We start from the raw sequence: 72,089 nt of genomic DNA on the forward strand, positions 1-72,089 counted from the left end.
AAAAAAAAAAAGAGAGATGTGTGTGTAAGGGCTATCCCAGGCACATTACCACTGCCCTTGGATGCAGAGAGAGGCTTTATTTTGCCTTCAAGTATCACAGTTGTATAGTCTCATCTGGGATCATAACTGGAACTTTTCTAGAACCTTAAAGTACTTAGAATTGTTATTCCCGATAAGACCTACATCTCTAATACGTTCTTGCTGGGTATGGTGGTACGTGTATCTGAGCACTCAGGTGAGTCTCTTTTCATATTCATGTCTATATTTGTATTATATACATGTATCATATGCATGTGTGTATACATGTATGTAGGTATGTGTCCAAAAGTGAAGGTGCCCTCAGAGGTCGGAAGAGGTCAGGTCATCTGGAGTTGGCATCATAGGCAGCTATGAGACCCCTGCCATGGGTGCTGGGAACTGAGCTCAGGCTCTCTGCAAGAGCACCACACACCCTGAACCACCTCTCTAGCTCCACTTAGGATTTTTTCATGTGGGAGCAGGCTCAAGTGGGTGGGAGGGTGGTACTGGTGCTGAGATAGCCCTGGGGACTAAGTAAAGCAAGTCTGTCAGGGAGAGATCAGTAGTGGAAATCATGAAGTACAAGGGGCCTCGAATTTTAATAATGTTAATGTGCATCTACATGAGACAGGTTCACGCTGGTGCTCTTGGATCCGTGGGTGGGAGAGAGCTTAGGGACAGAGACATTAGCATTTCAAGACCCCTCTAGAGCTGCTGTCTTTTACTGTCCACAGGAGAAAGGCCAAAGGTACCAAAGTGTTTGCCTGTCCAGAACAGCTGGCACTAGCCAAAAATGAAAGCAGAGGTTGACGGTGACTAATTAAAATGGCAGGTCAAAGTTCAGGTACACATACACAAACATGGGGACAGAGAGCGAGTGAGAGAGAGAGAGAGAGAGAGAGAGAGAGAGAGAGAGAGAGAGAGAGAGAGCTGGCTAGTGAGGCCACCACACACAGTCAGTCATTAGCAAGCAGTAGCCACCATAGTTTTAGACTGGTTTCTGTCTACAGCAAGGTGCAAAGACTTCCTGCTTCTCAAGTTGTATTTTGGCAAGTGACTAGATGAAGTCCAAAAGAAACAAGAAGAGATTTGAAAGAAAAAGTAGAAAGTCCCATTTGGCTTGAAATACACAATTTGCATAGTTACAAAAGGCCTCCTAAGGAAAAAGATCTGCGATTTGGTGGCTCCCGAGCTCAAAAATGAGTGAAGTATGACACGGTATCAAAGAAAAAGGCCGTGAAACCTTAAACCATGCTGGCGAAGCATAGTGTCCAGGTAAACTGAGTGACCGTCCCACAGCAGCAGCAGCAGCAGCAGCTCAGGCTTTTATTATCAGATTTTAAAGGTAGACAAAATGAGGCATCTGCCTGTAATCTCAGCACTTAGATGCTGAGGTAGGAGGCAACCTTAGCTCCTGAGGGTGAGTCCAGCTTGGGCTATATAGTTAGTCTCAGGCTAGCTTTTGAATAGAGAGTGAGACCCTGACCTACACACACACACACACACACACACACCCTAAAAACAACAACAACAACACAGAAAAAACAAGGAGGAGGACTGAATAGACTGAAAGCTGTCCTAGCATGAGTTCAAAGCCTCAGGACACACATGACTGTAACCCCAGTGGCAGAGACAAGATGGTCCCTGTAGCCTAGCTGTGGGCTCAGTAAGAAACTCTGTCTCAAAGGCTTAAAGTCAAGGGTGGTAGAGCAGGACACCGGATGTCCTTCTCCGGCCTTTGCATGTGCATGTACAGACACATATACACCAAAGTCTCTACCCCCACCCACACGTGGGGGTGTGGTGGGGGTGGGAGCATGAATCTTGAGAAAGATAAATAGGTCACAGAAGAACTATGTCACCAGATATGTGGTCAAAGAACTGGTTGTGCTTGACTGAAGGAGAAAAGACCGGGCTGAAATGAACTGTTGCTGCACAAAGGATCTTGTGATGAAAGAGATGGATTTATAGTTATCCCGAGGGCAAGCTGAGAGTTGGACTTGAGCTTAATGAAAAGCAGCCATTTAAAGAATCAAACCTGCATGACGACATAGTACTCCTACACCCAGAAGCAGTCACTGCTGAATGCGTCCCAGGGAGGTTAGAGTGGCTTTGTTAGGAATTCTAAGAGAGTAGGCCTTGTAGGGGCACTGGGGAGGTAGAACAGCAGAGGCAGTGCCTGGGTCAGATGGCCTACCAAGTCGAATGTTTCTGTCCAGTGTCGCTTTCTGTCCCTTCCACTGTTTGTCCCATGTCTCCAACTTCTCTGCCATTTGGACATTTTCTCCCTTTAAAGATGTTTGTTTGTTTGTTTGTTTGTTTGTTTGTTTGTTTGAGATGGGGGTCTCACTAGGTAATCCCAGCTGTCCTGGAATTCACTATGTAGACCAGGCTGGCCTCAACCCACAGAGCCTGCCTCCTTAGATTGGGGATTAAAGGTTGGCAACTCCATGATGGGTCCTTTCTATTCCTAAGGGAATAATCACCGTCTGACCCTTTCATTCGCTCTCAGAATAGAAGGTAACACTTTTCACCTGTTTAGTATTTTGGTCTTGGGCCAGTGAGATGGTTCAGCAAGTAAAAGCACTTGGTACCAAGCCTAATAATCTGAGTTTAATACCCAGGACAGACATGACAGAAGGACAGAACTGACTGATTCTCCCAAGTTCTCTTTTGACTTCACAAGAGTGCCAAGGCATGTACACACACACACACACACACACACACACACACACACACACACACACACACTAAGCAAATGTAAAAGAAAATAATAATAAACAGGACCTTGATTTCCCCTGAGACCCACCATCATCCTCTCTCCTCCCTCACTTTTGGTTCTTAGATTAGATTTATGACACCCAGGAAAGGTCATGTACCATTTGCCTGGCTTACAAGTGCCTCATACATTGATTATTTCCGGGAAAGTGAAGTGACCCAAACTGACCAGTATTAATTAGTTCAAAGATCAAAGATCTGTACCATAACTGTTAGGGAAAAGTTGGGGACTTTTTTTTTTCTCGGTAAGCTGTAGTAGATAGAAGCCAGTGTTGAAAGAAAAAGAAGTCAGCCCATTAAGGAGGATATGGGGAATGGAGAAAGACTATTCCGACGACATGCCCCCAATAAACCCCACCCATCCTGATATGCCCCGCCCACCCCAGTAAACACTGCTCACCTTGACTTAGATCTCTGTCTCTTGAAGCCAATGTGTCCTTTCGGTTTTAAACTCACCCAGTCCTTGCTTCTTGGCCTGTCGAGATTTGACTCCTGCACACCTCTCCAGCACAGTTTCTTTCCACAGCCCTCTGGTCTCTTTCTGTGGAGCTGCTGCACAGGTGACTGCAGGGCCCAGAGTCTGGCCTTCTGGGTCTGCTTCTGAAGACTGACACATCTCCCAACACGCTTTCAGGAAACATTTCACTCCTAAATGCCTTAGCCCCACTCCTAAATGCTCGAGCTGGCCTTGCTCACCCCCCTGTCCTGTCTGCAGTGTGTCCATCTCTTTCCTCTTAGGATTTGGATCCCAGGAGTCATGTAAGTCACACTCACTAACCCCTCCTAAACTACTTAAACACTCAGATCCCACATCTCAGCTCCCGCCATCTTGTTAGAGACTCAGAGGGACACGAGCCCGAGTGATGGCGTTGTCTTGGGAAGAATTCACATCATGGAGAAGAGGAGAAGACCATCATCATTCTTGGGTCAGGGCACATTCTGTTACTGGGATGAGATGCTGGAGACAAAACTTGTAGAAGAGGTTCTTTGATTCTGGTTTTCATTGCTTTGAACCTATGATAAGACAACATGTTTTAGAGGGGACAAACCATTCCCCTTATGGCCAGGGAACAAGAATGAAGAGAGACTATTGCCCCTTCAAAGGGATACTCTCACATGACCCAAAGACCCCAAAATTTCCCTCAGAGTTCTATCATGTTCCTACAGCACTCAGCATGGGCAACCCTTTAACACGAGTCTTCAGGAAACACCAAGTTTCTAACTGCTTCAGCTCCTAGTCACGTGTGCCCACTGTAGCGTCTTCTGAGACATCTTATTGAGAATAGATGTCTAAATCCACACAGAGCAAATGGGGCCAAAGGGTCTCTCTTGCTCTGTTCCTCAGTTCCTACCCAACAACCCTTATCCTTGGCACATGATAACAATCAGCGTTTTATGTCCCGGCCCAGAGCAAGTCTGTACATACCCAAGAACACAAGTATGTGTCCTCCCCACCCTGCTCTTCATACATAGGGCTGGCCTTTGCTCTTCTTTTTCTTCTCAGGAATAGCCCCTGGAAGCTGGGTATTACTGGCACATGCCTACAATCCCAGAATTTAGAAGAAGGAAGCAAAGGGAACAGAGGTTAAAGGTCATTTGTGACTACATAGTAAGTCTGAGGTCAGTCTAGGTTACATCAGATACTCTCTTCAAAAAAAAAAAAGGAACAATATTCTAGAGAATATTAATTCAATTAATATTACTTCAAAACTCTTTTGACTGGAGCCATTGTCTTGGAACCTGGACTCTGCAACCGGGCGCCTGATACCACCCCCATTGTGCACCTGTGGTCCCTTTTGGTTCCTGGTCCAAAATGGCAACCCTCAAGGACCATCAGTGTCTTAATGGAGGACTTGGCAGCTCAGCTTGCCCTTGTCGATGTCATGGAAGACGAGCAGAAGGGAGAGATGATGGATCTCCAGCCTGGCAGCCTCTTCCTTAGGACACCAGAAACTGTCTCCAGCAAAGACTACAGTGTGACTGCAAACTCCAAACTGATCATTGTCACACGGGGGCCGACAGCTGGAGGGAGAGAGCCGGCTCAACGGTTCAGCGAGACGTGAACATCTTCAAGTCCGTCGTTCCCAACTGTGAAGTGCAGTACGCACTGCAAGCCGCTCATTGTCTCACCCGCTGGATATCTTGACCTACGACCTATGTGGCTTTCCCCAAAACAGAGTTACCGGGAGTGATCACAATCTGGACTCAGCTGGGCGCTGTTACCTGATGGGAGAAAGGCTGCGCGTTCACCCGCTGAGCTGTCATGGATGGGTCCTAGGGGAGCATGGTGACTCATGTGTGGAGTGACGTGAATGTTGCCAGTGTCTCCCTGAGGAATCTGAACCCAGAACTGGGCACCACCGATGCAGATAAGGAGCAATGGAAGGAGGTTCACAAGCAGGTGGTTGACAGTACTACGAGGTGATCATTTTTGTTCATTTTATTTCATGTATGACTCTGTGCTCTCTCTCTCTCTCTCTCTAGAGAGAGAGCGCATCTTTCAGTATTTTCACTTTTGTCATTTTCTACTTTCATCTTGTTCTTTTCTATTATGTTTTCTGTGTGTATGTGTATGAGTGTGAGTGTGCATGTATGAGCGTGAGTGAATGTGTATATAAATGTGCTTCTGTGTATAGTGTGTGTGTATGTATACATAAATATGACTGTGTAAATTAGTGAGTGTGTGTATGAGTGTGTGAGTATGTATGTATATATATATGAGTGTGTGAATGTGTATATAAGTGTGTGAGTATTGTGTGTGCGACTGTTGTGTGTGTGTGTATATGTAAATGTGTATATGAGTGCAAGTGTGTTGTGCATGCATGTGAGCTCTCACCACAGTGCTCTGGTGGAGATCAGAGGACAACTTATGGAAGTTTTCTCCTTTCACCTTGTGGGTCCCTGGGCTGGGCTGCAGGAGCCTTTATCTGCTGGGTCATCACAACGGTCATTGCCATTTTGGGTGAAAATTATTTCAAAAACTGTTATGCACATCATGGCAGGTTTTTTTGTGTTTTTTTTTGTTGTTGTTGTTGTTTTTTACAAAAACAAGGTAAACACAACTTGACCCATTTTAAAAGACTCGATGTTAGCATCATCTATGTTCGGTTTATAAAAGGGCAAGATGGAGCCTGATTCTTTAAAGTGTTGTCAAGTCTGTAGAATTGAGTGTTTCTTACTCATAGGCTGTTCCTTCTGCAGGTGACAGACCGTAAGCTCACTGCCCAAGCTGCTAAGAAGTGCGGGAGAGCTGGGCTGTTTCCGGTGGGCAGAGTGAACCCATGACTACACACAGCCATAGCCTTAGGCTGGTCAGCTCTGTACAAGAACAGGTGGGAGAAGTTCAGCCCAAACCTCAGATGTGGTCCACAGCCTCCATGTAGAAATTTTGAGTGAAGAGATTTGCAACAGGAGGTGCCTTAGTTTGGGTTGTATTACTGTGAAGGGACACTAGACCACTGCAACTCTTATGAAGAAAAACATTTAATTGGGGTTGGCTTACAGTTTCAGAGGGTTAGTCCATTATCATCATGGTGGGAAGCACAGTAGCATGCAGGCAGGCATGGAGCTGGAAAAGGAGCTGAGAGTTTTACATCCTGATCCTCCGGCAATAGGAGACGGTGAACCACACTGGGCCTAGCCAGAACATGTACAAGACCCCAAAGCCCTCCTCAGCAATGACATACTGCCTCCCACAAAGCCACACCTACTCCCACAAAGCCACACCCACTCCAACAAAGCCACACCCACTCCAACAAAGCCACACCCACTCCAACAAGGCCACACCTGTTCCAACTAGGCCATGCCTAATAGTGCCATTCCCTATGGGTCAAGAATTCACTTGAGTCTATGGAGGTCATTCCTATTCAAATCACCCCCAGAGGGTTTTGTTTTGGTGTACAGAGACAGCCAATGGCGGCAGAACAATCAAAATTATGGGAAACTAGATATTCTGATGCTTAGAAGCTGTGGTGCAGAGACAGACTGCAGAAGTCACATGCCCAGATTCCTTCAGCAGTGGGGCTGGCAGTGTAAATGAGAGGAGAGTGTGGGGACCGGCAATGGGGCGTGGCAAGGGTCTGAGGACCTCCAAGAGCAAGCTGCAACCTTGCAACCATACAGGCCAACACACAGGCCGATTACAGTGCAGGTTGAAGTGATCCTGTGAGCTGCCTGACTGCCTTTTGCAAAGTGGCTCAGGCAGCCGGAGAACCTTTTGAAAGACACAGACAAGCCCGAAAGGAGAGGGCAGGGGAAGCTGATTGACAAAAACCAGACAGCTCCTAAGGTCCTCTAAAATCCCACTCACGGGTGGTAACCTGGGGGTTCCTGACGACGTTGGAGGGAAGCCCTGGCTCTTCCGGCCGCTTGCTTGTTTTGCTGGGTTCCGGGAGCGCCTGTGGAGCCGAGAGCCCCGTTTTTATCCTTGTTTATTAGCTTCTTCCCTAATATCAGATGTAACTTAAGCTGTCCCACAGAACCAAGAGTCTCAGGAAAATACTCTTAGAAGGCCCAGACGTGGCACACTCCTGGAGAATTACTATGCCCCTACTTATAGTTTTGATTTTCCCTTTTGTGCTAGGCTGTCAACTGTCACTTTTCACTGCTGTGGTGTGCTTGCTTCTGCTGGTCGCTCTTTGTAAAAGCTGCCGAGGGTCTTGGACACTAGGTCTGGAAGCTTGACTGGAACTTGGATTTTTGTTGGTTTGTTTGGTTGGTTTTGGTTTTGGTTTTGGTTTGGTTTGTTTTTGAGTAAATAGGTGAAGGGGGAAAGCTGACTTTCCAGAGCGTGTAAATTTTCTCAGTGCAGTTCTTATAAAAGTTAAGTGAATGATAACAGATGTCTAGTGTCACGTGACAGTTAGCCTATAATATTTTGAAAACTCGGTCTGACTGCTCAGCTGCTAACCTTGTTTACTTTTTTCTCTGGGCTCTAATCCAAGCCATGAATGACTTTCCCAAAGCATCCTTTGGTTCTGAGGAATCAAAACACAGTGGAGCCAGCTCAAGTACTGGGAAGGAGATTCATGTTGAGAGATCAAACGACCCAAGTAGAGAAAGTGTGTGAGCTCAGACAGCTTGTCCATCCTCTTCATTGTGTTTCATTTCCCTCTTAGAGGCTATTCTATATCTCTGCAAAGTGGTTTTTGATGTTGTTGTTTGTTTGATTATGAGACAAGGTCTAGTTGGACTTAAAACTCTCCCTATAGCTAAGATTAGCCTTGAACTTCTGATCCTCCTGACTCCACCTCCTTGGTGATGGAATTGCAAGTATATACCAGGATGCCTGGTTTATGCAGTGCTGCGTCTTCCTTCCCCCCCCCCCCCCCCGGAGCTGGGGACCGAACCCAGGGCCTTGAGCTTGCTAGGCAAGCGCTCTACCACAGAGCTAAATCCCCAACCCAGTGCTGCGTCTTCAACTCAAGGCTTTAACCCAAGGCTTCACACATACTTACTAGACAATAGTTTATCAACTGAGCTACCCTTAGACTTGGACTGCCACACTTCTGAGTAGGTCAACTCTTCCCACTCCACGTGGTCTTAGCCCAAATTCAACCCTTCATGACCTCATATCTTCAATTAGCATTCAGCCCTTGTGTATGAGAATATGCTTGCCCCAGTTTGGGCTGAGTGTCTTTCCCTGGGTAGATTAGCCTGCCAGGAGGACGAGCTGGGAAAGGCCCTATTCTTCAAGGAACATGTCAGCCTGCAGGCAGGCTGACCCAGAGAACTATTCGGCAGAGATGAAATGACGGACCATTTGACCAGTGTCATTTCAGAGCTGAGGGTGACATGTCAGATATTTTGTTCTTCACTCCTATGTCAGCCTTCGCCCATCATTTAAAGTCCCACTTGGCCATTAAAAGATATAGTGCAGAAGAACAAATTAATGAATTAGCAGATATGATGCTTGGCTTTTGATGGCTACTTTGTAATAGTAAAAGTAACTCAAGACAATGATGGATACAGTGCTCCAGAAACCTCATGTACTATAGTAAATGTACCATTTTCCTTACTATTCACAGGGCTTCCCACCTCTCGGTTTCTTGCTTTGAAAGAAATATGCCTAAACCAGTCGCTATTGTTTAATCAACTTCTGTTTGTGTACCTTAAGTTATTTTACTTTCATGCAAATGCACACAGACATACAGATTATGTATGATACCATGACTCAAAAGCACGGATTAATAATTGGATCGGGGGGCTGGGGATTTAGCTCAGTGGTAGAGCGCTTGCCTAGGAAGCCCAAGGCCCTGGGTTCGGTCCCCAGCTCCGAAAAAAAAGAACCAAAAAAAAAAATAATAATAATAATTGGATCGGGGATTTGCCCCGGAACTTCACCCGGACCTCTAACTCCGCAAGTCCTCTCTCATCAATTTCACTCACCTACATGCTCCACTCCTGGGCCAACTGGATCTGAAACCTCCATGCTCCTCAGCTTCCTCTAGGTCCTCCTCTCTTGGGTTTCATCACTGCTGTGCTAGAGATCTGGTGCCCATGTCTAGCTGCAGTGGTTACACCTCCAGGATTCCAACTTCCTGGGTCTTTAGCATCACCCGCCTTCCATTTATAAGTCTGCTCCAAGCTCTTTCCCAGCCTCCTTCTTCCCCTGTATCAGACTATTTTGTGGGGGGGGGGGGGGACACCGCTTCTACTCTGTTTCTTCCCTTTGGTTCAGTGTGAGGAGGAATTAATTTCTCATGGTGAATCTCAATCTTTCTGCTTCTCTTGCAACCCATCACACTACAGTGTGTCTCTTTAACTGCTCGCCGCTTACCTCAACAGAAACACTTTCTAATCTTCTAGCCTCTTTGCATAGAAATTGAATGTACCACAGACCCAAATGTAAAACACAAAGCCACAAACCTTTTAGAGAAAAATCAGAGAGCCTGGAATCGGGAGGGTTTGAGAGGGAATGTGAAACTGTGACTCTTATAAGAGAAAGAGGGATTCATTAGATGTCAGTGAAACGTTTAAGTTCTTCAGAAGACACAAGAGAAAACAAAAAGGCAAGCCACAGACTGAGGAAAATGCTGGAAAAATGCCTGATTAAGAATTATAATAATTCGGAATGTGTAAGGACTCTCACACTCAGGAATTGGAGAGATGGCTCAGTGGTTAGAACACTTGCTCTTTCAGAAGACCCAGCACCAACATGATGGCTTGCAAATGTCTATAGGCAACAGGTATGCATGAGGTACAAATGCATACATGAAGGCAAAGCACTCACAAACAAAAATTCAAAAATAATTTTTTTCTAAAGACTCTCCCAATCCAATAAGAACAAAACACCATCTTTTTAGAAAGCTAAAGGTTTGAGCAGTGACCGCTGCACGGAGCAGGTACAAAGGTCAAGCAGACAAAGAAATCCTCCGTGCACTTGGCAGAATGCACATGCAGTGGAACATGCACTAAAGCTATAAGGACGCACCACCGTGCAGGTGATGCTCCAGTTACAGGTATCATGCCAAACAAAACTGCAAGCCAACATTAATATTCTCAACCTGCCAGACACCATAGCTTAGCCCGACTCATCTTAAGCTTCTCAGGACACTTGTGTGAGACTATGGTTGGTTAAAACTGCCTAACACAAACTCATTTTATAATGAGGTACAGAACAGCTCATGTAATTTATCAGTCATCTGTATACAGAAGGCAGCAGCACAGTGTAGAATACTAACTGTGATCTCACAGCTGAGGCTCCTGGACCGTGAACAACTCTCATACTATATTCGCTAACCCAGAAGGTCCAAATTAAAAACTCAGAGTTCAATTTCCACCAACTAAGTATCAATGACCTAGTATCTACAGTCAAAAGCTAAACTTTTAAAAATGGTAATATTCAGTTCTGTGGAAAATACAAAGCAAGGAACCTATATATATCTTGGAGAATATACATATACATATACATACACACACATGTATGTGTGTATATATATATGGAGAGGGAGGGATAGAGAGAGATATTCATCCTGTGTGTGTGAGTGTGTGTGTGTGTGTGTGTTGGCACCTTTCTTATGACGTTCATTGTATGCCAGCAGCCCCACTCCATAGGACTCATTGATAGAAATGAAAATGTATGCCCACACAGAGACCAGCATACTAATTAAAATTGTTCCAAACTGGATATCTGTCAAATATGAAATGAGATGTGATGCAGGTATACAATGGAATGCTTCTCACCAGTCACGCAGAATGAGCTTCATATAACAGCTTGTTCTCAAAAGCACAGTGTTAAATGAAATAAGTCAAACACCAAAGCTGCGACTTGGCTACCAAGCAAAAAGTTTTCTGCTTGAATGCTATTTTCATGATGTTCTGAAACAGTCAACACTACAGAAACAGAATCAGTGAGTATGAGGACCGAGGCTAAGGGAAGGGCATGTCGGTGGATGCTGAGACTGCTGTATAGCTTGTTGGGTTGTGTTTTGCGGTCCCTCACGACTCATGGAACTGTAAGGCTCATATAAAATTGTTTAAAACAAAAATCTCCTATCCTAAAAAGCCAAGCCTCCCAACATGCCTCCTGCTCTATTCGGTGCTTGCTAGAATGTGAGGTCTCTATGGGAGGGAAGGTCTTCAGTCTGGTTTTCACTCTACTGACATTTACTCATTGTTTGTCATGAGCCGAGGCTGCTTTCATTTCCAGAAATTCAAGATGATCAGGACAGTTCTCTCTGCACTCAATATACAGTCTAAGAGCTCATTAGAACCCAATCCCATTTCTTTCTAGAACCTTTTTTTATTAATTAATCTATTTATTCACTTTACATCCCAATCAAGGCCCTTCCCTCCTGTCCTCCCAATCCACCTCCACCAATCCCTGTCCCCACAACTCCCTCCCTTTCTCCTCAAAGACGGAGAAGCCTCCCTTGGGTACCAGCTGGACCTGGGACATCAATTTGCAGCAGAACTAAACGCATCTTCTCCCACTGAGGCCCAACTAGTTAGGGGAAGGGAATCCAATGGCAGGCAACAGAGTCAGAGACAGCCCCTGCTTCAAATGTTAGAGTACCCAAGCTGCACATCTGCTACAAATATGTAGGGAGCCTAAGTCCAGCCCCTGTATGGTATTTGGTTGGTGCTTCGGGTTCTGTGAGCCCCCATGGACACAAGTGAGTTGACTGTGCATGTCTTCTTGTGGTTGACTTGACCTCTCTGGCTCACTCATTCCTATGCCCCACTCCTCCACAAGAGTCCCTGAGCTCCTCCTGATGTTTGACTGTGGGTCTCTGCATTTGTTTCCATCCACTGCCAGATGAAGCCTCTCAGAAGTCAGTTATGCATAGCAGAATTCATTAATCATGTCTCCCATTGGATGGATCTCGAGTTGGGCCAGTCATCAGTTGGTTCTTCCCTCGTCTTTGTAGAACCTTTAAGGAGAAGTCCATTTAGACTTGAGGCTGATCTTTTGCCTTCTGTTTGGTTCTCAGTTTGCTGAAGTTCAAGCGTCCCTTCCATCTGGTGGAATTCTTTTCGGTGGGCTGCCAAATACCTCCTACTAGTTCAATGGCAGCTGTTCAGTCCTTCCTGTACGTAGTCTCCTCCTAATATCAAACTGCTCATTCCATCCTCCTTAGCCTTCTTCCTCACCTTCATTCTGGAGGCCTTGCTCTGGCTCACGTTTGGCTTCCCATAGGCTTGTGTGCAGGCTACTCTTGGGTATTCCGGCTTCTAGCATCTAACAGGGTCCTAATTTTAGTCCTTTTCTGTTTTTACCACATTTCTCCCTAGGAGGTGAAAACCAACCCCTTTTCCTATTGATTTCTATGCATTTTTCTTGTTGGTTTTTTGTTTGTTTGTTTGTTTTATTTTGTTTTTTGTTTTGTTCTTTTTTTGTTTTTTGTTTTTTTTGTTTTTGTTTTTGTTTTTGTTTTTTGAGAAAATCTCTTCCTTGTAGTCCAGGATGCCCTTGAACTGACTGCATAGCCCAAGGCTAGCCTTGAATTCGTCATCCTCTTGCCTTAGTGTCCCCAGTGCTGAGAATACAGACCATGGTCACCATGTCCAGCTGGAACTTCGCTTTTAAGGCGACTTCTTAGAAGTCTCACAAATACTTATTTGCATTGGAATTTAATCAGAAAGTCACAAGTGCACTGGGATACTTAGACCCTTATGTCACATAGCACAATGGTTTGACTCTCTCCCAAATCTTTTTTTTTTTCTTTTTTCTTTTTTTCGGAGCTGGGGACCAAACCCAGGGCCTTGCGCTTGCTAGGCAAGCGCTCTACCACTGAGCTAAATCCCCAACCCCTCTCTCAAATCTTATGTTGAAAATGTAACCCCCAATGTAGAACTGTGGCGAGGTAACGCTTAGGGACTAGGCTCTGCCTTCACGAATGAGTTAACTGTGTCACTACGGGAGGGAGGAGCTCTTGTCCTTGTGGAGTTTTGATACAAGAGCGATTCAGCATCTTCTCTTGCTCAGTCCCTTCCGCCAAGGGGTGACGCAGCTACAAGTCCATCACCAGATGCTGGCCCTCTTAACCTTGTACTTTACAGGCTCCAAAGCTGTGGGAAATGTGTTTATTTTCTAAGTAACCCAGACCCAGGTGCAGAAAAGAGACTAAGATGGGTAGAAATGCATCCAGCTAAAAATAGAAGTTCCAGTGGATGGAGACTTGCAAGACCATAGTTCTGTAAACCTCATGGTAAAAACTGATCTGAACAAGCATCAAGTGAGAAAGTTTGCTGAGGAGCTGAGGATTTGCATGGCCTTAAAGTGTTTCCCCTCACCCTGCTTCTGGGAATAGCATAGAGGAAAACAGAAACTGCACAGTGGAGACACCAGACAACTTCCTGATTGGATAATCAAGATTAACATAGCCAGTGAGGAGCAGGTGGTCACATCATGTGGTCTCCAGATGTGGCCTTCGGGACACCGCATTACTGATGCAGTGTTCCATCTGGACATGCATAATCTGAATCGGATCTCAAGGAAGCATCACACAAACCAAGGCTAAGAAACAGTCTATAAAGTAACTGACCTGTGCTTCTCATTAACGATCATGACGAAGCCAATGAGTTGTTCAATATTTCAGCAGACTAGGGGAACGATCAAGTACAAACGAGACCCTGGACTGAATTCTGCACCAAAGGGAAGCAAGAGGCTATGAAGACATTATTGAGGTGCCGGACCTGGTGTGCACACATCAGATCTGGTCTCCCTCCTCTGTCTTTAGAACCACACTGTCTTAGCTTAGTCTCTCAGCACGTCTCCTTGTAGCAGCCTCCTAGAACTTTCCAACGCTATCACAAGTTCATTGTCTTATCCTTCCAATCAGTCTTTGTATTGTCACCGGAAATCAATTATTTTTTAAAGTACAGCACTGAGCATGTTTTATTCCTAAGTAGAAGACACCCATGTCTCGCCATTGCTAACCCTCCTCTGGCAGCACACCTTTCTCCACATCCACTCAGATCTCCTTGCCATTTCCTCCCCTCATCTCCCAAGAGGATCCAGTTGATTGGTTCTTCTGCCCTGGGTAGTCATAACAGAGTCTCCAGCACAAAACAACAAAGACAGGTTTGGAATGGAGTATGCCAGCAAGGAAAGCAGCTACTTTCAATCTTTTGACCAAGTGTGAAACATAATTTGGAGGGGGGAGGAGGGCTCCTGTGAAATAACTCCAATGCGTTTAAAAAATATTATCTTTGCGAAAATAAATCAGTGTCAAATGCCTGTGCTAATCAAAAGGGAAGAGCGAATGTGGATCGGTTTGTTGGCTGACTTCCATCCTAAAATTTCCTGTGAAGCCATTAGATGTAGCCAGCTAAGGATCTAATAAGATCTAATAGTTCTGAGTCAGAATGATTCTATTAGCAGCCATTTTCCCCTGTCACAGCTGGTGCTGAGAGCCATATGTCATAAGACTCACTCTGTCCCCAAAGTTTAGAACACTTGCTGAACAGAAAGTAAATCACTGTTGTTGGACTAAATGACCCATGGGTTCCCAGGAGAACTCTCTTTTATCTTTTAGTTCTGTGCTGAAAACTTATGGCTTTTCCTGCCCATGCGGCCTTTCTCTTATTTCCCATCTGTTTACTTCCTATAATTTTGCCAAAATGTGGTTCCATTACTCTTTTCAATCAACAAGGACTGTTTCCTTGCCTCCTCTTAGAAATAAGAAAGGAATTGCTTTCAGTCATGAATTGGTACAATTCACTTGTTCTGAACTTACCAAGTAAGATTTAGCAGTAAGTGAATTCTTGCCTAGAATTCATGGTTAGTTCTATATATTAATATCTATCTCATGATCTACACCTATCATCAGAGCCACGTTTTAATGCATCAACTTTAACTTCTGTCATTTTCTTAAGACTCGAGGCTATATTAACATAATGAGCACAGAGGGAAGACTTGAGTTTTACTGAGAATGAGATTACGTATTGACAGAGTGAAGATGATTGTTCTGCTCTGTGGTGCTTTGAATATTCTCCCATAATCTCAGACATTTGAATATTTAACCTCTAGTCAGTGGCACTGTTTAGGGAGGCATAGGAAGTATGGCCTTGCTTGCTACCATGCCTGCTGCTTCCTCATGATGGACTTGTATCCTTCCGGAAGTGTGAGCCCAAGTGACCATCCTTGGTCATGGTGTTTTATCACAACAATAGAAAGGGACTAAGACATGCTCTGTAGGTTCTATAAAGTCAGGGGGAATTCTAATTTGTGATTAAGCAACCGTGTTCATCTCTACACAGGAGAGACGGTCTTCTTTGTAATTCTGTATTTCAGAGAGGATGCTGACATGCCATTCCAGGTCTACTCTGTTTACTGTAGATGTTTCTTGTGAGTTATATGTCCCTTGCCTTATGTGAAGTAGCACCTTACTCAGAACAGCAGCAGTTTCTAAGCTACAGAGCCATTTAAAGTTATCATACTTGAGCTCAAAGTTCATCAAGGATTTATGATTAGATTCCAGGAAACTGATGGAAAAAAATCCATGTTGCCCTCTTGCTTGTCCAGAGAATAATACTGCTTTATCAATGTCTGTGGAAGTTTCCAGAATATTAACTGATGGTTTTATGTAGTTGATAGCCTCAATCACCACAAATGAACTCTAAATGGGGCAAATAACAGCTGTTCTGCCCACATCCCAGGCTTGTGAGAAGTCTATAAAAATCATTCACAGGAGAAAGGTGAGATTTTAATGTTACATGCTATTAATGAGTACAAATAGTTCCCTAAGTTGTAGATATGATCACAGAAATGTAAATTTGAGGGAATCATCTAACATTACCTTCTGACTACAAGAAGATATACAGTCTGCTGACATCAGGAAGAGTCATCCTCATTGTCCTCATCCCATAACTTGCACTGAGGTGGAACTTCTATCGTATATGAGTCAGGGTTCGCTAGAGGAACAAAATAATAGAATTATATAGATATGCCTATGCATCTATCTATCTATCTATCATCTATCTATCTATCTATCCATCCATCTATCCATCTATCTATCTAGCCATCTATCTATTATCTATCTATCTATCTATCTATCTATCTATCTATCTATCTATGACATGTTCTGACGTGTTATGCTAAACAAGGAAAGACATTATCTCATCCTTCAGTTTAAAGTGAGGAAAACTGTGGCAGAGACTCAAGGTAAGAGCCTGAACCAGAAATCCTGGAGGAATGTTATTTACTATCTTACTTCTAGATTCACATTTACCTTCCTTTCTTATACGGCCCAGACGCACCTGCCTAGAGATGGCAGCACCCCCCCAAGTGGCTGGTCCTTCCTACAACACTTTTAGTAACTATCTTATAAGCATGGCCAAACTGGTCAAGCTAGTCCTCCAGTTGAGGGTCTCTCTACCCTCTGAGCTATGTCAAGTTGACAGCAGGAATTATCTATGATACACACACACACGTATATGTATATATATATATACATATATATATGTATACACACACACACACACACACACACACACACACACATATATATATATACACACACACTGCCTGACTGGTTTACACAGTGAACAATTCAACAATGGCTGGCTATATAAACTGAAGAATCATAGAAACCAATAGCTACTCTGAGAAGCTAGAAGCCTCAGAACAAGAGAAAGCAATGATGTGGTCACATTCTGTGCCTGAGAGCTTGGCAGTGTCCTAGACAGTCAGAGGTGTGGGTGTCAATTTAAGGAGCAAAGACACTGTAGCACGATGTCTGCCTATGATGGTAGGGCTGGGGTGGGTGTGCAATGCATCTAGTCAAGAAAAAAAAATCCAATTTGAAGCTCTGAGGGCTTTCTTCTACTTACTGTTCCTCTTGGAGTCCTGGCCTTCTGAACAGGGACCTGAACCTATGTTTGGGTTGGTTTGCTCTCTCAGTTCACTCACCACATGCCTGACTACCCTGCTGGGTATCTTTCAATCCAACCATTTGCCTGTCCTCTGTCAACTCAACTCCCAAAACATCTCAAACCATGCTTAGTCCCCAATAAACAGCATCACAAAGTCATAATTTTGCCTAATGTAATCTAACTAGTTACACATGACTGAAAATGCATTCTTGTCCTAGAAGGTGAAGTTTTTAAGGGTTCTCGTGCTTCCCTGGATGTCTCATAACTTACATACTATAAGCTAAAGTTGCTAGCACTCAAGTGTCAACACAGCAAGTCAGCTTGTGTAACATGATAAGACTACAGTGGAGACAAAGACAGCTCTTTAATATGTTTTATGTTTGTGCAAACCCATATTTTCTTAAAATTGAAGCTGTAACAGTTATAGTTTCCATGTCAGTAACTGGTAACGTGGGTGAAGCTGGTATTTATAAATATCTTTCTCTATTACACATTCTGTATTTCCTCTGCCTTCAGCAAATACCTTAGCAAGTTTGGGTCCTTTACCTGGAGGGACAATCCATCTTAAGTCCTAAAGGGTCTGGGCCATTTGTCATCGTGCCTGGATTTGAATATTGAAGTTTCCCATTAATTTTAATAATGCCTCGGTAACACGAATAGCTGACCTCCTGTACTCCAAATTGCTTTGGTCTATATGGCTGGGTCCTGTAAACCTAACTGAGAGTGATGGGATTGGGTGGGCTGTGGGCTCAGATGGAGATGTATTAACAGCTTGGTGAGTTTATTATGCACAGCACAAGTGACGAGGTGGGTTAGCTGATATCAGTGTTGGGGAGGTCTCCGTAGGAAGTAGTCCCAGTGGGAGGTGTGATCGTGTAATCATCTGGAAGGAGGAAGCTGTGGTCAGCACTCTGCATGAACTGTTTTTAGCTAAAGGTCAGCCTTTTGTCAATCAGCATCCTTGCTCTAACCCGGGGAAAGTCTTGTCATCCCCATGAGTCTGAAGCCTTGGGGGTCTTGGCACGACCATGCTCATGTCATGAACGCTCATTCTTCTACTGGTACACTTGCTCCCTCACACACACACTAGATACTCTTCCCTAATTCCGTCGTGGAGTAGTTCTTCCACACACTTCTTTCCCAAACGTCTTTATCAACTTTTCAACCAATTCCAAGGCCTTGACCTTCTCCCTACACCATTTTCTGTAGCCCATGGCTTGGTGTAAAGTCACACATTTGGCCATTTTTCTCTCTAAGGCCAATTCATGACCAAGTACATGTTCCACAGTTCTGCCCACTGTGAAGATTCCCCATCACCACCATCCTCAGGGATATCTAGAAAGGTCCTATAATGCAAGAGTTGTCCACTTTCAAGTAGTGTTTGCTGGTATCAGGAACTGCTCTTGCCTCCAGCAGTGATGTCACCTGGTCGTCTGCATATCTGTTGCCATGACAACGGCCATAATTCCCAGCATACATTGGTGAAGCTCCCACTTTCACCTGGGAGCAGTTGCATCACAGTTCAAATAAAAGGTAGGCCCTTTCTGTCCCCTTCCTCTTTCTCGTCTCTTTTTCTCTCTTCTCTTTCTCTTCTCCCTCTCTTGTCCCCACCCCATCTTGTCTCCACCATCCCAATAAACCTCCTCCACATGGGATCATGTTGGCCTGGTATGGTTTGTCCGGACATGAGCCGAAATCTCTATCCCAACAGTGTTTGTATAATATGTAGAACCATTATAATCCAAGGCCTATCTAGAGTCTTTTCTCCCTTTGTCAGTGGACCATAGATATACACTGAGGGCCAAAGGCATTGTAGCAGGAGTAGGAGCCATAGGAATCTGGACCATTTCTTCGCTAATCTATTTGATCTTTCAGGACCTGCTTGGACCCAATTATGCAAACACCACTTCCGAGTGATGATGGATTGCTGCTGAGCACACCCAACTTTGTAGCCCGGTGGTGATAGCACAGCTAGTTCTGGTCCAAGGCCAGGCATTCAGTATTTTGTAGGACTCAGTAGTAGGTCAAGATCTGACCCTCAAAGGAAGAATGGCTCTCTGCAATGATAGCAAAGTGTTACTCAAAAATCCCAAGGGTCTTCCCAATGGCTCGCCCATGGAAGCCTGCTGGAGACTCCAAACACCATCTCTGTCTCACACACCTCAGGTCTTACTGAGTCTGCTGTGTCAACGGGCCTGGGGGACAAAGAAGCCTGCACAGTAGCCTGGACCTGCTGTAGAGTCTTCTCTTCCATTCTGGGCTCACCCAAACCAACAGCTTTTCCAGTCACAAAGTCTTTATAACACCTGAGAGAAGAATGTGTTGCCTCAAAATCCAAACAGGTACAAGGGGTGTTGTGCTTTTTATTTCTTGGGTAGGAGGGGTCAGGTACAACAAGTTATCCTTTTTTATAAGAGATACCTTGACATTCGAGTTTCTTGAATTCTATTTGAACTTATTTCCTATCATCTGACAGATGATTGCTTTACCAACAATTCCAGGATAGATGTGACTCTTATTCACTTGATCCAATCATCATCATGTTCCAGTGCAGCCGACTAGTGTAGTGTTTTATGAGGGGATAAATGATCAAGGTCCTGTGGAATAGTGTGATTGACATCTGAGTAGAATAACAAATGCATTTTGCTGATCTCCCTAGATGAAAACAACTGCTTCAGGTGTGCTATGTGGGCAAGCACAGAGAGCAAAGACACTTGCTAGATTACCAACTGCATACAGGTCCTACATACAGGAGACATTATTAATCTGCTCAAGCAGAGAAATAACATCTGGTAAGTGGTGCAATTGGAGTCACTACTTGACTAAGCTAATGGCAGACCATCTGGCTTCTGCAAAGGCCGAAGAGAGCTAGCTAGACGGTTAAAAACTACCACTTAGGTTTCCTTTAAGGTCTGTGTGATAGTACTTAGCTCAGCAACCTCTCTGGAGATGCAATTTTTGTTTTGATTTTCTCAGACAGAAGAATCCCTGATGCTTTTCCTCAACAGCCTTGTGGTGGTTTGCATATGCTTGGCCCAGGGAGTGGCACTATTAGAAGGTGTGGCCTTGTTGGAGGAAGTGTGTCACTGTTGGGTGTGGGCTTGGAGACCCTCTTCCTAGCCGCCTGAGGATGCTCAGTCCATTCCTGGCTTCCTTCAGATGAAGATGTAGAACTCAGCTCCTCCTGCACCATGCCTGCCTGGAGGCTGCCATGTTCCCACCTTGGTGATAATGAACTGAATCTCTGAACCTGTAAGCCAGCCCCAATTCAATGTTGTCCTTTATAAAATTTATATTGGTCATGGTGTCTGTTCACAGCCATAAGACCCTAACTAAGACAAGCCTCCACTTCACAAGCCATAAAGAAGCACTGTGGGACTCGGCCAGCTGTGAGAGTATTTATTGCAGTTGTGCATCTTGGGAAATAACCATTAAGAATAGGGACCCAGTAGATCCATTGTGAGTCGACTGTGGCTAAAACCCCCATGAACATCTGACCTCTAGCAGCCCCCAGCTTCAACTGGAGGACAGTGGTGCTGTTTGTGACCTCCCTGAATCAACATGTGTTCAGAGCTGGTGTTCAGCAGGCTAGGAAAGGTTGGGTCTCAGTTCTTCTTTCCTTTTTCTCAGTGTGGCTTTATCCTGAAAAGAAAAAATAGGGCTGTGGGTCCTTGAGGAGAATGGGAGAAAGTTTAACTGTGTAACTATTTGGTAGTGCACCAGCAACCCTCCTCGAGGCAACCTGGCCTCCTTTCTATTCAAGGGGTGGTGAGTTTATAAACTGGCTCAAGACTGGAGGTTGACTGAGGGTCATGGTTCAAGAAAGATACCTGTTCTCTAGAAAGAAATCAATTTCTCTGCTTATACAGATCAAGAAGTCATTTAGTAGGCTTCCTACCTATTTACCTCCGAGAAGACCATGATTAATCAGCCAAGGCCATTGGTCTACTTGAATGAGACTGTGGGGATCACTGCTTTGCCGCCACTGCTCAGCACGTTACTCTTGTTCAACTTGTCTTTGCCACCCGCCACACTTTGAGTTAAATTCAGATTCTGTCTTGGGGGGAACTCGAACTTCACTAAGCCAATTTCACTTCATTGTTAGACCTTTCAAAGAAGGTTTGCTGCTCACAACAACCGGTTTAATGTCACAGCGTTAGATTATCCTTGATATCGCAACAGAAGGAAAATTTTAAACTTAGAGAGTTTGATTCCAGAACCTCATGGAGTGGTGATGCTCTTGTTCAGTTCTGCCTTCCTAGGCTCAATATACAAGTCAAGTAATACGGTGGCTTGATCATGGCTTGTCTCCTCTGACAGTTGAAATCTGATACCACTGGGACTTGTTGGGTCATAGGACCTAGTGGGCTATGGGGCTGCAGCCCTTGAGACTAGGCTGCTGCTTTTCACACAGGAATAGATTAGATACTACAGCAGTTCAGCACTCCCTCCTTTTTATCTTCCACGTGTACCGTTGGTTCTGGTTTTCACCAGGGGCTGGAGAAGCTGAGCGGATGTTTGTGCTGTGCTTCTGGACTCCCCAAACTGTGACCACAGTAAACTTCTTTCTTTTATAAGTTATCCAGTTATTCTTTTATAGCAAAGAGAAACAGACTAAGGCATTCTTTAAAGGAAACAATTCTTTGATTTTCTTGAGTAAATAGTTTTTAAAGTATGTTCAGGTTTTCTCAGTACCAGTCGACCTATTTATTTTTCTCTCTAATTCATCATTATCAGTGTCTGCTCTGAGCCTGGGTCTAAACTTCTCCTCTCATAAAAGGTGGGTTTTTTCTTTTATTATTAGTGGTGTGTGTGCATGCTGTGTAAGTACAGATGTGAACGTGCCAGGGCACTTGAGTAGAGGTCAAAGGCAGTTTTTAGGAGTTGGCTGTGAGTCTGGGAACAGAACTCAGATTGTTAGGTTTCCATAGCAAGTGCTTTTACCTGCCCAGCCATCTGACCAGCCCCAAAGACTAACTACCTTTCTGTCTGTCTATCTGCCCATCTGTCTCTCCATCCATCCATCTATCCACTGTCTGTCTACCCATCTGTCTGTCTCTCTGTCTGCCCATCCGTCTGTCTGTCTGCCCATCCGTTTGCTTGTCTCTCTATGTATTTGAGTGGTTCTCACTATGTGCCCCTGGCTGTCCTGGAACTCATATGAAGGCCAGGCTGGGATTCAATTCACAGAGATCTGCCTGCTTCAGTCACCCAAGTGCTGGGACTAAAGGTGTGCACTAGCACACCTGGCATGGTCTTATTTTTAAACAGAGAATTTTGCATCCTTGAGTCAGATAGATACTATCTTTATTTTGGAAGTGAATTTACGGTTCATATTTGAATCATTAAATAGCTACAAGCAAGCCTCCTGGGTTCAAACTTATATGGACTTATACTTAAAGGGAATGTCTGTTTTGATGTGCTTCTGAAGACATTTTAGAATAGTCTGAAATTTTAGGTCCTACAGATATGTGACTGTGTAGGTCATACTGCTAAGATCAAAATTGCTTAATCTTTGATATGACTGTTTTTATCCATATTTCAGAGATTTGTGGGTCAATGTATATACAAAAAACAAGCAAACCAAACAGTCAACATCCCAGGCTACCTCTCAACAACACACAGCGGAAGTTGCTATTTTAGGGGTATATTGTGGGTTCTTGTCACTGACGGCAGAGATCACTGATGGCATGGACTAAGAAGAAAGTAGTCTGGACGGGGTGCATTTACTGATAGAGTCATTTCTAGCAAGCATGAAGTCCTGGGTGCGAGCCGCAGCACTTCATGAACCAGACGTGTAGCACGTGCTTGTAATTCCGGCACTTGGGAGGTAAAGGCAGGGGAATTAAAAAATTCAAGGCTATCCTCAGCTACGCAGTGAGTTAAAGGCCAGCCTGGGCTACAGGAGACTTTGTCTCAGAAAAAAAAAAAAAGAATAAACCCAAGAGATACGAGATACCTTTTCCCCTGAATCAGTGCATTCCACTCCCCCCCCCTTCCTCCATCTGCCCTCCCTATTGGCTCCCACCTGCAATCCACTTCCTCTTATTTCTTCCTGACTAGTGTAGTGAGCTTACATGCCACATGAGGCTGAGGAGATACAGCAGAACTGGACTCAGGCTGCCACAAGTCTGCTTTGGCTGGACAGTGAGGCAGCCATCAGAACAGCAGTCTCCCATGACCTTCACACGACCTTCAGGGCTCCCTTGGTGTTTCTCACACACCTCTTCTCTTTCCTTTCTTAAATGTGCCTCTTTGGAAAGTCAAGAAGAGGCAACTGACCCACTTTTATCCAGCGTTGACCAATGAGAAGTGGTGTGTACCTTCTCTGTGGTGTTTTAATTTTAATGCAGCACAACTCCATGTGATGGGGGGGAGGTTGGAGGCCAGGTAGAAGAGGGAAACTGAAAACTAGGGTGCTGAACTCACCCCACCTTAGGATACTGTTTGGAGCAATTGCATCCCTGTGAACTCCTTCCAAGTGGGCCACGTCTTGTGAGGGCCAGAGTCTATACTCTTCCAATCGTGGAGACTCCAACCTCTGACTCAGGTGATTTCTGCAGGGCAGCAAGGCTGGCTTCAGGCTTCTTTTCCTGGTTGTTTGTCTTCCCTTCCTAGGAGTCTCATTTGTGGCTGGTGGATAAGTTAGTCTCAACATTGTGGGTCTTGGGTAGTTATGTCTGCCTTTTTAAATGAAAAGCCAGCTGGAGACTATGGTGGACCAATAGTCTAGGAACAGACAGCATTCTCCAGTATTTCTGCAGTCAGTTTGCTGGTGAGGACTCCTGGAGCAAACTATCAGGAAAACGGTGGTGTTCGGGTCATTTGTTTGTGTGTTTTTATTCTTGGAATGGTTTTCTTGAGAAGCTGAGGCTATGTACGATGTAAGGAGACTCAGAAGGGTCAGTCTTACAGAGCTGGATTTGTTCCTGGAGCTCAGGAAGGGTCTTTTGGGAAACAGAGGAAGGCAGTGGACAGTGAAAGTGGGCAAAGAAGATGGTGGAATTTTGGAATTGATTGGGGGGTTTGGGGTGTGGGGATGAACAAATTGAGGAAGACGACTTAAGCTTAGACACCCACTTAAGCAGGGGTTTCAGGTAAGACCTGGACTTCCTGTGAAGAAAGGAGCAGCATCCTGAGGTGACTTAGGGCTTCAGGAATGAGGATGGAGTTACACCATCTGCCCATAATAAAAGAGGCTGTGTGATTCGCCCTCTAAATCTACAAAAGAAAGGCATGTGTGTGTTAAAATATGGAGAGCAGGAGTTGTTGCTTTTAATAGCAGATTCAAAATGACCAAATCAAAGCCCTGGGCACCATCTAGGGTCATCTAAATTGAAGTCTCTGAATGGAAGGCAGGATCCTTGGCACTGGGGGCAGAAGGTGGAATCTGACAGCATCAGTAACAACTACAAGCTGTGACACAGCAGAGAAACAGTCAGGTGGGGTGAGCAGAGAAAGAACCAACACTTCACTGACCTTCATGTCCTTGTGAAGCAAGGGCCTCGCTGTGGGTGGGCAGGACACACAGCTGGGCCTCTTCTCCAGGCACTGGGGTGGCAAGCCAGCCCCACCTTCAGGACCAGACACTGAGAGTCTACACGAAGACCTGTTTGGATGGAGCAGCAGTTTTTAACCCTGGAAAAACTACCATGAATATTTCTTAGGAATCTGTGTCATCCTATTAGTCTGAGAGGCACCTGTTATATAAGCTACTTTATTTTCTGCCATTTAATGTGAATTGTCAATTCAGAATCCTACTCCTGTGACTATATGAAAATGTCCAACAGAGTCTGTTACTTAGAGCATTGTCCCTTAGGGTTAAAAGTTATTATGTAATTAAACTACACATCCACATTTGCAATTCCCTCACCTTCCGTCAGTGAGAAAAGCTCACTTGGTTCAAGAAAGATGCATAGCTCTTACCAGTTCCCTGTAAAGTGTCAGTGCTTTAACAAGAGGAGACATCGTAAATGGGACCTCATGGGCCAAGGAGAGGAAAAGCAGAAGGAGGAGCCAGTTTGGAGGGAAGATAATTAAGTTTTGTCTTAGACATGGTAAGGAAAAGCTGATGATGGAAGAACCTAGCAGACCACAGGAGAGGTTGGATTGGAGTTAATAATGGGGGTTTTCTGCTTAACAATGGTCACTGGAGCCATGAGGTCACCTACATGGATGTAAGTGAGAGAAGACAGACTGACTGACACAGAGGACAGTGAAGACTGCCACGGTTGAAAAGGAGCAAACTTAGAAAAAGAATATTGAGGAGAAGTGTGGAGCAGGAGAGAACTCACTTCAGTGTCATCACAGAACTGGAGAAGTGGCCCACGGTGTCACAAGACCCTCAGGCTGGCAAAAATTCTCAGAATATCTTACAAGGGAACCATTTTAATTAAGGCTCTGAGACTGGAAGGCTGTGTGTGTGTGTGTGTGTGTGTGTGTGTGTGTGTGTGTGTGTGTGTGTGCGTGTTGCTTTTGTAGTTTCCAAAGCTCTTCTTAAACAGTCTCTTATTTCATCCTCACAAGAAACTTCCAAAAGTGGGTTCCAGAATTTCCATCTCAAAGATGAGGATATGAAATTTTTGTAAGGGTCCATGATTCACTGAAGAGTGATACCCTGGACTCAAATTGTATGTAAAAGCAAAGAGTAATTTATTCTGCAGAAGTCCAGCTGAAGGACCCTAGTTCTTACTGAAGCATAAGAGTTATTAGGAGGCTTGGCCTGGTAGAAAGTAGGTAGGTTATGAGGACCCTAAGAGCTTTTGCCAGCTTTACACCCACTGCCTCAGGTCAAGATTAGGCCAAGTACCAGCTTCCTGCCTTGGGTCAAGTCTAGGTCACGTTCTATTCTCCAACCACAGTTCTCAGGAAGAACAGGGACATTCTTGAAAATCCAAAGAATGTATTGACATAGTCACCTGACCCTCTGGTCCCAGATAAAGTTTGATTGCATGTCATATGCTTGCTAGCCAATAGATTCAAAAGTCAATATGCTTAGCCAATAAGTTTAAACTGTAACCTTGCTGATGCAACCTGTACCCCTAAAAAGTATAAAAACTGCTTGTTACAGCCATTTGGTGTCACCTTCCAGCTACGAGTGGCTGATCGAAGGTCAACCCCAACACGCTGGAAAATAAACCTCTTACATTTGCATCGAACTCCATTCTTGTGTCTCACTTGGGGGGTTTCCCAGTAGTTAAGACTCACTTCAAGCCTTACACAGCATGTTGGGGTCTCCTATTATCAAGATGGAGATGACCAAGTGAGCTCACAGGCCTGATATAAAGCTCATTAAGGGAATTTCGGGGTAGGTAGCTTTTCTTTAATCTTTTGGCTTTATCTCTAGGGACGTTCTAGAAGCACTACTAGGACATAGGGGGTTGGAAACTGTTGCTGGGCAAGTCTGGAAACTATTTCTGACCCTTGCCTCAGGCCATGTGGGGAGCAGCTTCTGATGGCAGGGTGGTATTTGTCTAACTGCTTGAAACCTGGGTTTTTTGTTTTTGTTTTTGTTTTTTCAGTAACTGACTTGCCTGGACTTGCCCAGTTCTTGGAAACAGAGATTTGGGACTAGTCTCCTGAACTGCCAATTTGAAGCCTAGCCTGTCTCATTTTAAAGTTGTAACTTGCCTGATCTCGTGAGATCAAGGTGTTAATCCCACCAAACAAGGGTAAAGACTATTACCTAAATTATTTGGTCAAATTTTCTGTCAAACAGGGCTGTCTCCCCAAAGTGGTGTTTGAGAAAATTGCATCGACTATAGGAGACAGTGGGGTTTATAACCCAAAAGACTGCATAACTAAAGACTGCATGACTAGGGGGTCTCAAGGGTTGGGAAATTTCCAGAGGAAATTTGGTTATATAGGAACTTGGTTGAACCCCTCCAAATGATTTGGCAGAATATCTTATCATCAGGGTGGAAATTAGGGTATCAAGTGTGGAACATGTTAAATTCCAGAAAATTAGTCAAGACCTGGTCAAATTCAAGTTTTACAGAAAACAGGAATGAACTAATTTTGACCTTGTAATAAGATGGCTTACAATCTTAAGATGCAGTCAGGCTGGTCCATCAATGGCTCTAATCTTGTCTTGTCCTCTGCATTTAGAGATTTAACATTAAATCTACATGACATTAGAAGCAATGCCCTTAAGGGATGCTTCTGCTTTGGGCCAAAGTTGGATGGAAAAATGATTACTTCTTAGAGATAACAACTCTGTGCCTCTTTCAGCAAGGAGGATGGCGGATCATGTGACTTGGAAGCATGCAACAGAGAGAATTCACTCTCTCTTACGGTAGAGTAGCCAGAGCAGGTGTCCCGGCAATGTCAGCCTCAGGAGGTTCATGACAGTTCACCGAGTGGTAACTGGGTACCAGGGACAGACTGCTATCTATCTAGGAGATGACAGAAAGTGAAGGTAAGCATTATCACATAGATATGTACAATCTGTCACAAATGGAAAATTGTCCCAAGGAAACCACAATTTAGATATTGTAGCCCTGATGACATCATGGCAAGTATAATTGCCTTCTATGTAAATATTGTTTCGGGCAGTGATTAGCATATATTTTTTATTCTGAATGGGTAAATATGAGTCAAACAAAATGAACAATTGAATCAGTGAATGGTAATGGTTAAGAATTTCCTGGGATCAAGTAGTGTCCATGGAGAATTAATAAAAAAGCATAGGATATGTCTTGGGGGAGGTGTTAGTGGTAAAGACTGTGGTGATTTGATGGAGAATGGCCCTCCCAGGCTCATAGATTTGGATGCTTAGTCACCGGGAAGTGGCACTATTAGGAGATGCAGCCATGTCGGAGGAAGTGTGTCACCAGGCGTGAGCTTTGGAGTTTCAAAAACCCATGCCAAACCCAGAGTCACTCTCTTTTCCTGTTGTCTGTAGATCAAATATAAAGCTTTCAGCTGCCTTTCTCTTCCTGCTGCTGCTTGTGGGTTCAAATGTAGATCCTATCACTAAATTATCCCCATCAGGATCATGGATTAACCTTTGACTCTGTTAGCAAGTCCCAAATAATGCTTTCTTTTATAAGAGTTTGCCATGGTCATGGTGTCTACTCAGCAATAGAACAGACTAAGACAGGGATTGAAGTGGGATTCAAGGAGAGTAGTGTCTAGGGATCTGGGTGGGTGTCACTAGGGTTTGGGGAGCACAGAGTATGGGCATATATGTTAGGAAGGCATCCAAAAGTCTGCAAGGTGGAGCCAAGGCTTGAGATCAGGAGGAGAGCTAGGGAAGGCATCAGTCACCAGCTGGCTGCTACCTTGTCCTTTCAGATCTTTGAAATTGGATCACAGATGTTCACCAGGATGAGACTGAATGACATTCTAATTCAGAAATATCTCCAAGCCCATTATCCTGGCTCTGCTATGGGGTCTTAAGGAACTTCTCTGCTCTAACAGCCTTCAAAAATGTTTCCAAAGGATGCGAGTGACATGAAAAGATTTGTTGTAAGGGAATGTTAGATTAAGCACTATCAATTTTTCTGGGGAAAATGGAACTTTGATAATTAGTCAGGAACAGAACACGGTTTTAAATGTTAGTCAAGCAAGACTTTGTAGTTTAATTTGGGGGGGAGGTGGTTGGGGAGAGGAGAAAGCAAAGAAATGTCACTCTTTTTGTAAAGCATGAGTATACACTTTTGCATCCTGCCTGACAGGTATCTGTCATCTTTTATTTTGTAAAGGCAAATCAACATTCACAAAATCTCCCCTAACTTTAATATAAACTTCTGTTTCTCCCATCAGATTAATTTAGTGGTTAAGAACACTTGGGGCCCCTCTAGAGGACTGGAGTTCCATTCCCAGAACCTATGTCGGGTGATTTACAACCACCTGTAAATTCAGTTCCAGGGGATCTGCCACCGACTTCTGGTTTCAGTCACAAACACAAACCATATTCTTTTGTGTCAATTTTTTTTTCCTGGGGAAATACAACACTCACAACTATTCACACCAGATAGAGAACCCACAACAAACCAAAGTACAGATACTACCGAAGTCCAACTTGGTGACTGATGAGTTTTACTGGGGTTACTTACAGGAGTATGGGTGAAGAATTACAGGAGCAGAAATGACTCAGAGACAGTTACATCACCAAAGCCCACCCCAGCATGAGCGACAGCTCGCGAAGCTGGGAACCTGGGAGCACTGCACAGACCACAGGCAGCTCAATGGGCTGGAGTGTCTTTGCCAGGTGACTCAGCCTAGTCCTCTCCCAGGCAACTGGTCTGGTCTCAGCATCTTCTTTGCAGGTGTGCTTGTATGCTCACCTGCATACTCAGCTCTCGTTTCTTACTTTGACAGGGAGAGGTCTAGTGGATCTGGTCAGTCACAGGGACTTCCTGAAGGTATTTTGAGTTGTTTACTGTGATGGTTTGCATATGCTTGGCCCACAGAGTGACATTATTAAAAGGTATGGTCTTGTTGGAGGAAGTGTGTCACTGTCGGGGTGGGCTTGGAGATTCTCCTCCTAGCTGCCTGGGGATGCTCAGTCTGTTCCTGGCTTCCTTTGAGTGAAGATGTAGAACTCGGCTCCTCCTGCACCAGGCCTGCCTGGCTAGGCCTGACCATGCTTTTGTTTGGAAGAATGTGGATTTTGGAACTTTAGATTTGGAAAGCAGTGGAATGCTTTAAATGGGGTTTAATGGGCTATCTTGGTAGGAATGCAGAAAGAAGTCTTTGTTATTGAAAGTAATTTGAACTGTTCAGACCTGGTCCATGATGGTTCCGTGAAGAATTTCAGTATGTGGCCTAAAGACTGCTTTTGTGGTATTTTGGTCAAGAATGTGGCTGCTTTTTGCCCTTGTCTGAAGAGTCTGCCTGAGGCTAAGGTGAAAAGACTTAGATTAATTGCTTTGAAAAAGGAAGTCTTAAAACAGCCTAGTGTAAATTCTGTTGTGTGGTTACTAAAATTCACTCTTATGAAGAGCATTTTAATGAAAAAAGGGAAGTTAAGAAAGGAAAAATACAAAATACATGGTTCAAGTATTAAAGGGACACCCAGAACTGAAATGGAGCTGAACCCTGTGTTCAAGGATATTAAATTAAATTAAGGGAGTAATGACCTTGGGGCAAGATCCCACCCAGATAAATTAGCTCCAGGCAACTAAGAACACACCTTTTATCCCAAGAGACAGGCATTCAGATTTCTAAATTCGAGGTTAATGTACAGAGCAAGATCTAGGACCCCCAAGCTTTTAGGCAGTGAAGGAGCTAATGACAATGTAATAGAACAAGGGGGCCATGTTCCAGCTCCTGCAAGCAGCAGAACTCAGCAGCTTCAGCCATGTGTCTCTGGCTTTATATTTAAGAGAAGAAGGAGACAATTGGTGCTGGTTAGCTGGGGCTAAGAAAGAGATCAGCATCACTGAGGTGAAATCTTCTGGAAAGTGTATTTTGAGAGCTGTGTTCCAGAGATGCCAAGGTTGTACCTCATGCTGTGGCTGGACTTGGTAGTGTATAAGAGTCACCCAGGTGGTACTGGTTTTGAAGGCATGAAGGGGTCATGAAGAGCAGCTGAGGCTGGGCATTGTGAGAGGCCATGGAAGGCCATTGGTGAAGGTGCAGCCTCAGTTGCAGTTGATGGCCTAGGACTGAACGGGTCAAGCAAAGGAGTTGAGGCTTGGCACCATGAAAAGAGCCTAGGAGAGGCTATTGGTGAAGCCTAAATGCAACGGAAGACCCCAGTGTACTGGAGACGCCAGTACCATGGGATGATCACCAAGAACAACATTAACAGTGTAGTGTGGATCAACCTGCAGCTAAACTGCTACAGAGGGCAGAGCTGGAGAAGTGAAGCCAGCCCTTTGGAGGATCATGTGTGGATCCCAGACATTGAAACAAACTGTAACATTGAAGCTGCCTTGGAGCCCCAAAGATGTTAAAGATGCCAGAGCCATGTGCTATCTGCTGAGGAAAGCTGCTAACAGGGAGTGGAACAAGAAGGAGAAAGAAGTTTGTTGTAGACAACAAAGAGGAAAAAGGAGTTAAAGATCTGAAGACTGCTTTGACAACAGACATGGAGATGGCCGAGTTTGAAGTTTGCCCAGCTGGTTGCCTGTCTTAATTCAGGAATTACAGTTAAGTGATTAGATAGACCTCAGAAGAGACTTTGAACTTTGGACTTTTAACATTGTTGATACTGCTATAGAGTATGGGGACTTTGAAAGTTGGACTAAATGTATTTTTTATTATACTATGTTTAGATATGGCCTCCATAGGCTCATGTGTTGGAACAAGCCTATGAAGGCCAGGGAGTGGAATGTGTTGGTTTGCATATGCTTGGCCCAGGGAGTGGCACTATTAGAAGGTGTGGCCTAGGTGCAGGAAGCATGTCACTGTGTGGGTGGGCTTGGAGATCCTCCTCCTAGCTGCCCGGGGATGCTCAGTCTGTTCCTGGCTTCTTTTGGGTGAAGATAAATAGAACTCAGCTCCTCCTGCACCATGCCTGTTTGGATGCTGTCATGCTCCCGCCTTGATGATAATGGACTGAACCTCTGAACCTGTAAGCCAGCCCCAATTAAATGTTGTCCCTTATAAAACTTACATTGGTCTTGGTGTCTATTCACAGCAATAAGACCCTAATTAAGACATTTACCTTCTTGTTTAAAGAGCTTCTGTGCAGAATGAAATGTTTCAATCTCAGAGGAAACTGTTACACAATGCATATTCCCAGATACATGCACAAAAACATAAATTTAAAAACCAGTTGGAAAATTAACAAAAGATAAAAGTCTTAACATCATGGGAAATTACTCATACATCCAATCGCATGCTGAAGATACTTAGATTCCATCTTAACATCAAATTGATTTATACCGCACAAAGGTATTTATGTGGTGGGTAATATCTTGTCTTCTTTGTGTTTCTTTAACAGTAAGGAAGACCTATTGGATTTGAGTAAGAAGATATTTTAATTTATGCTGGATGTCTCTGTATTACAACCACTCATAGTCTAGAAAGTCAAGCCCTCACTGTAGACTCTCACTCTTTTTTAAATGTGTGTGTGTGTGTGTGTGTGTGTGTGTGTGTGTGTGTGTATGTTCTTAGGTACATGTATGTAGAGGGTGTATTCACTTCCTTTGAGACAGGGCCTCCCATTGGCCTAGAGTTCACCAGACAGGTTAGACTTGAACCATAAGGATCCCTTGTCTCTGCCTCCCCTGTGCAGAGGTAATAAGTGTACACCACCAAGCCTGGACTTTCTGTGTGCATCAGAATCCAGCAAGACAAGTACTTTACAACTGAGACACCCCCGTTCCATCTTCTTGATTAATTCTTTAGTTACACTAAAGTATGCAGATGTATATTGAGGGTAGAACTTATCAAGTTCCTTTTGTACCATAGTTGTTTGTCTGAAGTGCTGAGTTCTGTCCTGAGTTTTCACGTATTTGGGCTCTAGTGATGACTCCACCCACCCATGGAAGCCATGTGATCTAATAAATAGTTACTGAGATGGGATCTGGGGTTTGATCGAGTTCAGATCCCATTTCTGCCCCAGACTATTTTGTGAGTCCAGGCAAACCACACTTTATCTGTGGAGCTTCACAGGAGCATCTCTGAGCCCTAGCCACCGACCGCCTGAGTGACACCCTCACTGCCACACTCCATTAAAACAACCAGCCCCAGCGGAGAACCACTAACCTAAATAAACTGGTATTTCCCCAAGATCCTCATGGAGTGAGGCACAGGCATGTGTGAAGCACACTGCCGCTGGTGTCGGGCACTTACCTGTGTCGCTCTATCTTGATGAGCTAAAGTACTTAGATGTGTGTGACCGCTGGGGTTGAAACCATGAGAAACTGGCACCAATTCTCAAAGCTCTGAAGAATGGGGCAGGGTGGTGGTGGTACTAAAGCAAGGTTAGGAAACATCTTTTCATTTCGTGCTTTTCTTTACTATTTGAACTTTCACAATTTGCCTATGTTCATTATGCACTATGCACTATGCACTATGCACGAGCATTATGTTCGAAAGCCTAGAAAGTAGTTAACTTTGTTTAACCTGACAGCTCTGAGCCTACATAGTTTCATCACCTTCTGAAGACGGTACTATGGAAAACACTGTTTACTTTCTCTTAGCCACTTTTGGTGGCTCAGTGATTTTATTGGAGTCTGAGACAGCTCTAGGGAATTTCAGGATTGACCACCCAAATAACGTCAGCAGAACCACTCTTCACATGCACCAAAAGGTCCAAAGTTTATTAATCTTGCCTCTTCTTGCCCAAGTTCTGCTGCTGGAAATACAGTTACTCTTTCCAAGCACTTCTAGCTGTCCTGATCTTTTCCCTTCCCGTGTCCTATAAACCTGGATTCCAACTATTTTTGTGATGATGTTCCAGCATTTGCTGGTGCCCTCCTCTACTCCTTTCAGTGTAAGTCAGAGATTGGTCATTTTTATACTATAATAACCATTTGCGGGAATCATTTAGTGCTACTCTAATACAAATGCTGTGCCCAAAATTGCTAAAGGCACACGTTACTTAGTGCTACCTCATAAAGAAGATAATCATGGGCTTGGTGTGGCACAAGTCTTTCATCTGGGGAGGCAGAGGCAGGCAGGTCTCTGTGAATTCAAGCCCAGCCTGGTCTACATGGTGAGTTCCAGGCCAGCCAGTGCTACACAGTGTGCACACATACATCTCACTATGTTTCACGGTCTCACAAAAACTAGGCAAGCAACAACAAAGGACAATGCTAATGTCTCCATCGTACTGCTGGGAAAGCTGAGCCCCAGAGAGCCAAGTCTGCAAGCGTGGGTCTGTGATTCTAGCCTGTGCCTTTTCTCTGCTATGTGCTGTTCCCTTACTCTATTCTTTTCAGGTCTTCTGTTTCTTCACCAGCCTTTTTTCCCTGCTATTTTAAACACCCAAAGGGACATCTATCTTCCTGTGTCAGAAGTGATCAGTGGTTAACAAAAAGTGCTATGGACATGCCCCTTAACAAAGCTTTGTTGTGGAGATTTGAGTCTGATCTCTTCTACTACATTTTTGGAACAGATTTGCCAGAAAGCTCGGCCTGGTTGCAGCCTGCTATTTTAATCTCAGCTGAAGAGCTACAACTGCTGAAATGATTAAATTAAAATGCAATTCAGTCTTGAGAAAGTTACATGTCTAAAGGAATAAAACATACAATTTCTCATATGCGGCTTCTCAATATTCCAGCCATTTGAGAGCCATTAGGGCGTCTTTGTTCCTAGGAATGAGAAGGATTTATTCATGTCTGCATTAACTCATCTCAGCTGCATATTCACTGCCCACCCCCAAATTTGTGTAAGTTTTTAAGAGCCTGAGATACAAATGCCTTTTGTTGGAGAACGGAAGACGCCAAGTGAGCCTAGCGCTTCTCGTCTCCTCATCCAGTTACTCAGGGCACAGCTCTCTGGGCACTTCTTCAAAGCCTCGGGCAGCAATGAGTAGCCCCGCTACTGGACAGGCGGCATTTCTGGCTTTTAAGATCCTTGAAGCAACCAGTTAAGAAGCAGTGATGACTAGTTCAATTGTTTTTACCGTGCTTGTTTTGACTGCTGTATCAGGTCATTCCTTCAGCAGTTTTAGTTATTCTAGTCATCCCCCACCCCCACGTCCCATCCCCGTTTTCCCAACACCCTCCACCCCTGCTTAAAAATTGCATAAGTCACTGGTTTCCAAAGAATCTAGAGGGTAGAGGTCAACAAGATGACTCAGCCAGTAAAGGCTCGTCCAGCCAACCTGAGCTCACAATCCCTGAGCCCTTGTGGCAGAAGGAGAAAATTTACTACGAGGAGTTCTTGAACTTCAACATGCATGTGCTGCTACCCCTAAATAATCGAGTCTTTGGTTGTTAGCTTATTCTGTTCTAAGTAACTCGTGGGGGAAGCTGGTCCCAAGCAGCTTCTTGCAATGAAGGAGCTTCATGGTCACGTACATTTGGAAGTGAGTTCTGTATCGACTCTTGGGTGGTTAGTGTTAGCATGGGGCAGCAAGAGCTTCTGGGAGGTCAGGGTAGAGAAACATTTAATGTGTTTAGTCTAGGTTTTTGTTTTGCTTTGTTTTGTTTTAGAACTAAAGAGCAGCAATCCACCAGCACCCCCCTTTCATTTCTTCTCAAGTAAAAAGAAATGGTGCCCTCAGAACAAGCCCAGAGGTATGTTTTCTGGGCGATTCTAAATCCAGTCAAGCAAGTTAACAGTGAAGATTAATAATCATGGTCATTTTCCTCCTCCTTAACCCCCTTCTCTCTCCCTCCCTCCTCTCTCCCTCCCTCCTCTCTCCCCTCCCTGACTCTCCCCTTCCCGCTCGTTCCAGAATGACTTCAGAGTTCTCCAACACACAACTCCAACTTACCCACTGGCAGACCAAACCCTAGGACCATTCACCCTCTAGGCTTAACTAGTTCTATGGATCTATAGCTTTGGTCAAAGTTTCCTGCTTCCTCTTCTGCCTAAATAATAGGATTTTGTTTGTTTGTTTACTTTGTTTTGCTCTTGTTTTCCTGTGCTGGAACATGCTAGGCAAGTTCTTACCATTGAGCTACATCACAGCTGCCTCTTAGCTCAGAAGACTTACCAGAGCCAGTGAGTTGATGCTGACATGTCTTACGGTCTCTCTTTGTTCAGGTGTGCTGTGCTGGTTAGTTTGTGTCAAATTGACACAAGCTAGAGTTTCCCAAAAAGAGTTCCTTCAATTGAGGAACTGCATCCAGACTGGCCTGTGGCTATGTCTGTGGGGCATTTTTTAAATTAATGGTTGATGTGAAGGGCCCAGTCCACTGTGGGCACTTCTAGCTCTAGGCTGGTGGTCTTGGGTTCTACAAAAAAGCAGGCTGAGCAAACCATGAGGAGCAAGCCAGAAGGCAACACCCCTCCATGGCCTCTGCAACAGCTCCTGCCTCCAGGTTCCTGCCTGACTTCCATTTTGAGTTCCTGTCTTGAGTTCATCAGTGAAGTACTGTTACCTGAAACTGTGAGATGAAATAAACCAAGTCCTCCTCAAGTGAACCCAGAACACAGACTTGCACTCACACACTGTGTTTCCCGAGACTCTGCACAGTGACCCTGAATGCTCCTCTGACCTCTCTGTTTTTGATGACCTTGACAGTTTTAAGGGGCACTGGTTAGAATCCCACCGGCACTGGCTCCTTCTTATCCACTTTGATTAACTACCGGGATGTTCTGTAGTTTGTCCATAGACTTATGACTGACTGCAGTTTCTTTGTTGAGGGTCTCAAGAATTCCCGGTTCTTCTTCAGCTAAACTTACACAAGAAATGTGCGGTGTGTGTGTGTGTGTGTGTGTGTGTGTGTGTGTGTGTGTGTGTGTTTGTGTGTATATGTGCATGTGTGCATGTGTGTGCACATGTGTGTATGTGTGTGTGTGCTAGTGTGCATATGTGTGCAGATGCATGTGCACATGTGTGCATGAGTATGAAGAGGGCAGGGGACAACTGTAAGAGCTATCCACTTATTTATTTTGAGGCAGAATATCTCACTGGCCTGAACCTTGCCGAGTAGGCTATACTGCCTGGTCAGGAAATCCTAGGTAATCTGTCTATCTGTATCTCCCCAGAGCTAGGAGACTACAAGTAGGCAGGATTTGTTTTCTTTTTTTTTCTTTCTTTTTTTCCGGAGCTGAGGACCGAACCCAGGGCCTTGCGCTTTCTAGGCAAGCGCTCTACCACTGAGCTAAATCCCCAACCCTTGTTTTGTTTTTTAATGCGATTCTAGGGATTGAACTGTTCTGGACCATGCCCCTGGTCCTTAACAAGATTTTGAATGCCCCCCCGCATTGGTTGTTTCCTAAGGAAAGCAGCTATCCTAATTCTTACTTTCTTTAATATATTGCCTTGCTATATTCCCCGGACTGGCCATGAACTTGAGAGTCTCCTGCTTTTGCCTCTGGGCTGATGGGATTAGTGGCCCTTACCACCACCTGCGCCCTGCTTCCTTAATCACCGTCTCCAGCCGGCCTTATCGATACTTGTTGCCTTTTTCCCAAAGGCTGTCCGCTTTCTTAAGGTCAACTGCAGAGAAAACGGGTGTGCATAAGTGTCTGTCAAACTTTTCCCTACCGAAGATATTTAACTTACTTGAAGCAAATTTGTGGTCATCCGTCCTGTTTGCCGCCTCCCCTCCCTGCTCTCCTTTAAGTATCTTTCTTTTTCCTTTGTCTCAGTCTGTCTTCCTTCTTCTCTTCCGCTGAAGTACGGAGAATGGAGAAAACCCTAAACTCCCCCAGAACATTTGTGCTTGCCTAACCCAAGAGTTTCTGACCTGACACTGTACTTGCTAATTGGATGAAGACAGGAAAGAGGCAGGGCTTAGCTGGATATGCACGAAGAGGAGTCTTATTTTCTCACAGTGGGGTTCACAATTTGTTTATTTGTTTGTTTTTGGTCAGATAGGAACTATCCTAGATTTTTCAGTTCATATGACCTTTTATTATTTGTTAAAAGATTTTATTCTGTTTTTATTTAGTGTGTGTAGGTCTGTTATGTATGTATTTACCCAAAGAGGTGAAAAGAAAGTGTCCAGTGTCTTGAACATGAGTTACAAGTGGCAGTGAGCTGCCGACCCGGGTGCTGGGGACAGAGTTCAGGTCCTCTGGAAGAGCAACAAGTGCTCTTAACTGCTGAGCTATCTGCTCAGGCTCAGTTCATGTAACCTTCATTGCAAGTACTGTTGCCGTTGTCTTGGGGAAGCAGGTGTTTATGACATGTAAATGAATGAGCCTAGCTTTGGGTCAATTAAATTTGATTTATGGGCTGGATACAGCTGAACATGCTTTTAATCCCAGCACTTGGTAGGCAGAGGTAGGCAGATCTCTATGAGTTCAAGGCCAGCCTAGTCTACACAGTGAATTCCAAGACAGCCAGAGATACATAGTGACTCCTGTTTCAAAACAAAACAAAGTCTGGGTAGCTAAGGAGCTGCTCTCCAGGCCGGGGTGCAGGAGCTTTGAGAGACAGACTGTGTGTGGTATTTGGGGCCTTGGTAAGCAGGAAGAGAAGGTATCCATGGCTGCCAGCCAGCAGAGCTCACAGGCATCCTGCTGTTCAAACACTTCCCATTTGACCACCTTGACCAAACATGCATTACAGGATGCCAGCCACTCCACTGGACACGTGTGATTTACTTTCTCCCTCAAAGGCTGTGAGAGTGATTGCCCTCTAGAAGAAATAGAGGAAGGTTTGCAGACAGTGTCAGAAACCAGGACTTGAACTCTGACCTGGAAGATATTCAGCCTCCATCCTTCTACACCACGCTGCCTTCTCTAGGAAAGACCACAAAGAATAAGGTGACCAGTGTTTCCGAACTTCACTCTGCAATACCAAACAGAGGAAAGCTTTTAAAATTCACCAGAAGCCATGAGGATCAGAAAACCTTCCAAGATTTGTTTATTTTTTTTTTATGTGAGTACACTGTAGCTGTCTTCAGATACACCAGAAGGCATCAGATCCCATTACAGATGGTTGTGAGCCACCATGTGGTTGCTGGGACTTGAACTCAGGACCTCTGGAAGAGCAGTCAGTGCTCTTAACCGCTGAGCCATCTCTCCAGCCCGCAGAAAACCTTCCAAGCTGCTGGTTTTCTTCATCTGCCAATTTTGAGAAAAGGGTTATTTGAGCTTGGCTTGTGGCTCAAGTGTTTACAATCTGCGTTACCTTAGGTGAGTCATGTAGCTCCCTGACACACACACACACACACACACACACACACACACACACACACACACCTGTCCTGCCGCAGAGTAAGGACTTGTGCACTTGTGCACCTGGTCAGCAGCACCACCAGCTTTGAGACAGGACGAGCCTCAGGTCACCTCAGTGCTGACAGATTTCCGGCAGTTAGCTATCAGTCTGTTTTCCCTTCATTCTATTAGCTCCTGTGCGTGGCTGCTGTGGGCCGAGAGTCATGGAAACACTTTGATAAACAGGAAGCTGACAGTATGGTCAAGAGTCAGGTATATATGCAAATAAGACATAAAGCATTACAAGAATAGGAAGGGTAGGAGCACGAAGGGAGGGGTGAGGTTTAGAAGTGAATGGAGAGCAGGCTTCAAAGGGGAAGAGTATTGTTTGGCTTCAGGTAGGTCAGTCATTCCCATAACTGATCACTTGTCAACATAGATCTTACCTCATGCAAGAGAAAAAGCAACATCGACAATGAAAGTTTTGTTCCTAAAAATATTTTTAATCTGTGTAAATGTTGGAAGGCAAAACAGGAAGCCCAATGAGAGTCAAGGCCAGCCAATTCCTTCCCAAGTCTCTTGTGCTTACTGCAGGAGTCTTGGGAGTTTCCTGCCAGGATGACCACCAGGGAGAGGAGCAGCCTGACCCAGAGTCATTTTCTCCCCAGGGCTTCCTTTTAAAAGAAGTTGATTTCATTTTGCACGATCTCTGTGGCCTTGGGGAACACCTCCCCCACAAGTAGCAATATTGAAGAATGATTCGATGTCATTCCAATGATTGACAATTGGAGAACGGCCTTCCAGATCACACAGGCTCGCCGTACATCACAGGTTACTGTGAGTTTTGGTTCCAGCATTTACTAGCAAGGTGACCTTGTTACTGGGAGAGATTAGTGACATGATTCCTGCACAGAAAGCACCATAGCATTTAGCTCAGGAAATAAAAACTGATTCCTGTTAGTTCTTTCCTGGATGTCTTTCCTGGTGCTGCTATATGGCTCTCCAGCCACTGCCTGGTGTGGTACGGCCTTAGGCTAAGTTCATAGCTATCTTTGTAAAATAGTTCAAAATTGGAGAGAATATTTTAAAGTATAATAAAATGTCTCAAAGTTAGGATGATCATATGGGTGATCATGTGGGAGCCTGATGGTAATGACACAGTGTGGAGTTAATTAGAGAAAGAGTAAATTGGAAGAACTACAGACACTCCTTCTAGTGTGTCGATGATAGGCATCACAGTGTGGGACAGCATGAAAATAAGGCTAGAGCAAAACAAAGCAAATATAACTTTTTATAGACTTGTATTTTTATAGCTTTCTTCCCACCCACTGTTTAGATTTTCTTGGACATCTGGTATACCTTGTCCTAACATGCTTTCATTCTTGATGGTGACCTTTGCCATCTAGAAATTCGAGCTAGCTGGATAGCAGCACTACTCCAGTGACACAATAGGTGCTCACTCATTACTTCACGCTTCACATGCCCCAGATCCTCGTTTCACTTTTTTTCAAAACATCTAGAAAATCTCTCTCTCCAAGACTCTCTTGTAGTCTACAAACGACCAATTGGGTCATCTTGAATACAAGATTGTTAGGCCAAGGAAAGGGGAATGGAAAAGAAACATTCTCCCCCACCCACCCACCCAAGAGCCCTTCATCTGAGCACCTTTCATGAGCTACATAGTAAGGCCACAGTATATAGCTCTGTCCCTGAAAATTAAGCAACTCCCAGAATGTGAGGGAGCATCAGCATGTAAAAAGAAAGCGACAAGACCCTTCTCTCTAGAGAGAAGGCAGGCCTTAGTCTTCCTAGCCCTACAGCACAGTGTGAGGGTGTTCTGTTGGTAAAAGTTTCATGAACCACATAGAACTTTTTTTGCTCTTGAGGTGAGCCAACAGACAGCCCTGGGAAGGTGACAGAAACCTTTAAGAGATGAGGACCTATGGGAGGGTTAAGTCATGTCCTGAGACTGAATTGTGAGGCTCTGGTCACACTATAAGGTGAACATCTTGTTCCTCCATGTACTCCTCCTATGGTGCACTCCCTATCCCAGGTCCCAATTGTGCCTTCCAAACTGTGCACCCAAATACATGTCTACTCTTCATAAGTTGATCTGTCACTGGCATTCATTGCAACACCAGGAGTCTGATTGGTGTAGCTAATGGAGGCAAAGTGTGGGGAACTAATACAAGTAGATTTGTTTGTAACATTAGAGGAGGATCACTACATTGGTCTCGAAATCAAATGTAGTCTGGCCTGACTGCCAACTAACTGTTGTCAGGAGGAGACAATTTGTTCTTTAGAACATAAATCCTCCCCCCCCGGGGAAGTGATGGTGAGAAGATCTGTAGGAAATGTTGTCTGAGGGGCCACTTCCCAAGTCCACATTTCCTGGGCATCATTTAAAATTTAAAATTGTAAGAGGAGCCAGACAGGGACATGATGGCACAGGCCTGAAATCCCAACACTTGGGAGGTAGAGAGAGGCAGAAGGGTTAACAGGTCAAGGCCAGTCTTGCTTCATAAGGCCCTGTCTCAAAACAAAACAAACAAACAAACAACTCCCCAAAGTCAGACAGAAAATGAGCTGATCCGATTTGGGAATGGTGATGGGGTTACTCTCTAAATTGGACAGCGCCCTAGATTTAACCACCAACATCAAGATAAACAAATAAGAACAGGGAACAGCAGGTCTTAATCTATATTGATTTCACTTTGAACAGTGACAGGCCCTGTGGGTGAAGTAGAAAAACAGATTTTAGTAAAAGACAATGTTGACAGTGTCAAGAAAGAGGCACCCAAAATTCATGTATGGCTCAAGAGGAGCTTGGAATGATTCCGTGAGTGTGACAGGAACCTAAGAAAGATGAGAGGTCAGGGGTGGGGCGAGGAATTGGAGGTGTGCACCGTACCTAGTGTGATGGTTTGCATATGCTTGGGCCAGGAAGTGGAATGTGTTGGTTTGCATATGGTTGGCCCAGGGAGTGGCACTATTAGAAGGTGCGGCCTTGTTGGAGGAAGTGTGTCACTGTGGAGTGGGCTTGGAGACTCTCCTCCTAGTTGCCTGGGGATGCTCAGTCTGTTCCTGGCTTCCTTCAGATGAAGATGTAGAACTCAGCTCCTCCTGCACCATGCCTGCCTGGATGCTGTCATGCTCCTGCCTTGATGATAATGGACTGAACCTCTGAACCTGTAAGTCAGCCCCAATTAAATGTTGTCCCTTATAAAACTTACATTGGTCATGGTGTCTGTTCACAGCAATAAGACTCTAAGACACCTAGCTGTGACGTCAGCCTTCTTGTTGGCAGAGTCCTGAGGTAGTGAAGAACTCTACGTACTAAGTATCGGGAAACACACATGTGGCCCTTTCTGTCTCCTTTTTAAAAGCCGCAGGTGTTCTATCATGGAGTACCCAGTCTGCACTTATATATTTCACAAGTGGAGCATGTGTCATGGTACATGGGACAAAGGACAATTGGCAGGAGTCAGGTCCTTCTTTCCACCTGTGGTCTGGTTGTCAGAGCAAGTGCCATTGTCTGCTAAGCCGTCCCTCTGACTCACGTCAGTGCCTTTCTTTATACCTTACACTGTGAATTATCTTAATACAAGGGCTCTGCCAGAGCAGACTGAATGCAGCACCAACCTACAGGGGTTTGCTTTGGCTCCCAGAAAAGGAGAAGGAAGGAGGAATCTCATGGGTGCAGGGTGGGGATGGGGGACACATTGTGGAGAAGATGGGTGAGAGAATACTTAGGAAGTATTCTACTACTGTGGATTAGTTTTTACTTCAAGTAGGAGAAAGCCTCCAAACAGACTTAAGCAAAACAGAATTATTTCTGTCTCCTGTGAAGGTTCAGTTAGGAAGTCTGGAGCTGGCTGTTCTACAGAATCCTCAAAGCCCAAGAGCTCAGGGCTCTGCCTGGGCAGTCCATATCTGTACCAGAAAGCAAGATTGAAAGAAATGAGAGGGCAGAGAATTCAACCAGGGTTCGGAGCATCCTCATCTCAACTTAGCAAAACAGCCACATCAGGCAAGGGCAGCTAGGAAATGAGGCATCTTGTATCCATATTCCCAACCAAGGATTCCGTCACTGACGGGGAAGGGAAGAACAGTAAGGAATTCCTGGTAAGGAACTGCCTGGCTTCCTTGGCTACCACCTCATCAAATCAAAAGAGGAAGGACAAAAAACTGTAATCATAGCGGCAGCTGCTTACTCTGGATCTTCACGAAAGAGAATTTTCAAGTCAAGTTTTCCTCCCTGGAGTCTTGTTTCTGTGCTAACTACCCTGGAAACAAAATAACCTCACAGATAGTGCTGGCTTCCCATCAAGTGGTCAAAGCTACCCATGCTGCTAAGAGGTGCCCAGGTCTTCATGACTCTTGCGACCCTTCCTCTGAGCTGCTCTGAAGTGGAAGATAAATTCCATTGTCATAATGTTGTTAAATACAGAGATCCTCAGCCTGAGAGCAATTTCCAGCCTCCATTATTTTTGTTCTGTGAGAAGCAGCCACAGTCCCTGGCTTCTCCACATTAGAGACGTTCCAGTAGTCTCCCTCCACTGGGTACCCTGCCCACCACAGCCTGAAGCATCTCAGGCCACTGTGCTTCACCTGTGGCTACTGTGTCCTGTGTGTGCACCCTTCATTTGTTAGAATGTTTGTTTGGGACCCTGGGGGCTTTCTGTGTGGTAGGCAGGACCCTACCACTGAGCTACATCTCCAACGAAGTGTTCTTCTTTAAAATAACTCCTTGATCTGGTCTCAAACTCTCATAGGCTGAGCTGCTGCCGTTGATTTCTGGCTAGTGGGGGGCAAGCTGAAGGGTTATTCTGTAGCCTCCTCTCTCCCTTTCTGCTCTCTGCCTTCTGTTCCCATCTCTGTGACTGGTCCATCCACCTAAGTGATACCACAGAGCTTTGTATGTAAACAGAGGCAGGTTTCCAACTGGAAGGTTAAGAACACCAGCTGCATCTACAGGCATTAAACTCTTATCGATAACGATGAACATGCACTCACTACTACTACGAGGATAAAAGAAGTGTGACCGAGCAGATAAGGACGTGGAGGAGGAGCTGGAGAGATGGCTCAGCAGTTAAGAGCACTTGCTACTCTTCCTGAGGTCCCGAGTTCAATTCCCAGCACCCTCACAGTGGCTCACAACCATCTGTGATGGAACTTGATTTCCTTCTCTGGTGTGCGTGAAAACAAAACAATCCTGTGCCTAAAATAAATAAATCTTTTTTTTAAAAAAGAGGGAGAGGGGAAGTTAGAAGTGCAAACAAACCATTGTCTCTTTCTTTACCTACTGAGGGATCTTGACCTCACTTGTATCAACTGCTTTTTAGGCTTCATTTATTTTACTGAACTTAATTATGTTTTGTTTGTTTGTGTTCTGAGGTGAGGTTTCTCTATGTAGTCCTGACCAGCCTGGTCTCACCATGTAGACCGGGCTGGCCTGGGACTCACAGAGATCCGCCTGCCTCTGCCTCCTGGGTGCTGGAGTTAAAGGCATGTGCCACCATGTCTGCCTAAATACTTTTAATTTCATTTTGTGTGTGTACAAGTGTACACGTGTGCACCTGTGTGTGTGCACCACAGGAGTGCCTTGGAGTAATGAAGATGTTTAATCCCCTGGAACTAGAGTTATAGGAGGTTGTGAACCACCATGTGGATTCACCCTGTGGATCCTAGGAACTGAATCTGGGTCCTCTACAAGAGTAGTAAGGACTCCTAATCACTGATCCATCTTTATAATAGATAACATAATTAATATAATATATGATATTATATATTGTAACCGACTTTCAGGTTTTACTAATCTAGAAAAGTCTCTGGAGTTTCATTACCACGCTGTCTGCGCAGCCGCCTCTTTCTGGAAGTCATTCTCTCGCTCATGCTTCCGCCATCTACTCGGTGGTACTGACTCCGCACTGACTTACAGCTCGCTAGCCTGGCGCTACTGAAGAGCAAGCACCCCTTTCCTCAGAGCCTCTGTTCCAGAGCAGTGGTCCTTGTTCATGACTGATCTGTTCTCTGGCACACTGGCTTGTAGGGTCATTGCTGTCACCTAAGAGACGCTGCGGACCAACATGGCTTCTCCTATCATGCCTGCAGTGTGGCGGCCCTGTGCTGTTCCGTGGAGACCTCAGGTCTTCCCACGAGCTGCCCCTGTCCTTCTTCACCGGTTTCACAGTTAAGATGGCGGGTGGTAATTACTACAGCAGATGCTAAGGCATCAAGTGTCAGCCCCATCTCCTCTGGTACATCATCCTCTTCACTGTAGTCCTCTCTGTCCTTTCTGCTGTCCCTCGGCTAGTGGGGGTGCTGACCGTATTTAGTGTCTCTTCTATTCTAGAGCTCAGCCGCAGGTGGCCATTTCCATCTGACCCAGTCGCTCCCCTATCCTCACCGTGCTCCCAGGATTGCTGAGCAATGGACCCACCTTGGATCTTGGGCAGATCATTTCTCATGACCCGGTCTTGTTCCTGCTTTTCTTGGCCACGCTCTGAGCAGAATTCATGGGAGAACCCTGATTCTGCCTGTCAACTCACTGCTCCTCCCCCACAGCCTTTTGTGAGGAAAAAGGTCCCCAGCTCAGGCTTTGGTTCCTCAGAACCTGAACTCATGCCTCACTGTTACCTCCTCTTCAATTCTCCTCAGTGCTCCCCAGTTTGCCTCACAATAACCTCTCTGATCCTCAGAAACTATAGGTGGGACAGAAACCATATAAAAAGACAGATGAATCCCTGGGGTTTGCTGGTCAGCTATCTCAGCTTGCTTGGTCAGTGAAAAAGATCCTGTCTCAAGAAAAAAATATGGATGGCACCTGATGAGAGACAATGGAGGTTGTCTTCTTGCACACACACACACACACACACACACACACACACACACACACACACACAGAGTCCAATCAAGCTTAGAGATGATGTTTCAAGAGTTGGGTCCTGGGTTTGGGGATTTAGCTCAGTGGTAGAGCGCTTGCCTAGCGAGCGCAAGGCCCTGGGTTCGGTCCCCAGCTCCGAAAAAAAAAAAAAAAAAAAAAAAAAAAGAGTTGGGTCCTATAACCATCCCTCTATATTTTTAAATGTTATCTTTTTTTCCTCTGCAGATTATATGAGCCAATTTCTAGCTTTATAGCACATGTTGAAATAAATTTGCTAAGTAATAAATAAAACAAAATTAAATAAAAGTTGTTATTGTCCCTTCTCCTTGTAGACTAATATTTAATTTGTCCAAGTTGAATATTTTAAAATTTAGTTTTAAGCTTTCAAACATAACCTACAAATCTAGTTATTTTATTTGTAAATATATTGATTTTTATTTAAAAATAAGAATTTGTTTGATTCACTGTTTGTTTATAAATTTAAAAGGATGTAATTCCTTCAAACAACTGACTTTTACATTTGTAGCTTAATTTCCTAAAACACCTTAAACAATCTTTAGAAATTACTGCCTTTTATTTTTTGAAATGCCTGATGGAGCAATACTTTCAAATCTAGCAGGAAAAAATCTTTCTATAGCCGAAGTAACTCCTGTGATAAACTTGGCTCTTCTATGTAACAAATTGAGTTTGCATGAATATTCAAATCCTGTTTAAAACTATATTTAGTTGGGGTTGGAGAGATGGTTCAGTGGTTGAGAGTACTTAGTGGTTTTTTTCAGAGGACCTGGGTTGGGTTTCCAGCACCCACATGAGCAGCTCAAAGTCACCTGTCATTCCAGTCCCAGGTGGGCTAATACCTGTCATTCCAGTCCCAGGTAGACTGACACCTGTCATTCCAGTCCCAGGTGGGCTGACACCTGTCATTCCAGTCCCAGGTGGACTAACTGTCTCTTCTGACCTCCACCAGCAGCTGCACACAGTGGTATAGTCAGCTAGTTATGTAAAACTGGGAGATTTTTCTGGAGGGCAATATTGGAGCAACAGATTAACACACTATACTTGATTTATTTATCCTTGTACTGGTTATACCTACTGTGCCATCAAGGGATGAGGACTGTGCCTTCAAACTTCACCCTTGTCCACTTTTATCATAGCCTCTTTCATTTTTAACACGTGAGTCGGTAGGTCTCCGCTGTCTCCCTTAGGGTATAGCTTCTTGCTAATTGACTCTTCCATCCCTTATCAGTTTGCAAGTCTCGTTTTGTTTTGCCATCTCTTTCACTGTTGCAGAAGTTAACTAGACTTTCACCTAGAGCTCAGAGCCAAGCTTAACTCTCGACTGAATGTGCAGTTACTGTGGATGGACGTTCGAGTGTGCTCAGACCAATGAGCTATGAGCCCCAACCCCCATCATGTCCCAGCTGCATCCTCCATTTTCTGTCTTATGCAGAGCAGTGGGGCGGTCTTAGACTTTATTGCCTGAGGATGGTGGAGGAGCACTGGAGGAGCTGTGGGCTGTCAGGAACATACATTTTCAGTGTAACTTGAAACAAAATTATTTTTTATTAAAACTTTAATTAGCATAAATTAATTGTACCCAACGGGTTCCTCTGTGTTTTTCATACATGCCTCTAATGTGTTCTGATCATACTCACTCTGCTTTGCCCTCCCCTACTCCTGCTGATGCCCTTCCCTTTCCCAACTAACAGCTCTTCTCCATGTGCCTTCATGTCCATGTGCGGGGCGTGTGACCCAGTGAGGGGAAAACAAAGTTTAATTGTGTTGTCAAAGCAATCATTCATGTTTTGGGAACTATTTGAATTAAAATGCCTACTAATCTCTATTTGTTGAAATTTTAATAAAAAATAATTCAAGATAGTGATAACTGTAAAAACAATTGAAAATCCATAATACACTGTTAGTTAACACAGGTATTGTTGGTATTCTGTCTAAGCTCCACCCCCACAGCTACCTGGCAGCTGCCAGGTAAGCTCCACCCCACAGTTGCCTAGCAACAGCCAGCTGTGCCTGACTATATAAGGGGCTGCTTGCCCTCTCCTTTCCCTCTTACTTCTCCCTCTTACTCTTTGCTCTTCTCTGTTCTTTCCCCCTTTCCCTTTCCCGCCATGTACCTATGGCCGGCCTCCTTTCCTCTCCTCTTCTTCTCTCATTAAACCTCTCCACATGGAACCATGTTGGCTTGGTGTGTTCTGTCCAGGCACGGGTCGAGATTTAAACCCTAACAGGTATTCTGCATCCATCCTGGTAACCACCAATCAAAGGTATGTAGTCCTCAGACTGACCATCTCAGGAAAACCAGACCAATGCAAATTCTTTTCTGTGTGAACTAATGTCATGAGACATATACGTCTTTCTAGACAACTTTTTAAAGAACCCAATAAAACAAAAAACAATAGCTCATTGACACTTAAATCACTTACAGTATTCTACTTATTGGTACAAATATTCAAAGTTCTAGAATCCCCAAGGTCCTAACACACAGGAAACTGCCTAATTCAACGGGCCATATTCCTAACAGAAAACAACACCAGCCATCCAGCAGTATTCTTGAAGAGACTGCAAGTGTATTCATTTGGAAGTGTTGATATCTTGGTTTTCTTTTAAAAAGAATAAAATTCTTAACATTTTAAAGATAGGTAGGTACTTTTCATACATAATGAGGCCTCTACTTTTGTTTTCTCCCATGCTTTCTGATATGTTATTTCTCCGACGATGAGATGAGACAATTCAAATCAGATTAGATTAAAGGCAGATTTAATGGGAACCTGCTCTCAGGAGAGTTCACTGGCACCAAGGAAGGAGGCTAGGGATGTCCCCAGGAGAAGGGAGAGAGAAAGAGAGAGGGAGAGAGAGAGACAGAGACAGAGACAGAGACATAGAGCAAGCAGAGCAAGCATTATGTCTGGATTAGGGGGAAAAGCCTCTGGGAGAGGATTCTATGGGGAAGAACCTCTAGGGCTAGAAAGTTTTGGGACTGTGGGATGCAGGGAGAACCTGGAGGCCAGGCCTGCTTGGGTGGTTAACTATGCACCTCCCTTGCCCCTGGGTCTGAAACCAAACACATCCTTTCCATTCAGCCTTGCTTTGGCTTTGGAGGTGGCTAAGGGTTTTTGTTTGTTTGTTTGTTTTAGTGCTATCTTCAGGCAAACACTAGAGCCCTGCCCCATCCCCCTTTCCTTTCCCACAGCAACGGGATCCCTCTTGTGGGCAACAGCTGCCCCATGAAGCCTTTTCATCTCTCTGGAGTGACAAGCAGCAGGTTTTGAAAATAAAATTGATGTATTTCTTTTAACATGATTTATCTGCCCCTCCCCCCACATCGAACTTAAACTTCCATAAGGATGATTAAAAAAAAGGGGGGGGGGGACCTCTTCAGGCAACCGTGAAATGCCCAGAAGAGTGGAGAGGAAACTGAAGGGCGGGACTTTGGTAGCCATGTTAGCACTAAAACAGAGCACAGAACATAATGAAATTCTTCCTTAATCACTTTGTATTGTTTAGAAGTGTTTGAAAGAAGCAGAACCTGACAGACTTCTCACCTGAAGGCTAGGAGGAGGCAGTTGATGGCAGTCTCCTTGTCACTGTAGTCTCCAGGTGCTCTCTGGGTAATGGGAGGGCTGCCACAAGAAAGCTGCTACAGCTCCTGGGATCGTACCCTCTTTAGGGAGAGAAGCGGAGGGGTCACGGCTCCAATGTTTGCCCTTACTGTCAGTAAAGCAAAATTTTCTCTGTGTCACATGGCCATTTCTGGTCACCAAAGAAGCCAAGATAGGGAGTATTTAGGGATTGGATTCTCCATATGAGAACCAAAAGGGTATGGTTGGTGTAGTCATCCAAGGATGTAGTCCGACAAGACAGAGGGGAGTCTTCAGGCTGTGCTGCTTTTATCACAAGGGGTTTTTGAAACTAAATCATGCTCATACTGCCCAACGTAGGTCTACAATGGGCCAAGCAGACATGGTCACTAGCTGGAGAACTCTAGCTCAAATTGCATTTTATTATTATTTTAAAATATGTATCTGTATGTATGTGATATGTATATATGATGTGTGTGTGTGTCTATGAGTATGTATGAGTGTGTGCTGTATGTGTGTGTGCTTTGTGTGGGTGTGTATGGTGTTTGTATGTGTGTATATGACTGTGTGTTGTATGTGTGTGTGAATGAGTGTGTGTGAGTTGTATGCAAATGTGTGTTGTGTGTGAGTTGTATGTGTGTATGAGTGTGTATTATATATGTATGTATGTGTTTGTGGTATGTATGTATTGTGTGTGTGTGTGTGTGTGTGTGTGTGTGTGTAAGGTGTGGCATGGTGTGCAAGCATGAAGCTGTCATGGCCCAGGTTTTGAGGTCAGAGGACAACTTTGAGTGTGTGTCAGCCATTGTCTTCCTCCTAGTTTGACACAGGGACTCTTGTTCACCACTGAATGCTAAGACATCTGGCCTTGGAGTTGCAGAGGTTTGTCAGTTTCAGCTCCCATAAAAGCCATGAGAGTGCTGGGATTGCAGATGCATGCCACATCTGGCTTTACATGGGCTTGGGGAGCAGACTTTGGATCCTCGGGCTTGCCCAGCAAGTGCTTCATACAGCGCGCCATCTCCTTGGCCCTAGCTTGGGTTGTATTTTAATTCAAGGAAAGCACAGTCATGTCCTGGTTAGGAAAAGAAGAGGTGTAGCCACCCACACTCCTCTCACCCAAAAACTATCTCAGAGCGGTAAATGATTGGGAGTGGAAGCTTGGCTGGAGCAGGCCCACCTCCCTTCTTAGACACAAGCACACCAAAGCTGCTGAGAAAAGTGGTGTCTTATTTGTAGTCCTGGTCACATTTGGTGGCAGTCAGCAGGCTGTTCAGCAGAGTGTCTATTTTGTGACACGCTGTGATATTTAAGCAAGGGAATGAGTGACAGAGAAGCCCCTGGCCCCTGAACACCTCTGTGTGGTGTCATCATACAGCTTGGTGAGAGGCTTTGGCAGCCTAGCTGAAATCAGCCCTCACTGATCTAGGTGTCTCTCAGGCTGGATGGAGGAGAGGGAGTGAGGGTAGAGAGGCAGAAAAAATCTGAAAGGGAAAGACTCTTGTCTTTCAGGCTGGAACCCAAAAAGAAACAGAATTTTGATACCTGCTACACTGTGAGTCTTGAGACTATTACATTCAATAAAAGAAACCAGATACAAAAGCTGCGTGTCATTTAATCCTGTTCGTGTGGCTTGCTGAGAGAGGCAGATCATAAAAGACTGACAGTGGATTCATACTCGCTGGGCTCTGGGAGAAGGAAAGCACTCAGGGGATTGCCAGTGAGTATGGGTAGCTGCCAGTGAATATGGTTATCTCATTCTGGGTGTGGGTACCGGTAGTGAGTATAGTTACCCAGTAGCCTGTATGGTAGTGGGTATGCAATCCTTAGGAAGGCTCTGGGCAACTCATAGTAAGATGGTTCTTTCTTTAGTACTTGCTGTTTGAATGTCTTCATTAAACAAATGTGGTTAACACAATGGAAAGATGTAATGATGGGATGTACAAGAATTTCTCCAACTTTTTTATTCTAAGAAAATGTAAGATTTTACTATCTTAGCTAGTTGTTGTTGCTGTTGTTGCTGTTGTTGTCGTTGTTGTTGTTGTTAATGTGTTTGAAACAGAGTCTTGCTATGTAGCCTTGGCCGGTCCCAACCTTATAATTCTTCTGCCTCATCTTTTCAAGCACTGGAGATAATAGACACATGGCATCAAGCCACGGCAGCAAGCCCCTGGAGTATACACTTCAGCAGAATTGTCTTCATTGTATTGTGCATCCGTCACCACCACCCACCTTGGTGACGGTCTTAGTGGCTGTGAAATTGCAGCTGCATCCCCTTTTAACGGATGCTCAGTTCTGACCCCGCCCCCGTTCTGACCCCGCTCCCAGCAGCCACCTTTCTGTTTCTCAACAACCTTGATGACTCAGCTCATGTGAGTGGAGTCACACACCATTTGTCTTTCTGTGACTGGCCTCTTTTGCTTAGAACACGGTATCTAGTTAGGTGATAAAAAACATTCCGGAATTGAACGGTGGCAACAGCGGTACCACAGTGAGTATACGTGGAGCAGCACACGCCCTTTCTGCTCTTTTGGACACAGGGTCTCCCTATCTGGAACCTGATATGACTAGGATGGCCTTGAACTCAGAGATCTGCCTCTCGAGTGCTCGGATTAAAGTCAACACTCAGCCATCCATTCACATTCATTCTTCTTCCTCCTCCTCCTCCTCCTCCTTCATCTTTTTTAATATTCTCATTGTGCCAAGGCTGGCCTAATGAAGCACTCTCATTGTGGTGCCAAGGCTAGCCTAATGAAGCATTCTCATTGTGGTGCCAAGGCTAGCCTTGGACTTCTGAAATGAAGGATCCTCCTGGCTTAGCCTCCTAAGAAGCTTGGCAAACACAACTGTAAAGGTGAATTTTAAGCTACATTACATGTATTGTAATGAAACTGCTTTTTAAAGCCCACATGCAGGAGTATGATTATTGAAAATCAAGTGCACAGATTCACAGACACTACAAGAGCCCACTACCCAGACAGAGGGGCAGAAAAAGCACAAGGCTGAAGATCAGGAAGCAGGCCAACTGCTAAGCTAGCCAGTCTTTCCTGGCCTCAGCTTCCTGTTCTGTAAATAAAACATGTATATTAGAGAAGCCCTAAGTTGTTGTGTTTGATGACTCTGATATTTGTTTCTTTTTGTTTCCTTGGCCTCCTCCACCGCCCACACTCTGCTCACCAGACTTGGATCAGGACGCCTTTGTCCCAGCATGGGCAAACACTGTGACAGGGGTGGGCTAGGACTGTGACAGGGGTGGGCTGGCACTGTGACAGGGGTGGGCAAACACTGTGACAGGGTGAGCTAGCACTGTGACGGGGTGGGCTAGCACTGTGACAGGGGTGGGCTAGCATCCTCTACAGAAATAACCTGCACTGGGATGGCCACTCCTTAACAATTTCACAGGAAGAAAAGAATGTATAATGTCTTTTCTTTTTTTTTTTATAATATCTTTTCTTATCCTGTTTTTTCTTTTTTTTCTTTTCTCTTCAAACCTCAAAAATCCTCAATGGCTTCCCACTGGCTACAGAACAAAGTCCAGATTCCTTGGGACACCATTCAGAACTGTTAACAGACAGACTTTACTGGCTTTCGGAATATCTTGTGAAACTTAGATCTGGCTGTCTGTAGTTTGGCTGTCTTATTCCCCACAGACCCACGTGACAAGATGTCTAGGTGCCAGCTAGGAACTGTGGTAAGAGGGCTTAAGCCCCCGGTTTACTCCGTTTTTCTCCCACACTTGCTAGAATTTCCTTCACGGAGCATGATGGAACTGGTGTAAAATCCACAGCCTGCTGTCACTTTGGAGACATGGGAACAGGCTTCTAGCTCACTCGGCCTCGGGTCGTTCCCTATTCTCGGAATAGTCTCCTCATTGTCCACAGAAACTTCCCATTCTCCATTACTGCATCTCCTGAGGGCGGCAGCCGCAGCCAGAGCTGCCTCCCAGCAGGCCCGAATGACATTTTCCCTGTTTACCGATGATGGAGTCCCTGTCTGCAATAGGCTGGTGTCTGCACATGCTTCTTTCTCACGGGGATACACAGTCAGAGCTTTCAGGATTTACCACTGATCCAGAGCTTGACAGAGAGCGAGAGCTAGCTCCCTGAAGTCACGTCCACTTTTGCTGAGTAGGAGTGGAGGTGTGAGTGGACACCTTAAGGCACAGCCAAGAGAACCATGTGAACTGGAGAAGGCAATTGGAGTGTTTGCTCTGGACCCTCCAGGACAGATGCTTTCTACTCCTTCGCAGGGGTTACCAGACAAGAGATTCCAGTAGGGTGCGGCTCGGACATTCCAGGTGTGCCCGTCTAACAATGGGAGTGACAGAGAAACTCCAACCGTCAGCATTGGCTGTGTCACTAGGACAAGGGCGTGACAGTCCCGCAGCCGGTGGAGTGTCCTGTTCTTGATGAAATCCGACTCGTTCTGCGTTGGTAGACGTGCTGAACAGAAGACCTTATTAGTCCATTGTGACTGGTTCCAGTTGGGAGCTACTGGGTCTTTAGTAGTTAAAATAGTGTCAGGCATAATCACAGTGGAGTGATGTTTGTACTGCATTCTGCTCCATAAAGACATTTATTACCAAGCAGGTACAAACAGGTATGTGACTTGCTTTGCAGGCTTGGTGGAAGTCCCAGATTTCTGACTTTTAAGGCCTTGCTTGCAAGTTTCACCAGCAGTGCATATGACGGTCTCTGTGACCTGAGTAAGCTTTCTGCTTACACCCTCCAATAGCAGGGCACGGCCAGTGTAAAACAGGAACTGGGCACCATCTAAGATAAGGCAACGTCAGCTGGTCTGCTTGACACCTGACCTGTCCTGTCTGTGTGAGAGCATGGGTGTCCATTAAAGATGACAAAGTCCACCCCACCCCCTCCCCCCCAACCCAGTGCTCCTCTTTGACAGGATGTATGTAGCACGGGCTGGTCTCAAGCGTGCTGTGTGTATTAGAAGATGTTCCTCACGATCTCTCACCTTCCTGCCACCCCCTGCCTGCCAGTGTATATAGCATCACGCCTGGCTTTTTACCATGCTAGGGATTAGATTGAACCCAAGGCATACGCTATGCGTGCCACCTCTCTGCCAACTGAACCACATCCCCAGCTCTCACTGTTCATTTCTCCAAACAGCAATTCTCTCCCAACTCCGTTTGTTCACAGCCAGTGCCTAGGGTGTCTGTGGTGATTTCCTGCAGACTTTACAGCAGGCAGGGAACAAGCCATCAGGATGAGGTAAAAGTGAAACTCTGGTCAGCCTGTTTTTATGGAACTGGTGCTGGACCAAGTCTTCTGGTGTCTGGCACAAAACGTTTTACTTTAGCCGTGTTTAATTAAGCACAGCACAATTTTAAAAAAAAAAATGGTATTCAGATAACAATTAACTCAGTCCCAAGTATAAAACAATTTAAAACATATTTACACTGAGATTCTTTACAAAGTACATCTGGTTTCTTCCACAAGAATGGGTACTGTTGACTCAGAGATAATGCCTGAGAGTTAGGGTCTAGGGAGCTGAACTGAGGTAAACCCAACACCTGTGGGTGTCAGGGTTGACCTGGTGCTAAGATTACACAGAAGTCACTTAGGCTGCTGTAAAACACACATGACATCACTCATAAGGATAGGTTTTATGGTCTAAAAGCAATGCTCAGGTTTAGAGGGGAAGGGTCTGAGATAAGCCAATTCTGGGCAATACAGGCAAAGCCTGTCTCAGCAGACAGCAAAGGACCATGGGCTGACTCCGTCTTCCTAGCCTTCTAGGCAGAGCAGCTAAGTACCTCAGTCCACTGAAGAGGACGGCTGCATGATTAACCTTCCTGTCTTCTCCAGAGCTTCTCTGTGTGCACAAGGCCTCCCCACCCCCATTATACAGGTAGGTGTCCTAAAAAAAAAAAAAGCCCAAGGGAATGTAAGTTAACAAATTACTATAGAGATGATATAATGACTCAGTTCAAATGTCAGAACTTCCCCCGCAGACTTATAATATTGTGAACAGTCTACCCTGAACTGTTACAGAGCAACTTGGAGACAAGATGGCAGCTTGTTGTCTGGGAAATATGACGACAGTTATGGGGTAGAGAGGTAGGGCCAGGGGAGTTGGGCTGCAGGAATCTTCTTCTTTCTGAGACATCTGAACACACCAAGGGCCACAGCATCCAAAGAACATCAGAAAAGGTGCAGATATGAGTGTTTGTATGCATAGGTGCATGCAGGTGTGTGTACATGTATGAGCAGGTTTGCATGCGTGTGTTCATGTTTGTGTGTATGCATAAGTGTGAACATGTATGTGTTAGCTCTCATGTGTGCATGTACATGTGATGTGTGAGTATGCCTGTGAGTGTGTGCATGTGGATGTGTGCATGTGTGTTCATGCATGTATGTGAGTTTATGAGTATGAGTGGATATGTGCGTGAGCATGCCTAAGTGTTCATGTTTGAGTGTGTGTGCATGTGCATGTGCAAGTATTCATGTGTGAGTGCATGTGTAAGTATGTGCATGTGGGTATGTGCATGTGTGTTCATGTATGTGCATGAGCATGTGCAACTGTGTGTACATGTGTATGTGTGAGTGCATGTACAAGTGTGTGTGCGTGTGTTTATACATGTATGAGTTGATATGTGTGTGTGTGTGTGTGTGTGTGCATGTGCAAGTATGTGTGTGTCCACAGCCATTCTTGGATGACTTTCTTCAAGTACAGTTCACTTTGTTTTAGTTTTGTTTGTTCTTTTTCTCAGACCGGATTTCTCACTGGGTTCTATAGTTCGCTGATTGGGTCAGATTGACCTTAGGGTTCTTCTTGTTTCTGCCTCCCCATCACTCCACCACATCTTGCTCTCCACCACATCTTGTTTTGTACACAGTTGCTGGAGATTGAATTTGGTCCTCATACTTACACAACAAGTGCTTTACCAACTATGCTACCTCTCCAGCCCCACAAATATGATTTCTCTGCACACCTCTGTTACAACGCTGCGACCATGGCCAGTCACAAGATTTACCAGCAGTTTTAAACATTTATTTAAATGACATTAAAAGCTTGAAAAATGTCCTTTCTCTCTTTCGCTTTCTGGTCTCCATACGTGAACGGACCCACCATGCCATCAGGCACTGTGCATGGCTTCAGCAGATGTCTGAGGGCATCAGAACAGAAGAACTATTAGAGGGAACATGTCTTCTCCCACACAGTCTGTAACTCACATGTCATTTAGGTTTGCCTCAGTCGTAGTGGCAGAAGTATATCCTGTTGGTTTGTGTCCTTTGTATCTGGATAGGACAAAAGGCCAAGGTCAGGATGTTATGTGTCTTGTGTTCTCCTGGCGGGTGGGACCTGAGATTCTGTTCCTTTACCTTCATCATCCCTTCCCGTCCCTGTCTCAGACATGCATCTGGCAAAAGATAGACCTTAATAGCAAAAGATCTACCATCAGGGGAGTGAATTCATCAGCACCAGAGGCATTCTGTGGATAAAGACTAGCATAATCATGTTAACAAACAGGACACCTTTTCCCTGGGTTTACAGAGTATTCAGCAAGCGCTACCTCCTTGTCTTGGATTTCCTACTGTTGTTTTGGTCTGTTTGTCCTGTGTGTTCTGTCCCCATTACTCTCCATCCCCACCCCTATACCTAGTCCCCACCCTCATGCCTACCCCCACCCCACTCCACCCCCACTCCCACCCCACTCCACCCCCACCCCCACCCCACTCCACCCCCACCCCCACCCCACTCCACCCCCACCCCCACCCCACTCCACCCCCGTGTCTTCCCTTCCATCACCATCATCTAGGAGAGCTGGTGTTTGTGATTATAATTTATGAATGGCTAAGGAAAGCCCCACCATTCATTCTGAGGTTGTTACATAGTAGCTATTACAACTCTGAAGGGGATACAACAGGAAGTTCTTAGGAACTGCCAAGACAATACTTTTGAGCATCTGTGCCTCTGTTTCTAAAATTAGCCATTAGAGAAAACTTCCTTCTTCCTAAAATGCCATAATAGCAAATTATCTTAATAACAAGAAATCTGTTTGGGGCACCGGCAGGGCTGGCTGAAGGCACACCAGAGTCTGGCAAGCCACAGCTTTCATCACAGAACTGAAAACCTCACGAACTTTATGGTGAAAGTAATCGCACAGTGTGGAATTTAATAGCGGGAAATAGCAAGAAAGCCGTATTTGTAACAAGGTGTGCATGAAAAGATAAGGAGTCTAATGGAAAACTACTAATGCTGGTTTTAAGTTAAATAAAGTTCCTTTGCCTGAGTTTCCGGATTTAAATTCTTTCCATGTTTAGCTTTGAAAAAATATTTTCCCTACCTGGGCTGCAGAGATACCTCAGTGGTTACAAGGCCTTGTTATGGTGGCTGAAGAGATGGCTTAGTGGTTAAAAGGGCTTGCTGTCCCTACAGAGGACCTGGGTTCAACTCCTGCCACCCACACGGAACAACTGCCTGCAGCAACACCAGTTCCAGAGAACCCCATGCCTTCTGGCGTCCTCGGCTCCTGCAGGTACTCAGTGCACGTGAAGTCAGGCAGGTACAGACCCTTGCTATGCAACCCATCTAAGCATTCATGTAACAAACCAGGCATCTGGGGCACACCTGTCTTTGTGTTTCATAAAAAAAAAAGAACCAGGATATGTTTGGCAGAGTGAGATATGATGAGGTCGAGGGGGGTGCCTCTGCAGGCCCATGCTGAGGCATCCCTCCCCCTGAGGGACCTGCCACACGAAGGGATAGTAAAAACAGAGTTTATTTCAGGCATGGAAGGGGAGTTGAGGAGGTGGAAGAGATAGAGAAAGGCAGAGCGAGAGTGAGAGCGAGAGTGGGAGCGGGAGAGCGAGAGAGCGAGAGGGAAAGAGAGCGAGCGAGAGCGAGAGCGAGAGCGAAAGAGAGAGAGAGAGAGAGAGAGAGAGAGAGAGAGAGAGAGAGAGAGAGAGAGATTGCCAGGTAACTGTGGGGTGGAGGCTAGAAGGAATGACAACACCCGTAACTCAGCTCTGATGAAGGCAGACTCTGGGGTTTGCAAGTTTCCAGTTCAAGGCCATCAAGCCCCAGGTTGAAGGAGGGACCAGCATCAAAGGAGTAAGCAGAGAATGACATAGAAGGACATCCAGTACTCTCTTCTAGTCTCCACATGCCCACACACCTATCACACACACACACACACACACACACACACACACAATACGTAGATAAATAAACAAATTAACATTTCCCTATGTATATTCATTGGAGGATGCTACAAAATAATTTTTATTTGTTTTTCCCTGTGATATTCATATGAGGATATTATTAGAACATTTAAAATGTTTTATCTTACAAAATAAAATTTCCCAGAATAAAGTTTCCCAGATGGAAATTGTCAGTTTGTGCCCTCTGAGGAAAGGCTCAACATTCCGAGCTGTGCCTGTGAGGCGGCTCTGTGTCCCTACCAGCTCCTGCCACCCTTCCCAGTGCCTTTGCTCACTCACCATTCTGATGGGCGCTAAGGCCCAGCTTGGCTGAGTGCCCTGATGGAGATTCTTGGGCATGAATCTTCTTTACAGCCCTTTGAAAGGCACTGCAGGATCCAGCATTAAGGTAAATACCAACCTTCTCCCTGAACAGCCCTCTTTGCCATTTTCCACTGTTGGTCAGTAAGGTGGGGTCAGTGGCTACTGAGACAGAACAACACCCAGCCCCCTGAAGCAGCAGAGCGAGTGATCATTGGGCCTCAAGTCAAACTTAGCGTGTGACATGGAGCTTATAAAAAACAAATGGCCACAAGTTTCCCTAGGAAAAGAAAAGAAAAACAGATTGTTACTTTTGATGGTGTTTGTGATCTCTTCATGTCTATCCTTGAGACTCAAGATAAAACTTTCCCCTGTTTTGTTCTGAGATTCTGTAGTCAGAGCCTAAATCCTCCTGACAGGGTGGGTGAGGTACCAGGGAGAACTAGGAAAGCCCCAGACAGGTTCTGAGCAGCCCAGCAGAGTCTGAGCTGGACTATCCTACTGCAAGCACCACGGCAGACAATGAGATTTACTTAGACCCTGGCTTCCTGAAAGAGAACAATAATGTCTGAGCCAAGCCCCGGGAGGTGGCGCATGAATAAAATAGTCTCTCTTAAGTACACAGAGTCCATGAAGTGTACTTTGCCTGCTTTTAGAAGACTGGGTTCTTGATACTTCTCCGAATCAGTTAGACTACTGTGGAACAAGCAGCCCTTGGCGGTGGATGGATGGTGGTTTAGCCATTTCAGCTATGTTTACTGAGGTCTCGGGCAAGCTTCCTCAAGCCAGTGTTCCTGGGCTGCTCACAGGACAAAATAATGGTATGTTAGCTACAGTCCTCACAAGAGGCTATGTGGAAGCGTAGTAATGTGGATCCTCTTCCCCCACCTCCCCCCAGAACAAGCCCAGTGAGAATGTCTGCAGTTTAGATGAAATAAAAGTGACTGACAAACCAGTACACGTAGCATTAATGATTTCTATGGTGGGACCTGGATTTCCCAAGTTAAGCTTTTAAGAGAGACAAGAGCCAAATGACTTCTATTTCTGAGCTGTAGCAGGCTGATCACTATTCTAAACCCTCCTCCCGTCTGCCCCAGCCTCGCCCCGTCAGACTGAGGACAGCTGAAGATGAAGATTAGAGTTGCAGAGTCACTGAGGTGTCCTTCCAGCCTGCTTGGCAGCCATGCTGCTTGCTTAGCTTACGAGTTCCCCTCCCCGAGGACTCCAGAGACAGCCAGGACGCTGCAGGAGCTAAACTGTAGGAAGCAGGCCCTCAAGTCAATCCACAGACCCTCAAGAGAATTAATTCACTTTGCCGCACTTGGGCTAAATTACTGTCCTTATCTCTATCCATTTCCCGAGTTTCATCTGAGAAGAGTGTTGGGTCGCTCAGTCAAGTCTTGGACAACTTGGACAACTTTCATAGTTTCTCTTTACTGTCTACCAGTTAAACGAAAACGGCTGGGGAGGCTGACGCCGGGACACAGTCCTGTGTCAAAGCTGTCCAGATTTCTTCCTGGTTTGCTCTTTTCTTTCTGCTATGTCCTTGATCACAGTCTCAGCCTGGATCTATTAGAATATTACAAATGTGCTTTCATTTGTTCATATTTTGTCTTAAAACCATCTTATCTTTGGACAACCAGAATCATGATATCAGGATTAGTCAGTTTATTCAAATAGACCTTGTCCTTTGAGTTAAAAGGAGCTAAGTTAGCAGAGAGTAAACCCAGGCAGTCTCTTCTGTGCGCACAGATGCACTGAGAAAGTGACCCCCAAGGACTTCGCCAACCTACTGGGAAAACAGCACACCAGGCCCAGGATTCAGAGCTGCATCCCCTGTGCCCTCTCTGCCGTCCTGCTCTGCAAGCAGGCGCACAGTAGGACAATTTGTCAGCAGTGCTCATTCCTTTGATAACAAGCACAAGTCATAACCAGTTTATACATGCTCATAAGAGGAAACAGTAAGATGTTAGCCTATCATTTTTAACTGGTTTTGTTAATTAGTAGAGATATCCAAGCATTTAATAATTCACTGATGTTTCCTAAGTAGACTCTGTGGCTGAGGTGAAGCAGACAGTAAATAATGTTCTGTGGACAGGAAGTGGACTGAGGACACCTAGAAAATTCAGTGAGCAATCTAGATTTGGGTGCCTAAGCTCCCCAGAGAATTTCTGTGTTGGCTAAGCCTTATAAACCCCCCTACACACACACACACACACACACACACACCTCATAAATCCTGCTATAAGAGTAATATCTGTGTTTTTCAGAAACTTTGGAAAATACAGAAGAAAAAAATCACCTATATTTTTATTATCCACTGGGAATTTTCTTTTTAGGTTTACATACATATCCTAACACAATGTCTGACATGGCAATGTCATGCCACAGTGCTTTAATGAAACTGCCCTGATGACTAAACCCATCTCTAGTTCACACAATACCCATGTGCTCCAGACTACCTGGGTGGCAAGCCCCAGCCTTGGGAGTTTGCACAAAGACAAAAGAAAGCTTACGACTCTAGCCAAGGTTTTATTTCCAGTCTAAACAAGAATTTTCTTGGGTGACTTCATATTTATGGTGTAACTCCAGCTCAACGGTGAATTCAGGCCTCCCCCAGACAGGACAAGAGCTGAGCCCACAAGGCACAGGGACCTTCAAGGAATGGATCAGGACAAAGACTTTAACTAAGAAGCTCGTGGGTAATCAGCCCTCTTCCTACCGTTACTCAGACGAAAGCACAAATACTCTCCAGGGATACTGAGGGCTGTGTGGAGAAAATGTAACTGTTTTATGGTGTGGACTCATGTCTATGAAGTGTACACGGTTGACAATGGCTTTCTTACAGTGCTATCTTAGGCTACAGCTTTCACATGCTCGATTCTGCCTTCTTCCCAGGAAAGCTGCAAGCATCGATAAGGTGATCAGTCGTGCGGAGCTTGGCTTTGAAAGGGTCAAATTTGGGGACTCGGTCTCTTAGCGAATTTCTCACAGTTGTTTCCAGGTGGTGTGTGGTTTCTGAACTATTGGGAGCTCTTAACAAATGAAGCCCATAACTGAGTATTTTGGAGGTGGTTTTGGCCACGGCTTAGGTCATGATGCTACTAAGGTGGAGCTCATCAGTGTTCAGCTTTCTGGGGGCCCTTCTGGGAGCTGCGCACTGCTATCTCAGAGACATGGACACAAAACGAGGGCTCCTGCAGCCCCAGCCTTTTAAGCAGAGGAAAGGATGCAGTTTCATTAGGCCAGTGCTCCGACTCTCGAAAGTGGAGACCTCAGATTCCCTTTGGCAGCGAGTGCTTGAAGTAATGGCCCTGGGTGAGCAGGGATAATGTCTGACCCAGCCAGCACTTGCCTGTGATGGACGGCTGATGGAAAGTCTTAAGTTGAGGTCTTAAGTTAGGGAGTGGTGTCTCAGTTCCCACCGTGACCACACGTTATCAGTAGAGCAGGCTGTGCAGGAACAAGCTCGGCTTCCCTATGTCTGGGGATTTCCTCTCTGACGTTTTGACTGAGAGCCTTAACCAGAAGGAGACAAGCAAGCTCTTTTGTGAGTGGTGATGTCTCTCCCCCCGGGGTTCCTTGAGAAGGCATGGCTCTGCTTCCACGTTCATCTAGCTTCTGTCCACTTAGGAAATTGCTCTACGATGGAATCAGAACAAAGAGATGTTCTCTCCCTCAATGCTGACTGCAGATCCACTGTCAAATTTGATCAGTTTGACATGTTCTACTTTTTTTAAAAGCCATCTTTTTCCACAGACAAAGACGGCTGGTGTGTTAAGTGCTCGCCGGCTTGTCTTCTCATCTCTCTCCCTCTAAGCGTTATTTTATGGCCAAGTGGTTAGCAGGGCAGGCTCAGCGAGCGTGAGAACTGGAAATGGCCTTAGATCAGGACGTGTCAAATTCTGTGATCCAAGGAGGTGACTGTAGCATGACCAGGACAAGTTCATAAGCATGCACATACAAACACAGACACACAGACACACAGATACACACACACACATACTCAGACACACAGACACACACACAGACACTTAGACACACAGACACACACACAGAGACACAAACACAAACACACAGACATACACAGACACACACAAACACACACACAGACATACATACAAACACACACACACACACACACACACACACAGAGTAGCCTATATGCTTCTCTATATGTTCAGCTTTCAAGTGATACTGCATTTGAACAATAAGTACTGTGATCAGATAAAGAGTAAAACTCTCCAATAAGCCCTACCTTTAATTTTACTGGATAAGAAATAAAGCCCAGAAAGGTTAATCAACTACCTAAGGCACTTGGCGACTTTGTGAAAGAGCCAAGACTGGAATCCATGAGTCCCTACTGACTCTTAGTGACAGAATGACTCACTGCTTTACAAATGTTCCCTGACCCAGACACCGAGGTACAGACTATGTCCAAAACGACTCACTTGATGCTTCTAATAACTCGTATTCTTTCCTTTTTAGACGTATTTTTCACTAATTTCAGCATTGAGTTACATAATAATCGGCTTATTAAATACCTCTCCTCATTAAATATCACATTTCTTATGCTTGCTTCAGAGGAATTTGTGGTCAAGTCATATTACCATTTAAAGTATGTAGGATATATCAACATTTGCAAATTCCACTTATTTTAAGGAGCGTTCTAGCTTATGTTAGTGGAGCCATGGTTGGCATACATACAACTAATAACTCCATCTGATGCTAAGATTCTCTTCATGAAGCAACATTTCCAAAAGGAGCCATGGTTTTTGTTTTTGTTTTTTGTCTTGTTGTTGTTTTTGGCTTTTATAACACTTTGTGGATTCCTGTTTTATACTGTCTTGTGAATATACCTTGGATGTTCATGATGCAGTAAGAGCCCTATGGATACAGTAGACACACTGTCTTTAAAACATTTATTTATTTAATGTGTGTAGGTATAAAATGCCTACCTGTGTCTGCACACCATATACGTGCAGTACCCAAGGAGACCAGAAGAGGGTGTCGGATTCCCTGGGACTAGGGTTACAGGTGTGAGCCCTCACATAGGTGCTGGGAATGGATCCCAGGTCTCTAGAACAGGAGCCAGTGGTCTTTCCTGCTGAGCCATCTCCTTAGCCCCTGCCGCACTATCGTACAAGCATCTGTCTGCTTCTTCCAGGGGGACATGAACTGCGTGAGGGCAGTGGCAGCATTAGTGATCTGGGCATCCAGCTTAGACCATGTTCTCCATGACCATTGCAAGACAGGGCCGAGTTTGAGGCTAGGGGGAAGGGTTGAGGCATAGGCTATGCCTCTCTACAGAGTACTCATTCCAACAACAAAAGCATCATATAACGTTGAGGTCTCCTGCTGAAACCAGCTCTCTTAAAAGCTCACCACTGGTCCTAACCACCTCTCTTAGACTAAAGTCAAGCTTGCAAATGAAATCTATTTAGCATAAGGGGGAAAATGGAAGAGACTTGCTGAAAGTTCTCTAACATTTTCCTTTATCCTTTAGGTATTTTGGTAGCAAACACAAAACACAAAACAAAAAACAAAAACAAACCCCTCACCCTATGCATCTACTGCTATCTTTTAACATCTGTCTGTCTTACCAGGTCACCAGATGAGGGAGCACACACCTGTAATGGCATCACTCAGGAGACAGGAGGAGAGGCAGGAGAATTGTCGGGAGTTCCAGGCCAGCCTAAGCGAAATATTGAGACTTTGTCTAAAACTGAACTAAAGCTTAGAACTTGCTCCACAAGTACTAATCCATACCATCAGATATAGGAACTGAGCAGAGAATGACCTAATGGAGGGAGAAGGGAAGACCGTGTTCTTGATGACACCTTTTAGGTCCCCACATCTGGCCATGCTCAAGGCAGTGCAGCCTCTGAGGCTTCTCGGCTACCTCAACCAATAAGCAGCGGTCTGCTGCTGTTGGTGCCAGAGGAAAACACAGCACATCCAGTCAAACTTGAAATTCAAATAAACAATGACATTTTTTAAAAAAAAATCCTAAGTATGTTCCAGATATCACATGAGACATGCACTGCAAGTTTTGTCCTGGCTTATCTGACCGTGAAGCACAACTGGGTGGCCGTGTTTTATTTGCTTGCTCTGGCAGCCCAACGTGCAACCGAAATGTATTAGTGTTGGTGGTAAAACATGGTGCTCACAAGAGAGCCGGAAAAATGCCTGCTGTTTGGGTGGATGGAAGATATGAGTCCTCGGCTAGATGTGACAAAGCTTGGGGGTGTTGTCTCCAGGATTGTTTCCAGTAAGGTGTCACAGTGTTGAGTGGGTAAATGACAAGAGCCAGCAACTTACACATTTAGGAATAAAAAGACCAAGTTGAAATAACCATATTTACTTATTTGTGGTGAGGGGTTGGTGTGTCTGTGTCTGTGTCTGTCTGTGTTATGTCATGGTGCAGTGTTGGGGTCAGAGAACAACTTTTGGGAGACAATTGGTTCTGGGATTTTACTATGTGGGACCTCAGGGTGAAGCTCAAATTGTCAAACTTGGTGGACGTTTACACACTGAGCCACCTTGCTGGCCCTCACACTGAAATCCAAAGCATAGTTAGCCATTTCCTCCATGACTTGTACAGGCAAGGAAGGAGAAAGGATGAGGAAAAGGAAAGAGGGAAGGAGAGGAAAAGGGAAATAACATGGGTGACAATAATTTCCACCTCCAAGCGGGGAGGTCCTGGAAATAGTTGAGGGGTGACATTAGTGACATTACCACCCTTCTGGTGCACACCCTCATATATGAGCTCTGGGATTCCGTCTGAGTCACGTCTCTCCAATCACTCTGATATGAGAGGTCACCCCACGTGGGAAAGTGAGAAATTAGCAAGCACGGGTGTCTGCATGTATTTGGAGGCACTCGTGGGAGAGAAAGTTGGCACTGAAGGGTTGGACACAGAACCTGATGGGTGGCCTCACATGGTGGTGATGTGCCTGCTTCACTCACTGCCTTCCAGCTGCAATTTCTAAGGTATCCAGGCTCCCCTTGCGTTTCTGCTCCTTTCCTGCCAAGGGATCCAGCTTCAGCTCGGATTCCTGGGCACCTTTGTCCCTTGTCTGACACTGAGTTATTTTTGTTTGTTTGGTTTTTCAAGACAAGGTTTCTCTGTGTTGCCCTGGAAACTGCTAGGTTGACAAGGCTGACCTCAAGTTCAGAGATCTGCCTGCTTCAGTCTCCTAAGTGCTGGGATTAAAGGCATGCACCACCATCTCTGGGCTTGACATTGGGTGATTCAACTTTCCTTCCTGACCCTGGCTCTCCAAAATCCCCACAGTGACACTATTAACACGAATATGAAATTTCTGCTTTGGGGGAAGCTGGATATGTTCTTTCATTACAGTTGTGAATTCTCCACACTAAAGTTTCCAAACCCTCATTGTTACCCTGTGTGAGAAAACAAATGTCTTGGCTCCTCTAATGCAAACAGAGAACTCAAAGAAATAATAAAGACAGCTGGCCATCGTGCCCAAAGCACAGCACTGATGCTCGCTGTGTGGAAGACGTGTTGGCTGTGAATCATGATGTGGGACGGTGAAAGGCACCCCGGTTCCCGGTTGAGCTAAGGCTAGAGACCCCTCGGACCCTGAAGGAACAGTGGGTGTTTCGCTTGATTCCCGGCCACCAGGCCTCTGTCACTAGCCACAGCCCTCCATAGGTTTGTGGCCATCAGTCATGTAAAGGCCCCTCCACAGGTAGAGGACATGACCACAGGTCACACAGGCTCAAAACAGAGCCCCATTTTAATAAGGTACCTAAAAGGCCTGGAGGCTTAGCCCATAAGCTTTTGTCCCAGACACTCCTCCCTGCAAAAGGTATTTAATCTCAGGCTGACCCTGAGAAGTGAGGTATCGTTTTACTCATCCACTTTCCACCATGACAATAAATGCCTTAAAGCCATGGACTGTCTCTCTTCACTGGGATCTGCTGTGGGGAGTCATGGAGAAGGCCTTCGCCTATAGAGCTGCTGTCTAATCTCCCACAGAAGGCCTCTCTGTGCTCCCAGCTGTGGCCACCACCAAGCCCAAGTCTGCCACCGCTGTCCAGCAAAAGACTCTCCCCAAGGGACCAGCCAGAGCAAGTGCCCCCTCCCATCCCCCCCTCAACCCTGCCTCCTGCCCGGGCTAGATCCAGCCTCCCCGCGGCCCTCACTCTGTTCTCAGCTCTTCCGAAGCTTCCAGAGGTACCTGGATGCCCAGGAACCTGAGAACCAGACAGCCCCCAAGCCAGCTCTGGAGGCCCCTACGCCTGACTGTGCTTCTCCACCCCCGAGCGTCCCTACAGCAGGACACACACCTGGTGACAGCGTGGGGTAAGTGATGTCAATTTCCCGTGTCCTGACCCCCGAGCGGCTGAACCCTGTGGCAGAGTGGACACGGGACCCCATAACCCTACACTGTGACACATTGAATGAGGTGACACTGGTACTGAAGTTCTCAAGCAGATGGCAACACAGCAGCATAGCCAAGCATGTGGCTGGGACAGTGACAGGGACTGTGTGTTAAGCTACGTTTGTATCACTGAGACTCAGATGAGGTATACGTAAGCAAGGTTCTTTTGCAGGGACTGATAAGATTAAGGACATCCTTCTGAGTATAAGACAATAAGGCAAAAATAAATATTTGCAAATACTTCCTGTGAAGCCCAAATCTGCCCAGACCTTATTTGTTACAGGATATTTGATCACACTGTGAGCCTCGAGATTATGTTATTTCATTGTGGTGTGGCTCAGGCTTAGCACACACCTTTAATCCAAGAGCTCTCTGCTTGAATGTTGTAAACTGGATAAGAAAGTCAACCACAGGTCAAGAAATGGAGCAAGCAATCAGTTAACAGGGAGTGGACATAGGAGTATTAGGAAAAAACCATAGAGAGTAAGAGGAAGTCAGGAGGACGGATAGAGAGACGCACAGGAAGTAGAAGGGAGGGACATTGGTTTTGAAGGAGGTTTAGTGAGAGACGGGCATTCCTAGTGGGACATCCACTAAAGAGGAAGGTCAGCTGGGTGCTTTCTGTGCCTCTCTGAGCTAGCAGGCTTTCATCCCAGCATCTGACTGACTCCTGAGTCTTCATTGGTAAAATTGAACAATTAAGGTTTTGTTAAAACAAATAAACAAAAAACACTTATTAACTTATGGGAACCAGAGCTCTCACTGCCTCAGGAGACTGAGCAGCATCTGCATCAGGAAAACCATGGTTGGGAGATGGGGGACATCGGGGCTATACTAAGCCAATCACCCAGGAAATTGTGCACTGGCATCTGATAGGTGACAGGCCCTCTAATTGTCTTTCCTACTGTCCCAGAAATCAAGCCACATCCCTCTGCAGACAGAGTTGATAGGCTGTGCTGTGGCCTTGCAGCCTCCCTCACCCTCCTCCTGGCTGCAGCAGGGTAAGTTTATGGTCCCTCCTGTTGCCCTCCTCCATGGTCCCAGCAGATAGGCTAGGTCACATGCCATGAAGCCTGCTATCACCCCTGCAAACCTACTGAAGTGAGAAAGCTCCTTTGTTCTCCAGAACTAAAGGATCTGTCTCTCCATTCAGGACCCGGGAGTTGCTATTTTGAGCACAATGTCCAAACTCTCCTAATATGTTGCCATTTTAAGGAGAGACTTTCTTTCCCTTCAAGGCACTGTGGTGGCTACCTGTGGTCACACTGCTGTGTCTCTCCTAATGTTCTACCACTTCAAAGCCCGATCACAGTGACCTGTCATCCCGAGTCTTTTTCCCAACAAAGCTCACATGAAGGGTAGTTTTGTCAGTCCCTTTCTATGAAGCTGCTATTCTTTCTAACTGTACCTTAGCCCAGCTGAGCTATGGGTACTTGGCAGAAGGACCTGGCAGGTTACGGTGACGTGTTGATGGTATCGTGGCGGCGACAGTGGCCTCGCCCCCTCCAGCTCCCCAGGTTCAGTGCATTCTTCCTGGAGCATAGTTTGAAGGTAATTATACATTCTAATAATTCTGTGTGAAGTCTCCCGGTCGGTGGAATTTGCCACAGGTGACATCATCTTGGTGTCTCTGTTAGCTACTTTTCTCCCTGCTGCGACACGATACCCACAAGATGCAATTACAGAAGGGAGGACATAATCTGGCTCAAGGTCCAGGATGATGCGTTTTATCATAACGGTGATGGCCCGGAGCAGGAGGCTTGTTAGCCCCATCGTAGCAACCATGAAGCAGAGAGTGAGAGAGAAATGGGAGCAGGCTGCACAGCCTCAAGGCCTGGCCCCAGTGACCCACTTCCTCCAGCAAACTTCTATTTCCTAAAGATTTCACAACCTTCCCAAACAGTGCCATCAGTTGGACTCAGAGTTTTCCAAACTATGACCTACAGTGGACTTTCCACACTCAGACCACAATAGTGCTCAAGAAGTTTTGGATTTGGGGATATTTTGTACTTCTGTTTTGCTTATAACACAGGTCTTTATAAGACATTGGCTGGCTGGCTGGTGGTTTTTTGACACTGTACTTTACTCTGTAGCCCATGCTAGCCTGGAACTTACTGTGAGGCCCATGGTGATTCTTCTGCCTTAGCTGAAATTACAGACGCACCACCACAAAGATCTCTCTTAAGAAACTGTATGAGCCACCTTTGTTCAATGGGAGGGTCCTTTGGAATCTAATCTGCAAGTCCTGACATATGTCTCCCAATGATGGTCAGCGCTGTCAACCAGAATGACATCTCTTTATTTCAACACCTTTGGGCCAACTATCATTCCTTCATTGACTTATTCATTTAGGTTTAGAAATTCCCCCTCATTATAACTTCTATAAATCCTCTTGAGGTCTTACCGAGGAACCCATTCCCTTGAACCCTACTCAGAGGCTGAGCTCATCAGTATTAAATCATACCATCTGTCCGGTTTCACCACACGATTTCCCAGGTCTTTTCAAATGCTACCTCCAAATCCATTTGCATACCCTGGCTCACACAGCATTTCCTGCTGACAAATGATCGTGATGTCAGCAAGCCACAAAAGCTTATTTACAATTTTCAAAGAATTTACAGGAAAGTAGAGGCGATAAAAACCATAATAAGCCACGAAGCTGGATTCCTCTAAAGAGAGCTGTCGGCATGTGCCTCCAAACCCAGCGACAGAGGGTTGTAGGTTATCATCAAGTCCCCGTGCTGCCATGGTAACCAGCATACACTCAGAGCTTATAAACCTATTAAGAGTGGAAAATGTTCTGCACAGCAGCGGGAAAAGCCAGGTCTACCCTAGTTACACAGCAGATCAGCGGCGTGGTCTGTGTGGGTATTTATAACTGGAGCACGTTTTCCAATTCTGTCGTTGTTCCTCAAAGTATGTGCCTCAGATCACTGACGTCCAATCCTATAGCTTCGGCGTCTTTAAAAGTGTATTTTTTTGGGCTCCTTCTAGAACTACTGAATGGGAGTCTGTGAAAACTAAGACTCTCCTTCTTTACTAGACACTGGTGATTCTTGGACACATTGACATCTGAGAGCCACAGGACTCTCTGACCCCTTGACTGAAACGAGAACGGCCACTGTTCTGTAGGACTAATGTGAAAAATCTTTATTGTAGATAAAGAGAGTGGGGCCAGATGCATCAGGACAGGGAGAGAGAGTAGTGGATTGAACAGGGCCAGTAGACAAAACCAGGTCTGGGAGGTGCTGGGTTGGCTTGGCTTGGTAGGCACAAAATAACATGGTTCCTGCCCCTGGGACAGGCCCCCAGTGTGAGTCTCCGTGAGTGTCAATGACTGCTGTGGGAATAAAGCTTGTTTGTAGAATAACGTGCATATTTTCATAGTCCCCTGAGGAATGTCCTCCTTGTTAACATTAATGACGCCATGATAATCAGAGACAGCATGACTCTGGGAGGTGAAAGTGTGGCTAATGTCTCAGCAAAATGGTAAATGCTGGGACCTCAGGACAATCCTTGAGGCTGTGGAAAAGAACTCTAAAAACATGAGTTCAATATATATATTTTTTCCTCAACTGTGCAAAAATATAAGGATGAAATATGAATTGTATAAGGGACTTCACAGATATAAAGGAACAGAGGCAGCTGCACTATGAGCAAGGCTTGTCAGAAGGATACAAAGGCAGATACAAATGCAGGCAGATTCTTGAGTTCAGTCAGCCTGGGACAGAGCTAATTTAGGTCCAGGTGTGGTTGAAAGAGTAATTTCAGGGCAAGATCCCTCATAGCTAAGTTAAAAAGGCAAGTAGATCTCTGGATTGGTTTGCAATACTTTAAAAAAATGTGCTTGTTGTCCCCTAAGAATCAAGGGGCTGGGGTCACGGATGCTGTTTCAAAGGATAATCAAAAGGGAACCCGGAATAACAGAACTGATATGTAAATGAACTAGCAGAGAGGGACAGCAGGTCTTTTTAAGACTTTTCCTCTAGGGAGAGCTGAGTTATCAAAAGATCTCTGGAGATCAGAAATGTCTCTTCAGGAATTTTTTTCTCTAACAAGATTTCTGATTTTGATTGGAAAACTCAGGAATTCCTTTTAGAATTTTTCTAACAGGATTTCTGACTCGGTTGGACTATCTGAGAATATTTTATAGTAGTTTTTCTAACTTTGGTCAGCAAACCCAAGAGCTATCCAGAGAGCTTATAGCATTTTGACTGTCTCAAGTAAAGAGCTAGCTGTCTCAACCAGAGAGTTTTTATAATAGCAAGGAAAGCTGTTTAAAGCAGAGCAGAGCACACACACACACACACACACACACACACACACACACACACACACACACGTGGGATGATGTCACAGGTGAGGCATGTACAAAATAGAAGGAGGCCTGTCATTGGACGAGAAGGATGTGTGGGAGAAAAGTTTGAAGGAAGAGGAGGAGACTGGAATGGAAAGGAGAGAGACAGGGGGGACAGGGAGAGAAGCCATGGCAGGATGATATGGCAGGTGACGTTAAGATTCCATGCTGTACCTTTACAGGTTGTTATGAATGTTTTTAAGGGATGGGTGTGTACTGGGCTTTGTATGTTTAGGTGGGCAATAGTATCTTATCAATTGGACCAAAGGTTATTGTGTTGTGTGTTCTTTCATGTAGCGATTTAAGTGTAAGAAAGTGTGTGGCGGCTGGTCTGGGCTGCCACCATGGAGTTGGGATGTGTGTTTCTGGCATGGAAACCTGCCTTGGGAACTAGATAGGTAGAGAGATTGCTGCCAGGCTCAGAGAGAGGTCTTCGGCACTGTGATATGGAATGGAGCAAAGTGGGTGAGAGGCTTTGCTGACTGAGAATTAAGATGTCTAGCAGACATCTTGGAGCACTATGGTGCCGATCCTAGTGGGGATAAAAGACAA

At 45.1% G+C, this 72,089-nt stretch overlaps 2 long non-coding RNA genes and 1 pseudogene across 3 annotated transcripts; 2 read left to right on the top strand and 1 right to left on the bottom strand.

The window, feature by feature from the left end:
* The first annotated feature begins 207 nt into the window (after positions 1-207).
* On the top strand, positions 208-5,475 carry Ldha-ps28 (lactate dehydrogenase A, pseudogene 28; annotated as a pseudogene).
* Positions 5,476-18,094: 12,619 nt separating this feature from the next.
* Positions 18,095-45,849, top strand: LOC102554030 (uncharacterized). Of its 2 annotated transcripts, XR_010053753.1 has the most exons (4): positions 18,095-18,648; positions 19,282-19,457; positions 41,898-41,990; positions 42,650-45,849. It is a non-coding gene; the product is annotated as an uncharacterized LOC102554030 (long non-coding RNA). The 2 variants fall into 2 exon arrangements; XR_355596.5 differs by lacking the exons at positions 41,898-41,990; positions 42,650-45,849 and adding an exon at positions 19,775-37,451 and having other exon boundaries at positions 18,109-18,648.
* On the bottom strand, positions 20,493-37,757 carry LOC134479893 (uncharacterized). The gene is made up of 3 exons (XR_010053754.1): positions 37,199-37,757; positions 24,595-24,724; positions 20,493-20,757 (listed from the first exon to the last, which is right to left on the bottom strand). It is a non-coding gene; the product is annotated as an uncharacterized LOC134479893 (long non-coding RNA).
* Positions 45,850-72,089: the final 26,240 nt, after the last annotated feature.

The sequence above is a fragment of the Rattus norvegicus genome, chromosome 7, assembly GCF_036323735.1.
Source record: "Rattus norvegicus strain BN/NHsdMcwi chromosome 7, GRCr8, whole genome shotgun sequence".
Lineage (NCBI taxonomy): Eukaryota > Metazoa > Chordata > Mammalia > Rodentia > Muridae > Rattus > Rattus norvegicus.